A 72,089-nucleotide genomic window follows, 5' to 3' on the forward strand; every position below is an offset into this window, starting at 1 on the left:
ATCTAAACCTTGCCCATCTATGTCAACTGCAGCCACAACATCATTTCTTTTATACAGCTGTACATTTACCTTGTTACCATTAGCTGTGCAATGCACATGATCAGCCTCCCTCTTACTGCAGGCTGCCAGGGTCCTAATCTCCCCCTCTGCATCCCTCAGCCTCTGAGTTAGCCGCTCATTTGCACTACGCAATTCCTCAATTTCTTGCAAAGTCTGCTGGTTGCTTACACATAAAGCTGCAGCATTCTGTGCAAAAAGCTTACACTTCTCAACTTCAATGTTTAAACCTAGAACGTTTGCTTCCAAAAGTTCTTTTTGCTCTTTCATTGATTTGTACTGCTCCGCTGTCCAACGGGCAGCAAAATCCAAAGCAGTTTGCACTCTAAGATCAACAATCTTATTATTTAACGCATTATACATCTCATCATGCTTCTCAGATTTTACTTTAATTGAAACATTCAGTTCTGCCAACTTATCCTCCTTTGCTTTCACAATTTCTTCCAATCTTAAACAACAAGAGAGTAGTCCTTGCACAATGCAACCTTTTCTTTTACTCTCTGACACCTTTTTTTCAAATAATGTCTCTCCCAAAAACTTCTGCAACATCTCCCATGACTGTTTACAGTCCTGTGGGATTTCATAAGGACCACCATGTCTCTTAATATAATTCAGAAGCCATTTCTTAACATTTTCAGAATAAGTAACTTTTGCACCCTCCATGTTGCGTGTCATATCAAACGAACAAAACGCATTATACATCTCATCATGCTTCTCAGATTTTACTTTAATTGAAACATTCAGCTCTGCCAATTTATCCTCCTTTGCTTTCACAATTTCTTCTAATCTTAAACAACAAGAGAGTAGTCCTTGCACAATGCAACCTTTTCTTTTACTCTCTGACACCTTTTTTTCAAATAATGTCTCTCCCAAAAACTTCTGCAAAATATCCCATGACTGTTTACAGTCCTGTGGGATTTCATAAGGACCACCATGTCTCTTAATATAATTCAGAAGCCATTTCTTAACATTTTCAGAATAAGTAACTTTTGCATCCTCCATGTTGCATGTCATATCAAACGAACAAATCACAGCAATATAATATAATAACAATTATACTCACCACACTCCAGGCAGACTCTGTAAAGTTCTTCTGGCCAAGAGTCACGGCACCAATATGTTGTATATACTTCTCCTCTCTCAAACCAATACCACCAATTGATATGCGTGGAGAATAATCCGCTCTGCGTTGTGTATTAATGATAAATGTAATACCCCTTGTTACCTCCTCCAAGAACTAACATATAACCGTATCCCCTTTTCCAGATAATATATATGTCTAGTTCTACTAAGGCTTTCTACCCGATATTACAATAAAACAGCCAACCCAAGATTCTTACCAGAGAGAGAGCTTTAATTAGAATCTGCCCAGATTTATGTTACAGCAAAGACAAAACCAGAGTTACAGTGATATACAGATGTCAATCATTCATACCACTCACAAACATCCCATCTATCTAATATCTGCTGCTAAGTGTGTATGCTGTGTGGGTGATGTGCCAAGGGTGAGACTCTCCAATCCAGTCTCCCTTTCTGTGTGTTTCTACAATGTCTTTTTAAGGGATTTCTCTATTGATGTGTAAATGAGGTCCCTGTCCTGTGTTCCCAAGACCCCACCGTGTGATGTTATTGACTTGCTATGTTTCCCATGCCTATCTCCAGGTGATGCATTTCCTTCCTTCTCTACATAGTATGTAGGTGTGATATCTTCTTACAGCTGTCTTTCCTGTTACTTCCCCCCTAAGTGGCTTGCAGCTATCATACATACATATATACACACATAAACTTAATCAAGCACATATTAATTACAGATATACATACTTTGTATTTACCCCAACACACCCTTCCAAAATGGTCGGAGCACCCGGCAGCTCCATCAAATTTGTAGCATAGTACCAGTTTCACCACATTGTCTCCAGTATGGTGGGGAGGAGGAAGGGAACATCCTAGCAAGACTAGAGGCCACGTAATCCCATCGAAAAATAACCTTACGATTTCAAAATGAGTAACGTTTTTAGCCCCCCCAAAATGAAGAGAGGGCATGATACCAAATCTGAACATCGTACTCCCGTCCAAGTTCCCTCTCCCACTGCACCATGTACGGAGCATACAGAAATAGCCCGCGGGACCCAGGGAGCTTTCAGACAAAGCTTAACAATCGGTGTAATAGGACTTGAAGAGAAGAGGTCACCCAAGTGTTGTCGAATCTGTAAGTACTTAAAAAAGTCTCGTCAAGGTAGAGAAAAAAGATCTTGCAATTCCTGAAAAGACTGCAAATGGCCTTGTGAAAGGAGGTGTGAGATATAAATACCGCTGTGTATCCTGTTATCCAGCGAGACATGTGGAATGAGAAATAATCATACGGTAAATTGTATCTGAAATACAGTAACAACCGTAGGGCGATAAAACGTAATGACATAAAATCCTAGGACATGTGAGAAAACATCCTGATAAAGTACAGAATAACCCAAACTATAGTTGTAGTAGAAGATAAACCATGTGTCATGTGAAGGAGAAGGGGGATACCCCTGAGAAATGTAGCAAAATCAATAAAACATGAGAACCCCTGCGGAGTGACAAGGGAAAAATTATAACATTCAAAGGGGCGGATCGTGTCGTGCATTCCCCTATAATACATGCCAACATCAGAGCTACCATAAAACCCCTATAGCATGATCAAGTAAGGAAAAAAATGATTTGCATATATCTTCCCAATTGAACAAAAAAAACTATGGCACGTGAAACGGGACAGAAAGCAATTAAAACAAAAGCCAACCCAAACAGGTACCGAATGGAGAGTCCAACCACAGACCGCAAGGCTCCCAGCGGCACCGATGATCCAACCAGAAACAGCAGCCAAGGCCTGCAAAAATCAAACAGCAAACAAAACAAAGGCGCTTTTCTGGAAATCAGGTGGATGCAGGGGAAAGTTCAGAGGGCGAGAAAGATAACACCACACCGGCACCCGCCTCTAAGCGGGAGTTACGTTGCCTCGTCGATCTCTTTCTGCCAGGTCTCACCGCCTCTCCATCCATAGCAGCACGTCGGGGAATAAGCAGAGGCTCCATTTGGTCCACCTCTGTGATATCTCTGTGAAACAGGTGCCACTACTGAAGAAGCTGAAGACTCTCCATGAGTGTGCAGGCAACATGTAGAGATCCATTCCTGGTGATCAGAAGCTTAGTAGGGAAACCCCACCGATAAGGTATGTGATTCTTCCGTAGGGCCAATGTGAACAGCATGAAGGTACGGCGTTTAGTTAGAGTTGCAGGGGATAGGTCTGCAAATAGCTGTAGGTGAGTGTATGGTGCAGGAAACAAAGAAAGCTGACGGGCCCGTCTCATAATGGCCTCCTTGGTAGTGAAATAGTGAAGCCGCAGAACCACATCTCTGTGGACCGGCGGCGGCAATGATTTAGGCTTCGGCACCCTATGGGCCCGATCTAGACGGAGCTCCAAATCAGGAGTGTTCAGTATGATCATGAGGAAGAAGGAGTGTATGTAGGTGCGAAGGATATCGTCCACCACTTCCTCCGAAATACCTCTAATTCGCAAATTATTGTGGCGGGAACGATCCTCAATATCAGCTATTAGAGAGCAAAGCAGTATAGTTATCTTCCAAAGCATTGTGACGATCGACTAAGTCATTAAAGGTGGATGTGAAGTAGGAAAACGTGTGCTCGGTGTGCTCTGTACTAGTGCCCAAATGTGCCAAATCTTGTTTTAAATCAGAGAGCATATCTTTGATGGCATCTGTCATAGAGGATTGCATAGTGTCCAGTATACGCCTCAGAATGCCTGGGGTCACCTGAGCCTTAGGGTCAAGTCATCCTCCTCGTTCTTCGAGGATTTTTGTTTTCCCAGTGCTACTGTCAAACTATCAACTGTTTAGTGCTGTTGAGCTGACAGTTTGCTGCACACGTTGCCTCACTGGTGCTGCAGTGCCCTTGCCCTGAGCTGGCAGTACCTTCTGCCTACCTTGTGTTCATTTAAAACTTTGTTCAATCCCGGCGTCGGGTCGCGGCAGGGGCGGAGCCGCGACCCCGACGTGGCCGCACAGCGTCAGCGGCAGGAAGGAGTGAGTGAGCCGTCGCGAGCATCCGAGGTATGTGCCGCGGCGGCTCGCGTGACAGTACCCCCCCACACCAGGAGCGCGCCCCGAGCGCGACGGAGCCGGACGAGAGGGAAACAGCGCGTGGAAACGGGCGACACAACGGGGAGCGTGCACGAAGCGAGCCCGCACCCAAGTCCGCTCCTCAGGACCGTACCCCTTCCAGGCCACAAGGTACTGCAAGCCGTTGCGAACCCTACGGGAATCAAGGATCCTGTCAACGAGGTACTCCTCATGACCCTGGACGTCGAGGGGAGCAGGAGACTGAACGGGGCCGGAGAACTGGTTGGTCACAAACGGCTTCAACAACGAGACGTGGAAGGACCTAGGTATTCTCATGGTAGGTGTTTGTCCATGTCAGACACACGACAGTCAACTGCAGACACCGAGGAGGAACGGGAAGACGGAGGAGGTAACACGACAGGGTGATAGCCCAAGGCAGCAAAAAACGTGGTACAGCCGATGGACTCATGAAGAGAACCGTTGTATGTCATCTCTGCGAGCGGGAGGAGAGAAGACCAGTTGTTTTGGCGTGCGTTGCTGAACATCCTCAGGTATTGTTTGAGTGTTTGGTTTGTTTTTTCAGTCTGTCCATTGGTCTGAGGGTGATATGCCGACGATAAATGGAGCTGTATGCCGAGTCTATGGCAGAGGTGTCTCCAGTAGCAGGATATGAACTGTGTACCTCGATCAGACACCATGTGGAGAGGGAGTCCGCGATTGAGGAAGACGTCGGCCAGTTGCAGAGACGAAGGAAGGCGTGGTAAGGCGATGAAGTGCGCTTGTTTGGAGAAGCGGTCGACAACCACCAGAACGGTGGTGTTACCTTGCGACTTGGGTAGATCCACGATGAAGTCCATTGACACGTGTGTCCAGGGGACCGTGGGAATGGGAAGTGGATGCAGGAGACCTTGAGGACGCCTTCGAGAGGTCTTTTGGCATGCGCAGGTGTGACAGGCAGCAAGGTACGCTCGGATGTCTTTGGCAAGGGATGGCCACCAGAATGCTTTCCGAATGAGGTAGTCTGTCTTCCGAAAACCAGAGTGACCTGCGAGAAAGGACTTATGTCCCCAGTGAAGGACGTCCGGGCGGAGACTGGGAGGGACGTAAAGACGACCCGGAGGAGGACGTCCGGAAGACGGGATGGCCCCTTGGGACATGCGGATTTTGCTCATTGTGCGGAGGGACAAACCGGCGATGAGGCGTGTGGACGGTATGATGGGCTCGTCGGTTTGTTGGTCTCAGTGGCTGTCATGTTGTCTGGAGAGTGCATCGGCCTTGACGTTTTTGGAGCCCGGTCTGTAAGTGATGTAGAAATTAAACCGGTTAAAAAAAAGCGACCACCGTGCTTGTCGAGGACTTAACCTCTTGGCGCTCTCAATGTACAACAGGTTCTTGTGGTCAGTCATGACGACTACAAGTTGTTCCGTGCCTTCTAACAGGTGGCGCCACTCCTCGAACGCCATTTTGACGGCTAGGAGTTCGCGGTTCCCAACGTCGTAGTTCCGTTCAGCCGCGGAGAAACCTTTAGAAAAGAAGGCACAGGGATGATATTTCGTGGTCTGGTCATGTCGTTGCGATAACACAGCCCCTGCTCCGGTTTCGGAGGCATCAACCCCTAGGAGATACTGTTTGGAAGGATCCGGCCCCCGTAATATGGGGGCTGAGATGAAGGCTTGTTTGAGACGGTCGAACGCCTGATGGGCGTGTGTGGTCCACAGAGACGGGTCAACTCCTTTTTTAGTCATAGCAGTGATTGGAGTGGCTATGGTAGCGTAATTTCTGATAAAGCGTCTGTAATAATTGGCAAAGCCCAGGAAACTTTGGATGGCTTTGAGCTTTTGTGGGAGGGGCCATGCGGTTATGGCCTCGAGTTTAGCAGGGTCCATGTGAAGACCTTCGGAGGAGACGATGTACCCAAGGAAGGGCAAACGGGTCTTCTCGAAGACACATTTTTCGGCCTTGGTGTATAAACCGTTCTCCCGTAGCCTCTGCAGAACAGCCTTTAGGTGACGCCGGTCAAGCGTAGGGGAATAGACGAGGATGTCGTCCAGGTATACAATGATGTGGGACAAAAGCATATCTCTGAAGACGTCGTTAATGAAGGCCTGGAAGACCGCAGGAGCGTTGCACAACCCGAAGGGCATGACTCTATATTCATAGTGCCCGAAGCGGGTGTTGAAGGCCGTCTTCCACTCGCCCCCGGACTTAACGCGAATCAGATTGTAGGCACCCCTGAGATCCGGTTTGGTGAAATAGGTGGCCCCTTTCAAGAGGATACCGGTTCTTAATCGTGATACGGTTCAGACCCCTGTAATCGATACATGGCCTTAGGGACCCTTCTTTCTTGGCCACGAAGAAAAATCCAGCCCCGGCAGGTGAAGAAGATGGGCGAATGAAGCCTTTGTCTAGGCTTTCCTCGATGTATGTTTCAAGGGCTTTGTTCTCCGGTTCGGAGAGAGGGTACGTACGACCCCTTGGTGGGTTGGAACCAGGTAACAGTTCGATGGCACAATTGTAGGGCCGATGTGGTGGTAGCTTCTCCGCATCCTTTTTGGAAAACACATCCAAGTAGTCCCAGTAGTGTTTTGGTACCAGGGTTCTGGGGTCTGTGGGTGTGATCTCAAGGACGAGATTGAGTCGGCGACAGGGCACGACACAAGACACATGGCACCGGTTGCTCCATGCCAGTATGTCTCCTTTGTCCCAATCGATGTGAGGGTTGTGCCGACGTAGCCAGGGATGTCCCAGGATGAGAGGGGCATGAGGAGACTTGATTATCTCGAACGTGAGTTGTTCCTGGTGGGTTATCCCCACCAGTAGGGTTAGGGGTATGGTTTCCTGCGTCACGAGTCCTGATCCCAGAAGAGAGCCATCAACGGACGCCACCAGAGAAGGCGTTTCTTTGGTGCGAAGCGGTAAGTGGTTGTCCTTAGCCCACTGGAGATCCATGAACATGCCCGCAGCTCCGGAATCTATGAAGGCGCGGGTGGTCACCGCATGATCCTCCCAGCGGATGGAGTAGCTGGAGGAGAAGTAAGGCGATATGTGCTTAGAGTGCCTTCTCCGGTACAACCTAAGCGTTGTCTTTTACCGGCCTGGTGGGACAGGAGGACAAAAGATGGTCGGCTTGACCACAGTACATACATAGTCCCTGTGTCCGTCTGTGCTTCTTTTCAGCCTCGGAGAGTCGACGAACGGGGATGTAGTGGATGGAGGTCTTGCGAGACCGGAGGCAAATAGTCCTGTTTTTCTTCCACGGTTGTGGTCTTGCAACCTCTCTTGGATACGTTTATCCACTCGTAGACACAGGGCTATGTGATCCTCGAGATCTGTGGGGGTGTCGTGGAAGACGAGGGCGTCTTTGATCTTCTCGTTGAGACCGCGTTTGAAGGCGGCTTTGAGAGCGCCCTCTTCCCAGTTGGTCTCATGGGCTAGGGTGCGGAACTCCACGGTGTACTGAGCCAAGGTTTTGCGGCCTTGGTGAAGATCAAGCAACGAGGACTCTGCAGTCTCTTTACGACCAGGAGCGTCAAAGATGGTTCGAATAGCTTCCATAAAAGCGGGACAGTCCTCAAGGAGGTATGATTCTTGTTCAACAAGGGGAGATGCCCACAGCAATGCGTCACCTTTCAGAAGCGAAATAATAAACGAGACCCTTTTGGAGGATGTCTGGAACGCTTGGAGATGGTTCCGGAAGTGGAGCATACATTGGTTGAGGAAGCCACGGCACTCCTTCGGATCCCCAGAATATTTTTCGGGCAGAGGAAACCTTGTGACGGCCCCCGTGTCCTCATGTGAGGTGTCTCTGCGAGGTCAAAACGTATCCGAGGTCGAGGCAGGCAGATAAGAGGCAAAACGGTATAACAGGTCCGAGGTCGAGGCAGGCAGATCAGAATCGTAGTCAAAAGAACAGGCAAGGGTCGGTACACAAGGCAAGATATAAATCACAAGGAATAGCACACCCCAAAAAGTAAAACACTTTGAACGGGTAAAGAAAAGAAAACAAATGACCTTTAAATAGGGGAATACTACTCACAATTAGGCCGCGGCGTGGCATGCGCGGCGTGCGCCGTGTGACGTCATCGCGGCAGGCATCCGATCCGCGATCCCGGCGGTCAGAGGTGGTGACGCGCCTGCACGTCCCCGGCGTGCAGGCGCAAGCCCGAGATGTGGAGGCAGGGCTACCCTGCTGGCGTCCGGTCGCGGCGGCGGTGGAGCCGCGACACCGCCTTGACCGTACGACGTCGGCGGCATTGACCGCGATCCCCTGGTGTGCGAGCCGCCGCGGCACATACCTCGGATGCTCGCGACGGCTCACTCCTTCCTGCCGCTGACGCTGTGCGGCCACGTCGGGGTCGCGGCTCCGCCCCCACCGCGACCCCGACGTGGCCGCACAGCGTCAGCGGCAGGAAGGAGTGAGCCGTCGCGAGCATCCGAGGTATGTGCCGCGGCAGCTCGCGTGACAACAGGTTTGTGAATTACAACCTAAGACTGTTCTTTGTGGATTTTCTGACATTTGAGAGCTCAGAGGCTTAAACATGGCAGCCATGAATTGTATACCTCCCCCTGAGGGCATGAGAATCAGTGGGGATTGGAGCAGCAATTGGGATAATTTCAGAGCTGAATTTGAAGATTTGAATTTGAAGCAATGCAGGCAGCAACTCTGAGGAGAATCATGGGCAGTGAATGTAGGCATGTGTATAAGCACAATCTGAACCTCACAGTAGGGGCAGCAAGAGAATGTTACAGCAATTTTAGATGCACTGGAAGTTTATTTCAAACCTGCTAAAAATGTCATATATGAAAGATATGTGTTTGGATGCTGCAAACAAGAAGAGGGAGAATCTCTTGATAACTTTGTTACACGCTTGAGAGAAAAGGCAGCAACTTGTGAATATGGTATACTAAGGGATGAATTACTAAGGGACAAAATTGTTCGGTATAGCTGGTGAGAGCACGCATAGGCGTCTCCTAAGAGAACGTGACTTAACTTTAAACACAGCCATTGAAACGTGCCGTACAGCGGAGCTCACTGACAGGCGTATGAAAGTTATGGACCAGGACAGACAGCAGACCGACAGCATAAATGTTGGAATGCAGCGACACCACATAAGCAAACCGCAGCAACAATGCCAGCTGTTTAGAACAAATGCTGCCGACCCTACAGCGTGCAAATATTGTGGGACTCTGCATCAAAGAATTAAAGAGCAGTGTCCAGCTTATGGGAAGTCTTGTAGGTCTTGTGGAAGAACAAATCATTTTGCTAAAGTATGTTTGTCAGGTAAAAGACAGCCATCAATAGGAATGTTATACACCATGGAGAATTCATCTGCATTTGAGGAAGAACCACACACCGCTGAAATGATATACAGCAGTAAATTGATCGGCGCTGTGCAAACCAGAGGAAAGAAATGGTTTGTCACTTTTAATTTAAATAATAAGCCCCAATCCTGCCAGCTTGATTCAGGAGCAACTTGTGATGTGATGTGCTTGAGAGACAAAATGAAGTTAGCACCAGAAGCACGTCTACTGCCAAGTGACACCAGACTAAAGTTATACTCAGGTGACCTTATGAAATCTCTAGGACTCTTCAAGACTGAATGTGTCATACGTGGACTGAGGCACAAGCTAGAGTTTGAAATTGTGGAAGCCTGCCAAAAGCCACCGTTATCCGGCTCAACCTGTGAGCTTCTAGGACTGATACATTTCTCCATCCCTGCAGAGCTCAACATGATGGACAATCAATTCAAAGGGCCCTTGACAAAACAACTGCTATTACAGGAATTTAGTGATGTTTTTACTGGACCTGTAGAATCTGTACCAGGGGAAGTTCATTTTGACCTTGACGTGAGTGTCCCTCCAGTCCAATGTGCACCACGCAATGTGCCAGTGGCCATTAAGCAGGCAGTTAAGGCACAACTCGACCAGTATGAGGCTGATGGACATATTGCAGCAGTGACTGAACCATCTGATTGGATAAGTAGCATGGTGATTGTAAAGAAGCCTGATAAGCTAAGAATATGTATAGATCCCAAATTCTTGAATCTGGCACTGAGGCGATCCCACTACATCATGCCAACTCTCGAGCATGTTTTGTACAAGCTGCCTAAGGCACACCTGTTCACACAATGTAAACTGGATAATGCAAGTAGCTACATGACAACCTTCTGGACTCCCAAGATGGCTCAAATTGCCTTTTGGAGTATCCGTTGCACCAGAGGTGTATCAAAGAAAACAACATGAACTATTGGCTGGACTCAGTGGTATTGAACCAATACCTAATTACATCCTTGTGGTTGGTTGTGGGGATACAGATGAAGAAGCAGAGCAAGATCATGATGGCAAACTGCTTGACCTGATGAATCGTTGTAGACAGGCGTGAAAAAAATGCAGTTCAAGGTCAAAGAGGTCTGCTTCCATGGACACATACTATCCTTGGAGGGTTTGAAGTCCGACCCAGAAAAAGTCAAAGCCATACTGGATATGCCTCAGCCGACGAATGTAAAATCCCTGCAGTGCTTCATAGGGTTTGTTACCTACCTAGCAAAATTCCTGCTGCATCTCTCAGAGGTTTGCGGGCCGTTGAGAAGGCTTCTGGACAAGGATGCAGGAGACCAAATGTTTGGTCACGGATACACCTGTCCTGAAGTACTATGACGTTACAAAACCTGTAACTATTCAAAGTGACGCAAGCAAAAGTGGACTTGGGTGTTGCCTATTGCAAGCTGACCAGCCTATCGCTTTTGCTTCAAGGGCCCTGACCCTTACTGCGCAAAACTACGCACAAATCTAAAAGGAATGTCTGAGTATTGTGTTTGCCTGCCAGCGCTTTCATCACTACCTCTATGGTCGTGACAAGATCACGGCAGAAACTGACTATAAGCCTCTGATATCTATCTTCAAGAAACCACTTTTGTGTGCACCCAAACGCTTACCGAGCATGTTGCTCACATTACAAAACTATTGCCTAAATGTTGTCTATAAACCTGGACCTGAAATGTACATTAGTGACACTCCTAGCAGAGCTACAGCAGCGGGTGGTACACCTGAGTGTGTACAACACACAGTTTGCAATGTTCAGCTGCACCTGGAAGACCTGTCGCAGATTAATCATTCAGACTATTTAAATGTCACAGACCATTGATTGCTTCCGATAAAATAGCACACAGAAATCGACGAGAGCTTGCAAGCACTTAAGTCTGTTGTTCTTTATGGTTGGCCAGATTCAAAAGCAGAGGTGCCATTAATTGTGAGACAATACAGGACTTTCCAAGATTAAATCGGCATTCAGGATGGCGTATTGTACAAAGGGTCAAGGGTCATCATTCCAAAATCATTAAGATCGGAGATGCTGACACGTATCCATGCCAGTCACATTGGTGGAGAAGCATGCTATAGGCAGGCACGAGATACCTTATACTGGCCCAACATGCAGAATGAGATTAGAGACTTTGTTACTCGTTGTTCAGCATGCAATGAATATGCACAGGCACAACAGAAAAAACCCATGATGTCGCATGTACTGCCCACCCGACCTTGGCAAATTGTAAGCATGGATTTATTGAATTATGCAGGGCAAGATCTTCTAGTAATTGTTGATCACTATTCTAACTTTTGGGAGATTGAGCTCCTTCCCGATCTGTCTGCTCAAACTACGATCAAGCGTTGTAAGGCACAGTTTGCACATCATGGACAGCCGGACAGGGTAATCTCGGATAATGGACCTCAATTTTCGTGTGAGCAATTTAGACAGTTCTCTACAGATTGGGGGTTAGAGCATGTTACCTCTTCCCCACGGCACCCGCAAGCTAACAGCAAAGCAGAATCAGCTGTAAAGATAGTAAAGAATCTTTGCAAGAAGGCCAAGTATGATGGAAATGACCCATGGAAAGCATTGGAGGAACACCCCAACTGAAGGCATGGACAGTAGTCCTGCACAGCGCTTGATGTCAAGGAGACTGAAGACTTCATTGCCGGTGGCAAACAAATTACTTGAAACTTGTGTGGTAACAGGTGTACTGGAGAAATTGCGACAGAGGAAACAGATCTCCAAACTGACATACGATGTCTCTGCCAAAGACTTACCTGAATTAAGCGTTGGAGAGCCAATCCGTATGAAGCCACTCCCTGGTGACAGGACTGGTCGCTGGAGACTGGGTAACTGTGTTCAGAGGGTTGCTCCTCGCTCATATCTTGTGGATATGGAAGGCAGTCTCTACCGCCGCAATCGAATTGACCTGCGAGTGGCTGAACAACTCACCGAACAAACCTGTGTACACCCTGCACAGGACCCTACCGAGGCGCTCAATGCCCCTAGTCCTACTGGACCACGTAAGCAAGGCAGAGACAATACTGCTGTCATATCAGAAGGATACAATGAGGATGACATAATGCAGCCGCATGTACCAGTATGTTCTTCTGTGCCAAACACACCAGCCAGGAACAATGGCAGCACCTTTTGCAGCTTCCCCCAGGCAAAATCCCTGTGGCCCTGCGTAACAGTCGAGTTTCAAGACCACCAGATAGACTCAATCTGTAGCGTATCTATCAGTAACACAGTATGTTATGTTTTAGACTGTTCGGGATTTGTTTTCGGTTAATTGATTGCAAATTCTGCATTGAATGCAAAAAAAGGGGAGATGTTATGGAGTTATTATGCAAATACTGTGACTGTTTGTTTATGATAATATTGCATTGCCTTGTACTTCCTGTTTTCCTGTTCCAACCTCTGACCTGGATGTAGTTATACAGTTCAACATGATTCCTCAAACCAACAGCTTACTGTGTCTTTATTTGTTTACATGAAACACAGACTGGGAATGAAAAGCAGCCCTGGAAACATTTGGACACCAGCCCAGGGCCATAGGAAGGGTGAAGCGAGAGAGGCACTCACCTCGGGCGCAGCTTCGAGGGGGCGTATAGACGCCCGATCAACAGCTGCAGTCTCCAGGACAGGTTGGGGAGATCACAGATATTATTCACCACGAAGCCCCTAAAAAAACAGTAGCGATTCTATATGGGATTGGTGAGCAGAAAGGCCGCCTCCCCTGGGCCGGTCGAGGCAGCTGCACGATTGTGCTCTCCCCAACCAGCCCTGCTCATCTGCCACCCCAAGGGGCAGTGTACCATCAGCGCTGGTCTGGGGAAGAGGTGCCCGATGAGCAGGGCTGGTTGGTGAGATCACCATCCCCCTGTAAAAGGCCTAACATTAGGGAGCGCGAGGTCTGTCAATTGAGACCTCGGCTTCCGTTCTCCCTAATCACTACGTGCTGGCAAATGATGCAGAGTGCCAGGATATGACGTCAACCCGGCGCTCTGCATCAATAGTCGGCGCATAGTGATGAGGGAGCACTAAAGCAGAGGCCTGGAGTTTCTTGATTCCTACTCCCTACTTGACCCTCTTCAATCTGGTTTTCGCCTTTCACACTCTACTGAGAACGCCCTTACTAAAGTTACAAATGACCTACTCACTGCTAAATCCAAGGGCCAATTCTCCATGCAAATCCTACTGGACCTTTCTGCTGCCTTTGACACTGTGGACCACCCTCTTCTCCTTCAAACTTTTCATGCTTTTGGTCTCCATGACACTGTTCTCTCCTGGATGGAAGAAATCGCACTAGCGGAGTGCAGGAAAGACCAGACTAAAAAGTTCCACCACTAAATCAACACAGAAGGCCTTAACCAGGAACCCATGACAAAACAATAAGGAAAATAACTGAAAATGAGAGAAAAAAATTAAACAAAAGTACCACAATAAAAAATTTACTAGAATACCACAATCAAATATTACAAGGAAATAACATTAATGTATAGGTAACGCAATTATGGAAGGTGCTCATCTGGAGGTTAGCAGCAAAGCAAGAGGAAGAGAGGGGATGTGCACCGACTTTTATATGTTCTGTTGTTTTTTGATTGGTGGTTATTGTTTCTACTGTTTGTTAACTGTTTCATTGCTGGGTAAAGAAGGATATGTAAATATGAAGCCTCCTGTCTTGCTGTAAAAATCTATTTTGTTGTTTAATTTTCCTAAAACAATATCCCATGATCTCTCGCTGTTATTTAAGTAATCAAAAACCACTCCCAGAATTTTAATAATGTCACCTTGGGTCTGACTGCAATCCCAATGACCAATAGTAAAAAACAGTCAGATTTGTTACGATTCAGCTTAAAACAAGAGGCACATGAAAAAGTTGTTCTTATAGCTGTTTTCAGGGACTCTGGGGTTCTGCAATATACGCTATATGCGATATGTCATCCATGTAGCCCAAAGCCTCAGTAGCAACTCTATGAACAATATATAGGGGGTGTACACAAGATACCACAGTCAAAATGAGGGGGCACTAAAAAGTTCCACCACTAAATCATGCCACTGAAAAAACTTAATAAGTATATATATATAAATAAGATGCCAAAATGGCAGAGTATTGCAGTATGCATGATAATTCTTAAAAGAAAAGCTGTCAAAAGTTTTCCTCTCTTCCTTGGGTATTGCTTCAGACCTAAGAAAAAGAGGAAAACTCTCAAAAGCTTTTCTTTATAGTTTACAAGTAAGTGCAGAGACAGAGCGACAGGCTCTCGTACTAACTGGTTATTGTGAGCAGAGCTCTAGCTAGTTCCTTTAGCACCCGAGGCAAGAATGGAATATTGTTCCCTTCAGCATTTTTTTTTATTGACACTGCCTTTACACACCTATCCATATACACATTTCACATACACATTCACTGCCCTCACACACCCCTGCCTTTACACACACACACGCCAACTTACAAATACCTACACTGCTCTTACACACACTTGCCCATCCACACACCAGCTTACAAACACACACATATACATATATATACACATACACTGCCCTTACACCCCCCTGTCTTTACACACACATATGGTCAGAACCCGGGCGAGCAAGTCGGGTAGGAGTCCATGAGCAGGGGATACGGGGGAGTCTGTCTGTACCCCTTTATGCAAATTGAAGGATAGGTAGGTACAGACAGAGTAGCAGAACTGGAAGATAGAAGGAAGCTGAGGCAGACACACGGGAGCTGAGGCAGAGACAGGGGAGCTGAGGCACAGACAGGGTGCTGAGGCAGAGACAGGGGAGCTGAGGCAGAGACAAGGCGGATGGCAGGTACTGGCTTGGGTTCAGGTACAGACACAGGCCCACTGGCACAAACAGCCGTGGTGTTTTTGATCTCGCGTGTGTACGCCATATCAGCCTCAGACGAAGCATCGTCCATGTCAGACCAGTCAGGGTCATCAGACATGGTCTGGAGGTCTTCTGACATAACTACAGAAGGTGTAGGATCTCCTGGTGCCATGACATGAGTAACCCCTGGTTCACCGGGCTGAGGAAGAGACAGGGTGTGCTCCAGCTGTGACAGGTTGCTGTTATCATATGCAGGTTCCTGGGCACGGGGTTGGTCAGTGTGGTTTGCAGGCGGCTTAGCCGGTTTCCACGGACAATATGTTATCCTATGACCAGTTTCTCCACAATAATAACACAGGTTGTCCTCTCGCCTTTTTTGTCTCTCTACTTTGGTGAGAGGCTCACGCTTAAAGCTCTTCTTTGGTGCTTTCTCGCCTTTGGTCTCAGTCTTTGGCCTTTGTTTATTACTGTCACATCCCAACACAGTCCGTACTGATTTACATAGCTGAAGAAGACACTCTGCCAGCACTCCCAGAACACTCCCTCACCGCGGACTCCTTGGTAAGGCCTTGGCATTCTGTCAGGACCCGGGCGAGCAGGTCGGGTAGGAGTCCATGTGCAGGGGATGCGGGGGAGTCTGTCTGTACCCCTTTATGCATATTGAAGGATAGGTAGGTACAGCCAGCGTAGCAGAACTGGAAGATAGAAGGGAGCTAAGGCAGATACACGGGAGCTGAGGCAGAGACAGGGGAGCTGAGGCAGAGACACGGGAGCTGAGGCAGAGACACGGGAGCTGAGGCAGAGACACGGGAGCTGAGGCAGAGACAGGGCAGATGGCAGGTACTGGCTCGGGTTCAGGTACAGGTACAGGCTCGGGTTCAGGTACAGGCTTGGATTCAGGTACAGGAACAGGCACAGGCCTACTGTCAGGTAAGCCCACCGCCAGGTAAGCCCACTGGCAGGGCGGATGGCAGGTACAGGTTCAGGCTCAGGTAAGCCCACTGGAAGGGCGGACGGGAACGGAGGCCCACTGGAAGGGCGGACGGGAACGGAGGCCCACTGGAAGGGCGGACGGGAACGGAGGACCACTGGAAGGGCGGACGGGAACGGAGGTCCACTGGAAGGGCGGACGGGAACTGAGGCCCACTGGAAGGGCGGACGGGAATGATCGCGGCATTGAAGGGGTTAACGCTGCACTGTCGCTCTCAGGGAGCGATCAGGCAGCAGGGGGTTGTTGGGGCTGGTCTCCACACTCATGTGGAGACCGAAGAACCCTCTCCCCCTGTCCCTGAAGCTGCCTCTGGCAGTTGGGACGCAATTGCTGGTCTATAGACCAGCCATTGCAGGGGGAATCTCTTTGATGACTGCTGTAGGCTGTAGGAGAAATCCGATTGCCTCTTGGAGTCAAGAAGGATTTTTTCCCCCTGATGGCAGAATTCGAAGTAGCTTAATTAGGGTTTTTTTGCCTTCTTTTGGATCAGGAATAGGAAGGTTAGGTAGAAGGGTTGAACTTGATGAACCTTATGAACTATGTAACTATGTAACTATGTAACTATTCCTTCCTTCCTATGGCCCTGGGGGGATTCCCCCCCACACACATGATTCCCCCACCCCCCAGTTCCTATGCCCATGCAAATAAGTTGATTTGCATTTTACTCAGTGAAATAAGTATTTGACCCCTTTGCAAAACATGACTTAGTGGCAAAACCCATGTTTCAGACATTTCAGACATATCTAGTAGTTGGCCACCAGGTTTGCACACATCTCAGGATGGATTTTGTCCCACTCCTCTTTGCAGAGCCTCTCCAAATCATTAAGGTTTCGAGGCTAACGTTTGGCAAATCGAACCTTCCGCTCCCATCCACAGATTTTCTATAGGATTACGGTCTGGCTGGGCCACTCAAGGACCTTAATGTGCTTCTTCTTGAGCCACTCCTTGCTGCCTTGGCCGTGTGTTTTGGGTCATGCTGGAATACTCATCCACGCCCCATTTTCAATGCCCTGGCTGAGGGAAGGAGGTTCTCACCCAAGATTTGACGGAACATGGCCCCATCCATCATCCCTTTGATACGGTGCCCTGTCCCCTTAGCAGAAAAACACCCCCAAAGCATAATGTTTCCACCTCCATGTTTGACCGTGGGGATGGTGTTTTTGGGGTCATAGGCAGCATTTCTCCTCCTCCAAACACAGCGAGTTGAGTTGATGCCAAATAGCTCGATTTTGGTCTCATCTGACCACAACACTTTCACCCAGTTCCGGACATTCATTGGAAAATTTCAGACGGGCTTGTACATGTGCTTTCTTGAGCAGGAGGACCTTGCAGGCGCTGCAGGATTTCAGTCCTTCACGGCGTACTGTGTTACCAATTGTTTTCTTGGTGACTATGGTCCCAGCTGACAAAGGGTACAAAAAATAAAAAAAACTGTCTGGTCCTCAAGGGGTTAATGGTGTAAGCTAATAATCAATTTCTTAAATAATTTCATAAAATAAAAAGAATAAATAGAAAAAAATAATCAGGAATGTCCTGCCCATTGCTTTCTCCTGTGCCAGTATAGCCCTATTTTACTTTTATGCTCCCCAATGCTTATCTTAACTTTTTTAGTGGATTCAACCACGTACAGGAAACCACAGGGGCATTTGAGAACATAGACAACAAAATCAGAGTCACAGGTATAGTAACATTGGATTTTAAATCTTTGACAGTATAGGGGTATGAAAAGGTCTTACTTTTGATCACACTATCGCAATGTTGATACCATAAAAAAAGGAATGTGCCAAATTTATGTGTGCGCAAATCCCTTTTCTAAGGCATTTAGGAATAACGGTTGACAACAGACTTGACAACAGTTCGCAATGCCAGCAAGCAGCTGCGAGGGCCAATAAGGTTTTGGCATGCATAAAAAGAGGTATTGATTCAAGGGAGGAGGATTTCATCTTGCCTCTTTACATAGGTCATTGGTAAGACCTCACCTTGAGGTACAATTCTGGGAACCGGTCCTCAAAAAGGACATTATGGAATTAGAAAAAGTGCAAAGGAGGGCTACGAAATTAATAAGGGGATTGGGAGATACTAGTTATGAAGAGAGACTAAAAAAGTTAAAATTATATAAACTGGAAAGGCGGCATCTCAGAGGGGATATGATAACATTATACAGATATATGCAGGGCCAATATAAAGAGCTCTTCGGTGACCTGTTCATTAACAGAAATATACAAAGAACAAGAGGTCACCCTCTGAGACTGGAAGAGCGCAGGTTTCATAGACGACAAAGGAAGGGATTCTTCACAGTGAGGACAATTAAGGTATGGAATTCACTTCCAAGGGAGGTAGTGTTATCCAATACATTAGACACCTTCAAAAGGGGCCTCGATATTTTCTTAGAAAGGCATGATATACAGAGATATAAATAGAATAACATTAATATTTTAGAGCTTCTTGATCCAAGGAGAAATCCGATTGCCTCTTGGAGTCAAGAAGGAATTTTTTCCCCCTGATGGCAGAATTCTAAGTACCTTAATTAGGGGTTTTTTGCCTTCTTTTGGATCAAGAATAGGAAGGTTAGGTAGAAGGGTTGAACTTGAAGGACTTAGGTCTTTTTTCAACCTTATGAACTATGTAACTATGTAATTTGCGGTGCTCGCGTTTAGCTGTAATTTTCTCCTCTCCTATTTAGTGTACCCACATATATAATATATTTTTTTCAGGACAATAAGGCTTTCTTCGGAAACCATTTTTTGATCATATCATCTAATTTCCTATAAAACATGAAAAATATAACAAAAAAAATCACTTTTATTTGACAAATCTTTTACTTACTCACAAAAGCTAATGAAAAAACCTGCTACATAGATTCTACTATTTGTCCTGAGTTTAGAAATACCCAATGTTTTTATGTTTCTTGCAAGTTATAGGGCAATAAGTATCACTAACGTTTTGCTATTTCAAAATCATTTTTCCCCAAATCTGGACATTCTGCCCCATGTGCTATTTGGGCCCTCTTTGAAGCCTGCCAATGCAATTTACCCCATCGAACCTTATATTTTTGAAACCTAGACGACCCTGATTATAAGACGCCCCCAAAATCTGAATATTAATTCAGGAAAAAAAGAAAAAGCCTGAATATAAGACGATCATATAGGGAAAAAAGTTTTACTAGTAAATATTAATTCATGTAAACTATTTTTTCCTAATAAAAGCTATGATTGAGAAAAAAAAAAAAATTGTTTTTATTTCCTTTTATTTGACAACCTGCCCCCCAGCTATGCACATCTGCCCCCCAGATATGTCTTATACCCCCTTATATTCCACTCTGCCCCCCTATTACGCCTTTTAACCCTCTATATGCCACTGTGCCCCATGATATGCCTTTTAACCCTCTATATGCCACTGTGCCCCATGATATGCCTTTTAACCCCCTATGTGCCACTCTGGCATATAGGGGGTTAAATGTATATCATGGGGCAGTGTGGCATATAGGGAGGTATAAGGCATTTCAGGAGGCAGAGTGGCATATAGAGGGTTAAAAGGCATTCTGGTGGCAGAGTGGCATTAAGGGGGTTAAAAGGCATATCATGGGGCACTCTGCCTACAGAAATGCCTTATGCCCCATTTAACACTGCCCCCGCCGACTTACCAGTGCATAGGCAACTTCCGCTGCAGCTTCTATGACCTGGAAGATCATGTGACGCCGGTCCTCTATCATAGAAGCGTAGCAACGGGGGTTGTCTATACGCACCGTGCAGAGGTGCAGGGAATTCTCCTCTGGCAGCCGGGGAAGGTATGCGCGTTGACAACCTCCGCTGCACACTTCTGAAGGCGCTCGATGATAGACGCCCGAGGAAGTGCCGGGAGCAGCTGAGGTTAGCAGACAGGAGAATCCAGGTCCCCTGCAGCGCTATTTGAGGTCTGATTATAAGACAACCTCGATTATAAGACGAGGGGTATTTTTCAGAGATAAGCTTGTCTTATAATCGAGCAAATATGGTATTTTAACCTATTCCATACACTAATGGGTCGATCACTCCCTGGATCAATTTGCTAATACTACTGTCCTTTTAACAGTTGTAGCCCTTTATGTTATGCTTAACAATAATATATTTAATTATCCAATATTTTCTTCTTTCAACCTAATTATGGATGAAAAATGTTGATTATCCAGCTACTGATCCTGGACTATACCATTGCCTAATCCTTCTGTACCATGTTTTGGCCTGCTTGTGTATGACCTTGGTTGTGCCAACCCTTATTTGTCCTGATACTGACATCTGCCAGTTGATCCCATTCCAGACTTCTGTCATCTGTTATTCCTTGTTCCAGACTCCCATTATTTGCCAGTCCTTATCTACAAACATGATTTGAACCTTTGGTCAAGCCTTCTTCAACAAACTGTAGACTGGAGGAGACTGGAGGACAAATGCCTCTATGAATTTAACATATTTAGCAGTACCTTGGGCATCACTTCTGACATTTAGCAAAATTAATGAACAAAGAGTGGAGAATCCTGTGGAGTTCCAAATCTGCTAGCTGCTGGACAGAGAAATGGGATATGCAGCCATTGAAAAAAAAAGACTGCCTGGCCCTTGAACGATTTCAGCCCTTTTTGTATGGCCCGGAATTTACAATCCCCTTGTCTGGTAGAATTTGGTGGCAATGGCTGGAGCTTAGAAATATTGATTGGATATAGACAATAAGAAAAGAACCCAGATGGGTTATAGGCTCTGAGAGCTTTAATCAGTGCATGATTTTCACAAAACAGTACCAGTTTTCAGTGTCACTGTCTTGGGTAGCTTTAGCAAACAGTGGGGATCAGGGATTAGTTGGGAAAATCTTCTAATCTTTATGATCAGTGGAGGTCTATGCTAATGCTTCTTTAGAACTCTTAAATGGAGTTCAACACCTTGCAACACTAGATAGCTATTCTGGTAAACTGGGTGGTGGCTGTACCCTGGCCATGTCCACTTCCAGGCCCAGCCCTGTCCCTCTCCACCTCTTTTCTTGCACCTCCAACACAGGTGTCCCAATTTAGACACATGAAATGCTGGAGGTATGCTTTGCAGCTGCACATTTGTAAAAGCGATCCAGAAAAGTAAAGCCAGTTGCCTCAGAACTGATTTTTTTTCAGTGACGTTTGCAGAAGGCAGTTGCTGGAGGACCTGAGAAGGGTACATGTTTTGGGCCATCATATTATTCAGTCAACAATCGAACAACAAAGACCAATAAAAAGGTTTAATTCTGGCTCATTGACCTTTACTAAATTCTTAACACAATTGCCTTCCAATAGTTCCATCTACTTTGAACTACACATATCATTGTGTTACAAAATTTGCTAAGCTTTGGAGGACACATTTTTGATACTTGGAAACTTAGCTTGCTAGATTAGCATTTCATTAACAGCACTATTAGCTGTTGATAATAAATGCAACAGGTTTCCAAAATAAACATGTTTAATCAAAACGGTGTTAGAAAGTGATACGGCAAAAGTTGTTATTGTGAATATATAAGCTGATCCTGGGTTTCCCAAAAACTGAGTTGTTGAGTTAATCACAGTCGGTAACCATGAAGTGGGTGGTCTTTGTGCTCGTTTGTCTCCAGCTGTCAGAGGGATTAGTCAGGTCAGTGTAATATATATTTATATCTACAAACTTTTTCGGTGCTTATGTCTCTTTACCAGACACAAAATATTATTTGCTAAGCATTTAGCTCACAACTTGGTAAAATGTGTCAGATATCAACGGAGAGATCTCTAATCTCCTATATAACTGGACTATTGATCACAGAGGTCTTTGCTTAACCAACACGCAACTGTAGTATTGTTTCCTTGCATTGTACAAGCCTTGAGGGTGGCACACTAGCATTTAATGTGTCACCCCAGTGCTCTGCACAAATAGAAGAGCAGTTTAAAGAAGAGGAGGATGGGTGTACTGTGTTATATATCTCACCAAATTAACAAGGGGCTAAAGAGGGGATGCAACTGCCTCTGCACATTTTGATAACCAGATTTGGCCTATAGAACATAATTACCCCTACTGCTGCTCCAGCAGCAGATTGGGTCCTGCAGTATGTGGACACTAGCTGAATATGCATGGCTGCCCTGCTAAATACCAAGTGCAACCTGGCAACTACATGGGAAGCAAGTAAAATTTTAAGTCTCTAGTATGATGAGGCGTAATGTGTGAAAATAAATACTTGGAGTAGACTTCTAATAAAATGGGGAATTACAGTAAATAAATTCTTAAAAATTGTCTGATGTGCATAAATCTACCTTAAAAATCTGTAAAAAAAAATATTTAAAAAAAGTATAAAATGAAAACGGTTTTGGGGAAAAAGCTTAAACTTTTCTATTTGTTATCATGAATAAAACTAATCTGGGCATTGCTGTAATTAGCATATGGGAAAGATTCAAAAATAAGAGTCGGTCATGCTTACTTTTAGTAGCATAGTCAATGCACATTATTGTAATTGTTGATATTACTGGACTGTGTCTGGCTGACACTCCACATTTTTTTTGTTCAGAGTCCCTCTCAGCAAATTCAAATCCATCCGAGAAATGATGAAGGAAAAAGGTGTTCTTGAGGAATTTCTAAAAATGTACAAAAGGGACCCTGCCATGAAATACAGCTTTAACCACAAAGATGAATTTGCAGTGGCCTACGAGCCTATGTACATGGATGTAAGTATAACATAGATGTGATATGTTAATGTGTGTAGAAGTACTGTACATTGATACAAACACATTCACATTTGCAATTTCTATTTATTTCACTTTTCTTTTTTTTTCAATTTTTATTGAAAGGTTTTTCATATAACAGATAAGTATAACTTTTAAGATAGGAATACAGGAAAAGAGAAAAAAAGGGAGGGGTTCAGCTACTTACAATAGTTAATGTACATTTTTCATATATACTGTAGTACATCCACAGAGAGTATAATGAGATGTACAATCACAAGGTACAATCACAGTTGAACTTAGAAAATGACACAATACACTTCTCTTTTTTCTTTTTTTCCTAAATAGAGTTTTTTTCATTGTGAAACATGTTTCTTCTACAGAAAGAGCTTGCAAGTATAGTTGCATAAGGTATTTCACCTCAGCAAAAAAAAAAAAAACTTTATGCAGGTCCAGTACATCCCTTTTCAGGGGAGACACTTTATTACTTTATTACTGGTAGCAACAAGTTGAGGCATTGATAACACTGTTGCCAAATGAAAATGGAAAAAAGTCTTAAACGATTAGTAACAGTGGCGTGCGTCACCACCTTGCATCACAGCTGTGGTGCTACGCATCCACTCATCGATTTCGCACATTGTGTCCATTATGCCATCATACTCACAAAGGTTTGGACTCAGTATTGGACAGGTTAAACACATACACACAAAGATATTTTACATTCTTTGCACTCCAGCACTGAAAAGGTTAACCACACACAAAAACTAGACATACATAAAAGTTGCACTTTGGCATTGAAGAGGTTAGCTAAACACACATGGAGATTTTGCACTGCAGAATTGAAAAAGTTCTCTACAAACATGGAGGTTTTGTATTCCACCTTTGAAACCACTGGACAATGAATTTAGTTTTCTGCCCTTTGGACAAAATTCCAAGACATTTTTCTTCTTTATTTAGCTGTTTCTCCCCGCAATTTGCTCTATTAACTAGGCCTTCAAAAAAGTATGGAGCTTCCGGACACACTCTGTCCCCCGTTTCGCAGAAACGGAAAAGGCTGTCTCTGTGGCTCTGCTTTTTGTGGAAGTACTCTGAGAGGAGCTTCTGCACTTCTCATATTGAAATTATTTTTCCATTATTCTCCTCCAATTGGGAAGAGGGTATTCACACAGGCTTCACCCTTTTGCAGAAATTCTCCAAGAGGCCAGGTTAAGGGAGCAGATAGCGGAGATAATTGGACAAAGAGAGAAGCCAGAAGAGGGAAGAACAAGTAGAGGCAAGAGAAGAAGCGGAGCTGCAGGAAAAAAGACAGGAACACAGATTGGTTGGAGGGAGTAGGGAGACAGAGCGTGAGATAGCATACATACACGCATGCTTACACACATACACACAGCCTAACACACACACTTACAGATTCATGCTAACACACCATGTCCACACACATATACACATTAATGTTCAAACATACTTATGTATTTAGGCTCAGAAACATATACGTGAAGATTCATACACACTTTTACATATACTCTCACTCTAACATACATCCTCATTTACTCCCTTACCCTTTCACCCAATCAATCTATCCCTCACTTTGTCTCACCTGCAGTTAGTGCTCTCTGTCTGCCTTGCTTTTACTATCTGGAGTTTTGGGCCAGAATGGGGATCAATTTCCCTGTTGCACCCTGGGCCAGGCACAGACCATGGTGGGGCATAGAACAGAACTGGATGGAACATCTGGGTAAAAAGATATAAAATGCTTATGTCACAGAGCTGGATAGTACGACCGACTACCTCCGCTGACTTGTGCTCCCTTAGCCTGGCACAACACACTCTTTCCCCGGTTTCCTAACTAAAACGAAGACTGATTTAGTTTTCACACATAGGGCTGGATATAGCCGGCAAAGCACACATTGACATAAAACAAGATATTGGGATACAAACCACCCCTTAATCTGCCTTCCAGAGACAACAGGGTCAGTAAAGGGATTAACAATACAATAGGGGTCCCAACCTCCACTATCTATTACTGGCCAAAATCAGTTCCAAGTTTTGGCCGGGGTAAATGTCTGCAGTGGTGGAACTGGGGGGAAGGGGGGGACAACATAGTAGTGCACCATGAGGTGGGGGGGGCCTTGCTGATATTTAAGTAAAACAATGGCGGTCACTCCCTGGTTGCAGATCCTGGCTGTCTGCGAGGGATAATCCCCTCAGCAAGTGATGAGATGATATCCTGCTGGGGGTAGCAACAGAAGTCTTTACAAAGTCAGGGCCCATAGTCAATAGGGAGGGGGCTGGCTGTCATGAACCCTGTAATGGGAATTTTGGACTCTTAACTTGACAACTTAAACTGAATGTAAATGTGGTTTTCATCTTAGGCCTGCTACTATGGGCAGATCAGTGTTGGAACCCCTCCTCAGAGCTTCATGGTGCTATTTGACACTGGATCATCCAACCTTTGGGTTGCTTCCACATACTGCCAGAGCCCAGCTTGTCGTAAGTATCATCCAATACAACATCTATATTGCATATGATCAACATCAAAAACATGCCCAGTCTGGCCAGAGGGCACACCCGGGAAATACAGTGTAAAAGTTCAGTGTGTGGCTGCCTTAACTTTTTAATGATTATGGACAAACGTCCCAGATTTTGTACGTAGATTGGAATTTCAAATTAGAGGCAGAATACATCTGTAATGCAGGGTCATAACGTCCATGGGGTGAAAAGGTGATCAGATATTAAGATTACTGCACCTCCTTTATGTAGATAAACTAAGGAGATTTGGTTATTTGTCCCATAAATCCTCAATTTACTTTTTAGTATGATTTTGGTATCAGCAGATATCTTCCTTTGATTCTTATCTCTCTACATCCACCTAGAGTTAACCCCTTCATATTTCCACACAAGGTTTTAGATAGATCTCTTACCATTCCACTCTTTGTATCACTGTGTCACAATCAAAAGAATATAGACAAAATAGACCTTCGCCTCCCTCCTACCCCTGAACATCAGAAAAACATCCCTACCTTAACTTATAAATGCTCAATAACTGTAAGACACTCTTAAAGATTCAAGAATTGTCATATACAATTTTGACCAGGTGGTACAGGGTTCAACAAGTGCCCAGATGTACCTGCCTCCTACCTTCTTGGTCTGTGGTTATATCCGAATTATATGAAAGATTGATGACCCCAAGTGTGAACAGACTCCTGAAGCTGTGTTCCTACACTCTACTAATAAACTAGGTAGGCTATTTTAAAGAGTCCCTCATTTATCATAACCTCAATGTAGTTTAGAAGAGCGTGATATCGTAATTCTCTTCTATTGTTCCCTTGGCAGGAGTTTTGGAACTGACCATTTGAAGTTCTTCTTAAGACCAACATCAGAAATGTAGGGAATTGGGGCAGCTTCATGTACTGTACTATAGTAACAATACAGGTGCTAGTAACATTGAACCATACTAAGTCTATCATCTATTAGTTGATGTCTGTTACAAGAACTTTTAGGAACATCTTGAGCACTGCTTAATTTCATTTTTCTAAATAATTTCTTCACACCATTTGTTTTGCTTTCATTCATTTGGCAGTGGTACCTTTTATATCTCCCAGTTTCCACACACAGTTATAGTTGCATCATAATTATTTGGAAATTGTACCTAATTTCTATGCACTATAACTGCAATTTGATGAACCCTTCTTGAAAAAATATCTATGTTGGGGCAGGGCCGGATTAATAGCATCATGGGTCTGGTGCTGAGAATTTTGGTGGGCTTTTTACAGAAATAAAATAGAAAGAATAGACAGAATCTTAACTCCTTGGCATCCATGTGTACTGGATAAAGAGAACATCAGCGCTAGGCAGATAGAATAAGTACACTAAAAAAGTACACTAAAAAAGTAATCATACACGGGATGCCTGAAGCCATAATTTAGTGCCACTAATCTTTTTCAATAAAATATGCAGATTGAAATAGAGTAAATAACATAAATCCTAACTTTTCCTCTTACTTATTTCTGGGCCTAGAAAATGGTGTCCTCTGAAGTGACTACAAAATTCAGGAGGCGTTCTCTGGATAAGTAAAAATTAAATAATTCAATTTATTCCTACAGTAAGTAAAGCGCCAGGAAACAGATGACCAGCCAGACACACCAGGACAGGCTGTGCCGCACCGACCCCCAAACCCACACACCAGGACAGGCTCTGACACACCGACACCCAAAAACACACACCAGGACAAGTCTCTGCAACACCAACACCCAAACACACACACCAGGACGGGTTCTGCAACACCAACACCCAAACACACACAACGGGACGGGCTCTGCCACACCGATACCCAAACACACACACCAGGACAGGCTCTGCCTCACCAACACCCAAACAAACACACCAGGACGGGTTCTGCAACATCAACACCAAAACACACACACCAGGACGGGTTCTGCAACACCAACACCCAAACACACACACCAGGACAGGTTCTGCAACACCCAAAACACACACCAGGACAGGCTCTGCCACACCGACACCCAGACACACACCAGGCCAAGCTCTGCCACACAGACACCCAAACACACACACCAGGACAGGCTCTGCTACACGGACACACAAAGACACACAACAAGACAGGCTCTGCCACACTGACACCCACATCCGGGTTAAGTTAACAATAATTTTTAAAATTGTGTTTTTGCCCCCTTGCGTATTGCCAGCCCCACATTGTGTATTTATGCCACTCATCCAGCTTTAGTATCAAATCAGCTCTGGCACCCAGATTGTGTCCACACACCCTCCCTAGCACCCAGATTGGAAGCAAAGACTTGCCACCTGCCTGTGGCATCTTTGCCCCCAAAACAGCCTGCCTGTGGCATCTTTGCCTCCCAAAACAGCCTGTCCATGGCATCTCTGCCCCCAAAACAGCCTTCCTGTGGTATCTCTGCCCCCAAAACAGCCTCCACGTGGCATCTCTGCCCCCAAAACAGCCTCCCTGTGGCATCTCTGTCCCAAAACAGCCTGCCCATGGCATCTCTGCCCCCAAAACAGCCTCCCCGTGGCATCTCTGTCCCAAAACAGCCTGCCCATGGCATCTCTGCCCCCAAAACAGCATGCCTGTGGCATCTCTGCCCCCAAAACAGCCTCCTTGTGCCATGCCCCCCACTTACACATCCATGCTATTCACTTATTCACAAATATTAATTTACAGATACTCATTCACTCATTCAGATATTGATTCATTCACAGATACTCATTCACTCATTCAGACACTCATTCAGATACTCATTTACATATACTCATTCACAAATATTCATTCACTCCTTCACAGATACTCATTCATTCCCTCATTCATATACTTCATATACATTAATTCACTCATTTATTCACTCAATATCACATACTCATTCATACAGCCTCCCCCAACCCCTTACCTGAACAGCAGATGTGTCTGTACCGCTCGGGGGGCCCACTGCATTCACTCATTTATTCACTCAATATCACATACTCATTCATACAGCCTCCCCCAACCCCTTACCTGAACAGAAGATGTGTCTGTACCGCTCGTTGGGCCCACTGCATCCTTCTGTGTTGCTTCTGTTTACTGCACAAGGGAAGCAGAAGCACAGCAGGGTCATGTGATGTACGTGATGTACATGACCTTACTCAGCTGGGTTCCTGCATCCCCTTGGCGGTACAAGAGACGTTGCTCACAAAGTGTGCGAGCAACGCACAGGTAAGTAGCGGGTCCCTGTGGAAATGATCATCCGGCGGGCCCGGTTGCAACCACGTGCTCAAGGGGAAGCTGCCTCTTTTGCCTGGCGGCCGCATCACACGTACGCCCAGTCAGTCTGGCCCTGACTGGGCCTATTTTCAGGTAGGGGCCTGGAGCTGCAGCTCCATCAGCCCCCATGTTAATCTGGTCCTGTGTTGGGGGGTGGTAGTGATTTAAATGCAAAGTTAAATCTATTTGTGAAAGCTTCCTAAGCACCCATTTCCTTGAAGAATTTCAGCCTTAAATCAATGTGTAGTTGACCTAGTGTGCTGAACTGTAGTGATGCAAGTGAATTGCCTGTGCACCTATTAGACAGCTTGTTTTTTCACTCAAATAGAAATCAACGCTCATTTTGCTTCCCTGATCACATAAATACATAAATGAACAACAGAAAGAAAGAATGGCCCTTTACAGTTGTTTTTGACATTTCTTTCAAATATATTTTATGAAAGTTTGCAATATACAACAATGGGTTGCAAATGAGTAATAAAATAAGGGGATAAACAAGACTAAACAGGGGAGGGGAAGGGAAAGGGTACTGTCTCCATCCATAAAATCCATAAGCATTAATACATTTAATTATAATACAATACAGTCATTAAATGCAATAACACAATACGTTATAGGCATATATGTAAACATACGTATTAAAAGGTTGTATATCATGAGTACAGGAGAATAAGTAAAGAGTTAAAAGTATCTATAATATCATCCGTGGGGGGGGATTATAAAATGAGGTTTATATATATAAACAAATATATATATATAGTATCTCACAAAAGTGAGTACACACCTCACATTTTCGTAAATATTTTATTATATCTTTTCATGTGACAACACTGAAGAAATGACACTCTGCTACAATGTATAACAGTGTAAATTTGGTTTTCGCATCAAAATAACTCAACACACAGCCATTAATGTCTAAACCTTGGCAACAAAAGTGAGTACACCCCTAAGTTGAAATGTCCAGGTTGGCTCCAAAGTGTCAATATTTTGTGTGGCAACCATTATTTTCCAGCACTGCCTTAACTCTCTTGGCCATGGAGTTCACCAGAGCTTCACAGGTTGCCATGGAATCCTCTTCCACTCCTCAATGATGACATCTCGGAGCTGATGGATGTTAGAGACCTTGTTCTCCCCCACCTTCCATTTGAGGGTGCCCCACAGATGCTCAATAGGGTTTAGGTCTGGAGACATGGTCAGTCCATCACCTTTACCCTCAGCTTCATTAGCAAGGCAGTGGTTATCTTGGAGGTGTGTTTGGGGTCGTTATCATGTTGGAATACTGGCCTGCGACCCAGTCTCCGAAGGGAGGGATCATGCTCTGCTTCAGTATGTCAGGTACATGTTGGCATTCATGGTTTCCTCAATGAACTGTAGCTCCCCAGTGCCAGCAGCACTCATGCAGGCCCAGACCATGAAACTCCCACCACCATGCTTGGTCTTGGCAATTTTCTTTTAGGCTAGGCCATCTTTATGTAGAGCAACAATTCTTTTTTTCAGATCCTCAGAGAGTTCTTTGCCATGAGGTGCCATGTTGAACTTCCAGTGACCAGTATGAGAGAGTGCGATAACACCAAATTTAACACACCTGCTCCTCATTCACACCTGAGATCTTGTAACACTAACACTGGGGAGGGGAAATGGCTAATTGTACTCACTTTTGTTGCCAAGCTTTAGATATTAATGGCTGTGTGTTTTGATGGGAAAAACAAATTTACACTATTATACAGGCTGTACGCTACTTTACGTTGTACCAGAGTGTCATTTCTTAAGTGCTGTCACATGAAAAGATATAATAAAATAGTTACAAAAATGTGAAGGGTGTACTCACTTTTGTGAGATACTGTATATATCTAGTTATGGAGGGTTTTTTTACAAAATGTTAGATTCTCACAAGTGGTGAGGGGCTTCGCAATGCCAGTTCAGACCCTTTATTCTCCACTATTTTTTTCTCCACAGTTTTTGTCATGTCTCACTCGCTGGAAAGAGTTTTCTAATAGTCACACAGGACCAGTCCTAGGCAAGAATATTCTCGTGTGCCCTCCCCCAGTCTTTGACAGAGAGAGATTTATTTTATTCTTAGCATTATAGAGCAGTGAAGAAGCTGTATGCACAGGGTACATAGGGTGCATTACACACAGACACAGGAAATATTTGCTTGGCCCCTACTCTGCACAGCTTCTTCACTGATCAGTGCTCTGCTCCCTTCATGTCACTCTGCACACCACCTTCTTTGCTCACACAACCTAACACCATATTCTAACACACATTCAGTCTAACACCATATGTTAACATATAATACACTGTACACTAACAAACATACTCTAACTTCATACACTGACATATCACACAATAAACACTGTATACTACAAAATACTCAGTCTAACAACCCACACACATTCACTCTAACATGCACACCCTCACACAAATTCATTCTAACACTGTACACTGACACCTTCACACACATTTTAACACTGTACACTGACATCCACACACGTACTCATTCTAGCCCAGTAACTGTCCCCTCCACACAGACTTATTGTAATCTTGTACACTCCCCCACACACATTCTTACACTGTACACTGACACCCTGACACAGACATTCATTGTCACACTAAACATAGTCTATATAGATTATATATATTGTTTCCATTGTGCATTCTACTCTGTATCACACACATACATACTACGCCCAGCTACCTACCATGTGACTCTGGGGTGACTTGCCTGGGTGCTGCGGCTCTCCCGATACTCAAATGCCCTAGGCAGGTGTCTGGGCCTCCTGGTACTAAGACCAGCTCTACAGTCACATTTCCCAAAATAACTTTCCCAAAAGAACTTTATTTTTGTTGTTGTTTAATCTCAGTGTGTATTATGAAATCATAATCATTATTATCATAATAATTATTATTATGAAATCATAATCATTAATTCTGTACAGCATTACAGCATTTTTAACCTGAAAACTGCTCTTCTTTCTTAGAGAACCACCCTCTGTTTAACCCAAGCCAATCTTCTACCTATACCTCAAGTAATCAACGATTCTCTATGCAGTATGGCAGTGGAAGTCTCACTGGTGTCTTTGGTTATGACACTGTGACAGTAAGTTTGTTTTTTTAATATATTTTAATTGTGCTTCAAAATATGCAATGTGAATAACTAGTATAATGTTTAGTGCCAACAAAGTACCAGATAGCAAAACCATATGTGAGAGATCTCTACAGCCATTTCTCAACTTTTTTTTAGTTCAGTAATAATTCCAAATTTGACAAAACCATTTTTTCAAGTATATGCCTAGACCTTCAGTCCTGTAACAGCTTAGAGCAAAATATGTCTTACCATTAAACCTGTGAACTAGTTATGTCCGGATCTTGAACGAATCGTTCTTTTGATCAAATTCTTTTCAGTGATCCAGATGAAACGGTTCAGTAGACTGAACGATTCATTTGTAACAGCTCAGTCTCTGAATCATGCAGTTGTAACCTGATCCTAGAGTGAGTCATCTGCAGAGCACTTATACAGACTCTGGATCAGGTTACAGCTCATTCATTCACAGACGAACGATGACTCATAGAGTCAGAGAGTCGTTCAACGATTCAAATGAGTCAAAGACTCGAAAGATTCAAAGATGCGAATCTTACAGGGATTCGAATCTTACAGAGATTCAAATCATTCAGAGAATATCACTGACACAATACTTTTATAAATAAATACATTAATAATATTTAGGGCTGCAACAACTAATCGATAAAATCGATAATAATCGATAATGAAAATCGTTGCCAACGAATTTCATTATCGATTAGTTGAATTGATTTTTATTGATTATAAAATGAGGGTTTTTTCAGAGCAAACGCTCTGAAAAATACCCCTCATTATATAATCAGTTTCAGTTACTCACAGCAGCAGTTCCTACTTACCAGTCCCTCCCTGTAATCACTGTGACAACTGGCCCCGCCCCTTCCTTCTCCAGAACCACATGGCTGTGACACTCATCTCACTGTAAGTATAAAATTAATATTTGGGCTGCTGAAAGGGGAAGTGGAGTTTAATTTAGGGGACGTTATAGTTAATGGGGTGTTTAGGGTTAATTTAGGGAGTCACCAGAATCAGGAATCTGCACACACTCCCCACAGGAACTCAGGTGCTTAGCTGTGCCAGGAAGGGCCAGCTCCCCAGTAAATCAAAATAGAAAAAGGCTCCAGGCACTCAAGGGTTCCATCAGGCAGATTTATTGAAGGAGAAAGACAACAACGTTTCGACCTCACAATGAGGTCTTTATCAAGTTGCTGTTGTTGATGGGGTCTTTAGGGTTAATTTAGGGGATGCTGTGGTTGATGGGGTATTTAGAGTTAATTTAGGGGTAGTTATGGTTAATGGGATGTTTAGGGTTAATTTAATGATGAGGACTGAGGGTTAATTGAATTAATTTAATAAAGTTAACTTAAGGTGCAGTTAGAGATAAAGGGGGGAAAACTAAGGGGAATCTAAATCCTGGGGGCAGTGAAGATTAACCCTGTACTTATTTATAAAATAAGAGATATCTAGGGGGTATAAGGCATATCTGTGGAGGACGGAGAGACATATCTGGGGGTATAAGGCATATAGGGTATGTAAGGCATATGTGGGGAGGGCAGTGTGGCATGTCTGGGGAGGATGGAGTGGTGTATCAGGGGGTATAAGGCGTATCAGGCCCAGTGGCATATGTGGGAGGCAGCTTGGAGTGGCATATGTGGGGAGGGCAGTGTGGCATGTCTGGGGAGGATGGAGTGGTGTATCAGGGTGTATAAAGCGTATCAGGCACAGTGGCATATGTGGGAGGCAGCGTGGCATGTCTGGGAGGCAGCGTGGCATGTCTGGGAGGCAGCGTGGCATGTCTGGGAGGCAGCGTGGCATGTCTGGGCTCAAATGTGCATAAATTGGGGCTGGTTGGGAAATAAAGAGAAGAAATACATTTTATCAAAGTTTTTTTTATTCTGCAGTTTGTATTTAACATCATTTGTTTATTAAATTATTTTAAATAATTGAAAAATTTACATTCATTTTTTTTTCCGATTAATCGAAAAAATAATCAGCCAACTAATCGATTATGAAAATAATCATTAGTTGCAGCCCTAATAATATTCACTGCCCCCAGGATTTAGATTCCCCTTAGTTTGCCCCCTTTACCTCTAACTGCACCTTAAATTAACTTTATTAAATTAATCCTCAGTCATCAGCATTAAATTAACCCTAAACACCCCATTAACCATAACTGCCCCTAAATTAACCCTAAACATCCCATCAACCATAACTGCCCCTAAATTAACCCTAAACACCCCATCAACCATTACTGCCCCTAAATTAACAGTAAACACCCCATCAACCATAACTGAATTGAACGATTCTCTGCCTTCAGTGACATCACTACAGTAGGCAGGCAGGAGGGTTCATTGACTGTAATGAAAGGGGCGGGGCCAATCGTTAGTGTAACTGCAGGGAGGTACTGGGAAACAGTAACTCCTGTGTGTCACACTGAATGATCTGAAGATTCGGATCATGAATTGGATCATTTCAATGAACGAATCGAAATGATCCGATTCACTTTCCTGATCCGAACTTCCTATCACTACTGTGAACTTCCCAGTGCTGGCTGCCAGCACCTCCCCTCTACTGAGGCAGGGCTAGCCAGTGGTAGCAGGTATAGTCCCAGTGAGACTTTAAAAGATATAAGAAGTCAATGGCGAAAATGCAGGCGTAAGCAGGAAGTGAGTATTACCAAATGCCACTGCCAGGAGATAGAAAATAGTAACCCAAAACTCTGAGCAAGCAGCACTGCAAAAATAAGACTCTTGGTATAAACCGACAAGTTCCCAGACATTATTACCACATAACCTTTGCACACCCTATAAAAAATGTGCATTGCCCCTCTGCAGATGTATGCAGCAAAAGGCTTTCTGATCTCCATTCCAGTCTCCTTCCACTTTTCTCAGGGAGGTGTGTTTAAACATGCCCACTTCCTGCCCACTTTCACTGCTACTAAAGATTGTTTGGGGATAGCCCCACCTACACAGCAAGTTAATCCTGCCCTGTTGTTAAGCCACTTCTAAGAACAGGGAGAGCTCCAGCAAGTCTCCTTATAACAGGAGAGTCACTAATTTAGGGAGTTTGTCTCATGTCCCACTTAATTGAACATATCCCCATTAGCCACACATCATGTGACACAAAGCTGTGGTATGATTCAAAAGTTTATTACATATTACACAGTTACTGCACATATAAAAAGAGATTGCAGAAAAGTAACATAAACACATGGTGCTCCGCAACAGGATTTTAGGAAGTGTCCCTAATTTTTTCCTAAAGGTGCCCCCCACACCCCTGGGTCAGCCCACTCATTACAGTGGTGTTGGAAAGGTAGTTTTTCCTGCTCCCAGTAATTTCTGCTTTCTTTATGTCCACTTCTGGATAAACCAATTATGTCTCAACTCCCATATTGAAAGTCCTTTGTCAAAACGCATAGAAGACCTCTATGTGTGAAAAGGGTCAACTACTAAACAAGCACTCTGCAAAAAAATGTTAGTTAAAATACATTGTAAACATATTTTAACTTGCTGCACCATCTCAAACTGTTAACATAAAAACCATTTGTTATATCCTCTTCATAAGTATATATTATTTTCATTTGATAGATCCTTTTTAAAGCATGAAACACCAATGCATACGTGTTTTCATGATTTCCAGCATATATTCCTAAAACACTGTAAAATTCAATCACTTGTTGTTTAATTCCCATAAATCAGCACATTCACCGAATATACTGTAAGAGAATGTCACCAGCCAATAACAGCAAGATGGCCATATTTGAGTACCACTGCTACCCAGCATTGTTAGATATACTGTATTTGCTCAATTATTATAAGAGGACCCCCCCAAAATTTTAATATTAATTTAGGAAAAAAAGAAAAAGCCTGAATATAAGACTACCTTATAGGAAAAATGTTTTACTAGTAAATATTAATTCACATGTAAACTTTTTTTTCATATTTCATAAAAACTATAATTGATAAAAAATATTTTTTTTTGTTTTTATTTCCTTTTATTTGCCAACCTGCCCCCCAGTTATGTACATCTGCCCCATGGCTTGGTACTCTGCCCCCCAGATATTCCTTATACACCCCTATATGCCACTGTGCCCCAGATATGCCTTATACCTGCCTATATGCCACTCTGCCTTCATGATATGCCTTTTAACCCCCATTATGCTACTCTGCACCCCCAGAAATGCCCTTTATCCCTCTATATGCCACTCTGCCCCCCAAATATGCCTTATACCTGCCTATATGCCACTCTGCCTCAATTATATCCCTTTTAACCTCCATTATACCACTCTGCCTACGGGAATGCCTTATATCCCCCCATATGCCACTCTTGCCCCTCCAACTTACCAGAGAGGAGGATCCAGGTCCCCTAAAGCGCTGCGGGGGATCTGGATCTTAGTCTTATAGTCAGACCTCTATTTGAGGTTTGATTAGAAGATGGCCTCAAATATAAGATGAGGGTTATTTTTTCAGAGCATTTGCTCTGAAAAAAAACACGTCTTATAATCGAGCAACTATGGTATTCAATTTCAGTTCTGTGGCAGTCAACCCTAAACAGTTGTATTTCTTTTACAGGTACAAGGCCTGACCATCACTAACCAAGAGATTGGTCTGAGTATCAATGAGCCTGGCACCAACTTTGTCTATGCTGCCTTTGAGGGTATCTTTGGTATGGCTTACCCAGCTCTCTCTGCTGGTGGTGCTACCACTGCCATGCAAGGAATGCTGCAACAAAACCTGCTGACCTCCCCCATCTTTAGTGTCTGGCTGGGCAGGTAAGTCTGGTGTAATATGTAATTTAGAAGAAAATCAGAATTTGTCACCAAAATATCTTACTCCTCATATTAGTCAAACATATTCTTTATTATTAAAATGTATGTAAAAACAGGACTTCTGGGGAAGAAGTCGCCATCAGTCCCCACATTTTACCCAACTTTTAGCAAGTTAGACTGAGAAGAAAAAGAAGATTTTCTTAAAAAATAAATCACATGTTCTTCGGACAAATTTAATGAATAATAAGGCAAGTCACTTCACTGTGATCTAATATAATAGCAGGCTTTTAATGCCCAGTTATCAGAAAAATACATATAGCCTCAAAAGGAGATAGGGATATTATTTGGGCATGTATAGATCAGTAGGTAGCCGCTATTGAGACAACATGACTTATAATAAACCTCCATACACCCCTCAAATCTTACACATTAAACATTTCAGAGATCCACACTTTGCTAAACTTAATTGTTATTAAGCCACCCCACACCAGTTACTACCCCCTCGATGCCATATACTGTAAGCCCCAGACTTGTATCCCTCCTCCACCAAACTTTAAAGTGGACAATATGCATTCTGGGGGGACTAGCCATGAGGAGGTGGAGCTTCAGAATCTAACCCCATACAGCCCCTTTTCTCACCTCAGTTAGTCAGGGCTGGATTAATAGCATCATGGGCCTGGTGCTGTGGATTTTGGTGGGCCTTTTTACAGAAATAAAATAGAAAGAATAGACTGAATCTTAACTCCTCGGCATCCATGTGTACTGGATAAAGAGAACATCAGTGCTAGGCAGATAGTATAAGATAGAATTTTATGTGATGGGATTGGGAGTACATCAGTAAACTAAAAAGCCATCACTAATGGGATGCCTGAAGCCACAATTTAGTGCCACTAATCCTTTTTAATAAAATATGCAGATTAAAATAGAGTAAATAACACAAATCCTTTACTTTTCCTCTCACTGATTTCTGGGCCTAGAACGTTTTGTCCTCTGAAGTGACTACAAATTCAGGAGGCGTTCTGTCTCTGGATAAGTAAAAATGTAATAATTCAATTTATTCCTACAATAAGTAAAGTGCCAGGAAACAGATGACCAACCAGACACACCAGGACAGGCTCTGCCACGTCGACACCCAAAAACACACACCAGGACGGGTTGTGTAACACCTACACCCAAACACACACACACCAGGACGGGTTGCGTAACACCAACACCCAAACACACACACCAGGACGGGTTCTGCAACACCAACACCCACACCAGGATGGGCTGTGCCACACCGACACCCAAACATACACACCAGGACAGGATCTTCCTCACCAACACCCAAGCACACACACCAAGACGGGTTCTGCAACACCCAAACACACACACCAGGACGGGTTCTGCAACACCAACACCCAAAAACACACACCAGGCCAGGCTCTGCCAAACCGACACCCAAACACATACACCAGGACAGGCTCTGCCACACCAACACACCCACAAGGACAGGCTCCGCCACACTGACACCCACATCCAGACGGGTTAAGTTTTTTTTTTTTTAATTCCCCACTGCTTATGTCTTTTTGTGTTTTTGCCCCCTTGTGTATCGCCCTCAGCCAGCCCTATGTGTATTTATGCCCCCAGCCTGCCCCTCTCTTTGGTTTTGATTTATGTGATGACCCCAGCTGCCCCCTTGTGTATCGATGCCACCAGCCCCCACATGTATTTGTGCACTTCAGCGAGCCACCCATTGTGTCACTTCAGCGAGCCACCCATTGTGTATTTATGCCCCCCAGCCAGTCCCACATTGTATATTTATCCCACCAGACAGCCCCGCCTTTAGTATTGATTAATGTGATGCCCCAGCCAGCACACCCATGTGAATTGATGCCCCCACACCCTTGCATATTGCCAGCCCCACATTGTGTATTTATGCCACTTTAGTATCAAATCAGCCCTGGCACCCAGATTGTGTCCACAGGACCGTCCTAGCACCCAGATTGGAAGCATAGGACCAAAACAGCCTGCCTGTGGCATCTTTGCCCCCCAAACAGCCTCCCTGTGCCATCTCTGCCCCAAAAACAGCTTCCCTGTGCCATCTCTGCCCCAAAAACAGCTTCCCTGTGTCACACCCCCACTTACACATCCATGCTATTCACTTATTCACAAATATTAATTCACAGATACTCATTAATTCCCTCATTCAGATACTCATTTGCATATACTCATTCACAAATATTCATTCACTCCTTCTCTCATTCATATACACATTAATTCACTAATGTATTCACACAATATCAAATACTCATTCATACAGCCTCCCCCACCCCCTTACCTGAACAGCAGATGTGTCTGTGCCGCTTGGGGGGCCGGCTGCATCCATCTGTGTTGCTTGCACTCTTTGCGAACAACCTCCATTTACTGCACAAGGGAAGCAGACGCACAGCAGGGTCATGTGACGAATGTGATGTACGTGACGTGACTCCACTGGGTTCCTGCATCCCCTTGGTATGTAGCGGCTCCCTGTGGAAATGATCGTCTGGGGGTCGCCCGGGCCCCCTCAAGTGGCGGGCCCGGTCGCAAGCACAGGCTCAAGAGAAAGCTGCCTCTTTTGCCTGCGTTAAAGACGGCCCTGGTGGCCGGATCAGCCACGCATAGGCCCAGTCAGTCACTGAGTAAAATGCAAATCAATTTATAACTTAATTGAAATGTGTTATTCTGCATTTTTGTTATTATTCTGTCTCTCACTGTTCAAATAAACCTACCATTAAAATTATAGACTGAAATATTTTTTCCCTCACTGTATGTTTATCGAACTAGTAGAAACACTATACTACAATACATTTTAAATCTATAACACAAAATACTAACACGTTTGGAAGAAGTAGTTTTCTTTAACCCCTTAACGACCTGTGACATATATAGGATATATAACCAAAAAAATTTGAGGAACAAGAACATATTGCCTAAGTTATGGGGTTTTGGCACTGGCAAGGTTAAAAACCTGCCGATGATAGGGAGATTAGGCTGTTAAATGACAGCCTGGTCTCCCCTCTTACAGCTGGGGCCAAAATTTGTGGCCCTGAGCATCAGTGTGACATCACTCTAATTGAATGATTTGACATTCTGAAGTGAGTTGAATGGCATCATCACTGACTTCGATCCTCTTAATGCGGCAGTGACTCGTGGGATCTGTAGAGATCACGATCAGGTCTCCAGCCAATGTATTTAGAGGATCGAAGTCAGTGATGATGCCAATCAGGCATTTAACTCACTTCAGAATGTCAAATCATTCAATTAGAGTGATGTCACACTCTGATGCTCAGGGCCACACATTTTGGCCCCAGCTGTAAGAGGGGAGACCAGGCTGTCATTTAACAGCCTAATCTCCCTATAATCGGCAGGTTTTAACAGTCAATGTGTGTGTATACTGCAGCCCTATTGACAGAGATTTCAAAGGCCTGCACACAGTCACCAGAGGGCTTCCCATAGGATTCCCCTGTTTGCTGTACAGGGGAAAACCACTACTGCACAGATGAACCTTGTAGATAAGCCCCTGATTAATATGCTGGGAAACTGTAGCAAGTGATGTCACCAGTGACATCACAGGAATTCCTTTGTGTTAATAGAGATCCCTGGGATCATAAAAGACCTCAAAGTGGATCTCTATACATTGTGCACTACTCTCTAATGGAGGTCAGTGTAATAAAAAGGTAAAAAAATGAAATGAAAAGCCACATGCAAAAAAACATTTTTTTAAGATATTAGAGATAAAATGGCTGCAATTCTTTTCAGCAACATAGTTTTATGGGTTGTTTTTGAAATCTGTAAACATTATTGAACGTAGAGGTCCACCAAGTTTGAAAAAAAAAATAGAGTTTGAAAACGAATTGTAATATTTACCCAACAATGGACAAAATAGATTAGAATCCTGAGCATAAAAAGTATTTTTAAAATCAAGGTAATTAATGTTTAGGGTATTTTTTCCCCAACAGATCTACCTGTGTACATTTTTTTTGTAATTTTTTTTTTATCTTATTCTTGCAAAATAACATTTTACATTTATGGTCAAAAGGAAACCCTACTTGTGCTGAAAAAGCAATATGAAATTTGCGTGGATACAGAGACAAGAGAGACATTGTAAAAACAAAAACATTTTGTCTTGTGGTGTAAAAGGTCCTTAAGGGATTAAATTAGAAATCCTTAAAGAATGTTTACTTGCTGTCTTTGATGCTTGTATCTTCTTCCAGCCAATCTGGAGAGGTTGTCTTTGGTGGAGTTGATAACAACCTGTACTCTGGTCAGATATACTGGGCCCCAGTGACCCAGGAGCTTTACTGGCAGATCGCCATTGACGAGTGAGTATTTTTATAGCTTCAGAAGACAAAATTAAGTAGGTTTATTGTAAACTGAATATCACTGATGAATCAGGTTTGCCTGACTCTAATGGTATTAATTAGCAAAGATACTGAGAAGATCTTGTTTTCAGGTTTTCCATAAATGGACAGGCAACTGGATGGTGCAATCAAGGATGCCAGGCTATGGTTGATACGGGGACTTCTCTCCTTACAGTACCTCAGCAATTTATGGGCACTCTGCTTCAGTACCTGGGAGCTCAGCAGAGCCAATATGGAGAGGTAAGAGCTCATGGAATACCACAGGAAGACTAGATGTCTTCAGGTGGTTATATAGTGTTTCTTCTTGAATACACATTGTATGGTAAATGCATAATATTTTAGTCTGCATTACTTTGAAAATAACGACTCTAGTTTTATGAAATCCAGCCTAGAGATCCCATTTGGTCCGTCAATACTTGTTGTAATGTTAAATCATTTAAAATAAATAAATTTAAAATTGTCAAAAGCAACTCTGGTCTTTGTAAATGGCAACATGTGTGAATAATATTTTCCCCCTCTATTTGTAGTTTGTAGTGGATTGTAGCAATGTACAGAGCCTGCCTCCAATCAGCTTTACCATTAATGGAGTCCAGTTCCCAATCCCTCCTTCTGGATATATAAACCAGGTACCAGATCTCAATGAATCTTCTTGTCTTAATTCTTATACATTAAAATGATCATGTGATTAATGTTAACTAAAGCAAATCAATTATTTTCATCATAAATCACAAAATAAGCTATGACACTGATATTTCATACTGTCAGTGTTCCAAAAAGTTGCCTTCTCATTGAAATAACTACCTCCATAATTAAGAAGTATGATACAGATTGTGATTTCACCTGTATTCTGAATCTTTAGTCAAAAGTGATTAAATATACCATTTGACTATATATACTCACTTTTATTTAACCATTACAGTTTTTCCCTGCATCCTGAAAATCAGTGATTTGGCTTATACACATAATAGAACAACTAAATCTGTTCTATCGCTGTCTAAATTTCTAATTTCACTTATTGGTTCACTCTGTTTACAGAAGAATGGATATTGCACTGTAGGTGTAGAGGTGACTTACCTGCCATCCCAAAATGGACAACCTTTTTGGATCTTGGGAGATGTTTTCCTCAGGCAGTACTACACCATATATGATATGGGCAACAACAGGATGGGCTTTGCTCAGTCAGCATAAACTACTACTACTGTGAGCCTTGGAATAGTGAAACCTATGGAAGAACAGCTATAAATATGTTAACTCTCAAAATAAATTTGATGATTCACGTTTAGCTGCTTCTACCAACACCAGATTAAACCATTCACTTTGTAAAAATATTCATTGTCTACACTTTTTTACCGCTATAGGAAGTAGATTTACAGTAAACCCAGCTTTACTCTTTTGCAATCAGTGATTTTTAATAAACAAAATCAGTTACTTGAATGCAAGCATTATAACAAATATCATGATAAATTAAAAACATTGGTATTTCAACATTAGATATTAAACCTTCACACATTGCACACCTCTAGCTTGTTCCCCAGGACACACTTCTTAATTTCCATTATATAAAGGTAGCCAAAAATGCCTTAATATAATCTGTGGATTCCCTCTCATAGCACATTCAGTGCTACCCTAATACAAAGTGATGATATTAATCTAATGTTGTTCTATATTTAAAGATTCTGTTCCATCTACTCAGCTCAGTTCAATACTTTTACTACTAGCATAATGTAGCATAAGAAATACCATTCACTAACATTGAACACTTCCAGTGGCGACTCTAGAAACAATATATAGGGGGGGCACACAAGATTAGGGCTGCAACTAACGATTATTTTCATAATCGATTAGTTGGCCGATTATTTTTTCGATTAATCGGATAAAAAAAATGAATGTAAATTTTTCAATTATTTAAAATAATTTAATAAACAAATGATGTTAAATACAAACTGCAGAATAAAAAAAACGGGACATACTAAAACGAATGACAAAATGGAATTCCCATAGACTTTAATGGGGAGGAATGCCCATAGACTATAATGGGGAGAAATGCCCATAGACTATAATGGGGAGAAATGTCCATAGACTATAATGGGGAGAAATGCCCATAGACTATAATGGAAGGGAAAAGAATAATTGATTTTTAAATAAAATCTTAAGAAATAGCATTTAGATCTTTGACACACATACTCCCCTAGTACACACATGTGATCTAAAACTCAGATTAAGTGGGATTATAGCTGTTTTCTATGGAATGACAGGTGAATGACAGTTATACCCATAGGATATAATGGGAGAAAAAAAACATAGATCTTTGTCATATATACTCCCCTAGTACAGCTACAGGTTCTAAACCTCATATTAAGTGGAATTATAGCTGTTTTCTATGGAATGACAGGTGAATTACAGTTTTGAGGGAATGCCCATAGGATATAATGGGAGAAAAATCAAACCTGTTTTTCAGACAAAACCCTCTGAAAAATCATATAGATCTTTGACACATATACTCCCCTAGTACAGAGACAGGATCTAAAACTCATATTATGTGGGATTATAGCTGTTTTCTATGGAATGACAGGTGAATGACAGTTTTGAGTGAATGTCCATAGGATATAATGGGAGAAAAATGTAACTTGTTTTTTTAGAGAAAACCCTCTGACATATAATTTTTTTAAAATTATTCTTTATTAAATTTTCCTTCTTTTATAAAACATAAAACAGAAAAAATTAGACTTAAACACATAAACAATCATATTCTCTCTATGACATACATAGACATGAGGGTAATTAATACATTGTCTTTATACACCTTACAACTGTAGTATACTTAATAAGGATATTTAAAGATACATATCTTCAGATAATAATTTAACAGATTTGCATCATTTACCTTCTACATACAAAATTTACACAATGCCCTATATAGCTATCCATATGAGATCCGGGAGTATCTAACTTTGAAAGCTTAATATTATAGTAGGGTTAAACATTAGGAGTATTCCCCTCTAAGAAATAGAGTAATTCATTTGGTTCCATCCAGCCCAAATTTTAATATAGAAATCTAAGTTATTCCGGAAGAAATATTTTTCGGATATTGATTGAACTTTTATTTGATTGGAAATTTCTTTCCATGGAGGGATTTCTTGTTGTTTCCAAAAGCGAGCGATACAGATTTTACATGCCAATAATATATTAACTAATAATATTTTATTATATTTCGAAATTTGAGGTATATCTAAATGAAACAAGAAAATCTGTGGAGTAAGAATTATATTAATCCCAGTAGCTGAACAAAATAAAGAAATTACTTTTTCCTTAATTGGTTGCAGATAATCGCATTCCCACCATATATGAAAGTGATTTCCAGTTGTTCTGTAACATCGCCAACATAGATCAGTCGTATTATTAGATATTTTATTGAGTCTGGATGGAACCATATACCAACGATGCAGCAACTTATAATACTGCTCGTGAAGATTTAAGCAATGAACTGCTTTTCTAGTATGTTGCCAAGCTTTGTGCCAGTTTTGTATTGGAAACTCTTTCTGTAAATCTCTTTCCCACAATAAGATTGTTTTAACTTTATCGCAGGATGAAGACGAATTTACTAATAATTTTAATATTTTGGATATCATATTTGTTTGAGGTGGTTTCAGAAAAAAAGTCATCCCATTTATCTCGTTTTCTTAATAGATTTTTTAACAAAAATTTTTTTATACGCAGATATGAAAATAGTTCTCTATTTGAGATATTATATCTAAATTGTATATCCAAGAATGGTATCACTTTTTGGTCCTCCATAATGTCGCCAATATTGGAGATTCCACAGCGAATCCATTCATGGATATTCAGATCTTCTAGGTATATACAAAGAATTTCAATTGGGGAAGATTCAGATAGGATCGAAGATAATCCATATGTTTTCCGAATTCTGCGTAAAGCTTTAAGTAGATCTTTCACTATAAAGCTAGTGTGAATGTTCAGTAACTTTGAGACACAGATTCTTCCCAAAAGAGTTGAATAAGCAGATTTTATTGCTCGTCATCAGCCAGACTACTCTCTCTCCATGAAAACAACACATGTCTTATATACCTTTACAAACAAGACCGCTACGTGCTAAGATCTGTCTACGTAGCAAGTGTCCTGAAATATACATACAGAAAGATACAGAAAACCATTCATCCTATTATGGTCAGTTTATGGCAAAGACCATGTTTGCAGCTGAGATGATCAATCACTTCTGACCCCCCTCATTGTGGTCCTTGAATAGACTTGGTCAGTTTCTTTTAACTTACTTGGAGCAAGAAATAGCCAACCACCTGTCCACTCTTAACCTTTCATTGCACATAGAGTCACACAGAAAAGGACACTCAGGGTTAACATAAAAATATCTGCTGAGAAACTGAAGGCACATATTCAATATTCACAGTCCTCCCTTTTTATTCTTAACAGATCCTGTTAAGTAATCAATAATTTGTTTTTGGACGAGATGGAGCTTGTTGCATAGCGAACCATGCGTCCATTTATTCCTTTTCATGTGGATCATCATACAATGTGTCATCCAGAGTTTCCAGGTCTTTAAAATCGGGGGAATTCTTCACCTTCCAACAAAGGCATTACGTGGCTAGTGCCAGTACACTTTACACTCAGCGACTTAATTAGTAGAAAGAAAACATACACACACATACAATAACAAACAAAGCCACAATCATACCAGTCACCAGCTTTGCTCCAAGTGAACCGAACCATCTTTCAAGGCCAAATGGATCCCATTCCTCATCACTTTATAAAACTAAACCCATTACCTAGTTCCCGTGAAACCCACGACCCGGCACAAGGACACCCAACACAGGGAGCGTCCGCAGCATGTGGAACAAACCCACACACCCAACATGACTGATCACACCCGAAGCTCCACAAAACATTCTGCCTATGTCAAAATACAAACCATCCCTCTCCCATGGTACTCTAACATCCTCCCTTTTGTATCTGACAATAGAGTTGACCACTTCTTATTAGACTGATAAAAGGAATTCTACCAACATGCACAATCCCATAAACAATCTAACAAGACATGCAAAAAAAACATTTAGATCTTTCTTTCAGCTTTTCCAATATTTTGCTGCATGGTTTCACGAGTGGCCTCTTGGCCTTTCTCGGCTTTCCCACGTAGGTTAGTCAGCTAGGATTATTGTGCCTGTTGGAGGACTAACTTGTTGATTTCCTTGGAATTGGGAAAAGCTTTATATGGCTGCAATGAATACAAGAAGCAGCTCTGTTAGTTACAAGCAGACATGATATGGGCATTTCCAGCAAAGTTGAAGAACTTTCTTTCTTTTAAAAACTCTTGACCAATACGTATTCTCCTGGTTGGATTTGGTGAATTGGTTTGTCGTCCTGTGTCCGTGCGCACTGCTTGCACCTGTGATTTGAGAGACTTAAAGGACTTCATTAGAGTCTTACAATACACGCTAATTGTGCCATCTATCATTTGAGAGAATTAGCAGCTAGCATAGGACGTCCCATTATGAGCTCGTGAGGTGTAACCTTTATGGCTGCATGAACTGAGTTTCACATCGACATTAATGCTAAGGGTAAAGCTTCTGGCCAGAGCATATGGGTTTCTGCGCATATTTTGTTAATCTTATTTTTTAAGACTCCATTAGCTCTTTCTACTTTTAAGTTGGCATGGGTAGGCTTCTATCCAGCGGGAATATGTACACACTATAACAAGGGCATATTTGTAATGCAAAGATCTTGGCATTTCAATAAAGTCAATTTGCAAACTTCTAAAGGGTCCCATAGGACACGGAGTCTTCCCATGCCCTTATATTTGTACTCATTTACCCAAATAACTTGTTGACAAATAACACATTGTTCACAATATTCTTTAACAAGAGGCCGTATACCTGGGGCCCACCAATCAGCTTGTATAGCTTTAATCATTGCTTCACTAGACACATGACTCAGGCCATGCGCTAGTCTGATAATATAGGGAGCCAAATCAGGAGGTAAAACTGGTAAAAGTTAAAAAAATTTGAAGGCCATGCCAAAAACCAAAAAAAACATTTTCTTCCACTCCTCCCTTTTGTTCCCAATATTGCTGAGTTTTCTCATCAATTTGGGAATAAAATTTAATTTTATTTTAACCGGGGGTTCTTCCCAAATCAACCCTGCCGAATCACCTGGGACTGCCCATACCCATTCAGGTAGCCCTTTCCACATATCATTTGTAACCTGCTCTGTCAATGGATATGCAATATAAAAATCAATCGTAGACATCGATTTTCTATCTTTGATCACTTCTTCTAACCTACCCAAATACAATTCCTCATACTCAGGAAGTTCTAAAACAATATGGCCATTAGGAGTGCAAGAAATGGTACAACCCATATCACACAGCAAGTCCTTTCCCAGCAAATGTATGAGACAAGTGGGGCTTACGAGAAATTTTACTTGTAAATTTATTCCTGCCAATTGAAAGTTTAGAGGCTGAGAAACAGGGTGAGGAATTGCTTTGTCACCAACACCTTTTACAAGAACTGGCAGATCTAAGCTTAAGGGACATTTTCCTATCCAGTCTTTGGACAGACAGGAGCGGTGAGCTCCGGTGTCTACCAAAAATTTCAGTATTTTACCTTGTACCTTTGCTTTAATAAATGGGCCTTCATCTTCAGCCGTTATAGTGGGGAATGAGTCAGAAACAGCATGGGTGTCAGTGTTAGCTAGTCAATCTCGTACATTACTGTCCTGTCTGTATAGTGGGGGTACCCACTTTGCTTTCTGTTGACCGGTTGCACTAGAGAACTGCCGTCTGTCAAAGCTATAACCTTCACCATTATTCACATTCTTTTTTGGGAATTTGCAATTCCTAGCCATATGACCAAGTTTGCCACAATTGTAACATGTCACGTTTCCTCCAGGTTGCTGCACCAACTGATCAGTACTTCCCCCTCCAGCCACAGGCTGTGAAGCAGAGACCACTGCTCTCATTGCAGCTCTATACTCCTTAACTTCAGCAACTCTCTGCCTTTCTCTAGAATCCTCTTTATATTTCTCAAAATGCTTTGCAGCAGAGACCACATCTTTTAAACTCTTCTCTTCCCAACCAATCACCACTCTTTTTACTCCCTTCTTTACCTCTGGTAACAATCCTTTCACAAATGCAGCAACTATCATAGGTTCTGCGTTTCTCTCTGGGTCATTCACACCACTATATGCTTTCACCAACTTTTTAATTCTATCCGCAAACTCTTCAACACTTTCATTTTTACCCTGTAAAGCAGTGTTAATCTTAGTCCAGTCAGTGTTCTGAGGAAATCCTTCAACAAAAGCTTTAATAATATTATCATTCAATGTCTTGCGTGCGGCAGCATTGCGCTCTACCAATTCAACATCTGTATCCCAATTCAAGACATGTACTACTTTAGGAAACGCTGCTTTAAAACTAGTAAACTCTGCACTGGTTAAAATAATCTGCCACAATTGATCATAATCTCGTTTAACAGGGTCATAAGCAGTCATCAGTCCTTTCAAAACATCACAAAATTTAGTAATATCATCTCCAGGATGGGGAAATTGTTGTTTTAGAACTAACAGTTCTCCCGGTGCCAAAGGGTGATGCATGGTAAAGGGAACAACAGCATTATCCCTTTGTCCTATTTCTCTCATAGGATACATGCTTTCTGTGCTCGAAGCAATCTGTTTTACTTTAACAGTTTTATCTGTATTTCTTAAATCATATGGGTGTTTAACATCAATAGAAGGAGGAGGGGAAATTGGGTGCAGAGGAGGAGGGGAAGCAGTAGATTGGGATAAGGGTGATAGAGATGAAAAGGGTGTTGAGACAGAATGGGGAGGGGTGAGAACAGGTTCAGGAATGAGAACAGGAGCATCAGCTCCAGGGGCAACATGATTATAAGGGGGAGGATTAAATATCAAATCATCAATATCATCAATATCATCAATATCATTGTTAGTAAGCAATGGAGGATATAACTTATCAACAAGTACAACATTCTGAGATTCTTTCTGCAGTTTTTTTATCAGTTTCCTCCTTCCTAACAGGATAAAGGGAACCGGCGGCCGCCTGAGGGTGTTGGGAGTTTTCAAATGGAGCAGACTCATTATGCTTTCTCCAGATTTTGAAACCTTCCCTAAACCACATACAAAACACTCTCCATTCATTTTTGGAGACATGTGACATGTCTTTCTTTAAATTCATACAGAGTCCTTTTAAGGATTCCATATTTAAAGATCCCTGTGAGGGTCAACAACAAAAATTATCCTCATCTGATTCTGAGGCTAATTTCCATTTATACATATATTTCCCATCTCTTTGCCATGCTTCTTAATCATGGTTTCTAGAGGGGACCCCGGGGTAACTCTGGAGAAAAGATTTCCCATCTTATTCTCCTCTACACAAAACACAAATCTACAATAGCGGGTTAGGCTATGTACTCTACAATAGCGGGTTAGGCTATGTACTCTACAACAGCGGGTTAGGCTATGTACTCTACAACAGCGGGTTAGGCTATGCACTTCTACAATAGCGGGTTAGGCTATGTACTTCTACAATAGCGGGTTAGGCTATGTACTCTACAATAGCGGGTTAGGCTATGTACTTCTACAATAGCGGGTTAGGCTATGTACTCTACTTAGTTGCAACTTCTGACAATACCATACAATACAATAACTTACTTCTTATAAACATACAAAATAGAATAACATGCATGCATCTTACTTACTCAACTCTTATGGATCCCGTCATTCAGATAGGTACCCAGTGGCCGACCCCCGTATCCTCTACCCAATACTTTACACTAAAGGCTTTCTTTTAAAAGAGGTGCCTCTTACCTTTTTTCAGATGAGCTCAATGTTGGGTAAAGGATCGTGAGTCTGCACCATCTGGATCCTGAGTCCGAAATGTGGGATCCCGGACGAGCCCCCAACTGTGAATGCTCAGTAACTTTGAGACACAGATTCTTCCCAAAAGAGTTGAATAAGCAGATTTTATTGCTCGTGCACACGAGGGAGTGTCATCAGCCAGACTACTCTCTCTCCATGAAAACAACACATGTCTTATATACCTTTACAAACAAGACCGCTACGTGCTAAGATCTGTCTACGTAGCAAGTGTCCTGAAATATACATACAGAAAGATACAGAAAACCATTCATCCTATTATGGTCAGTTTATGGCAAAGACCATGTTTGCAGCTGAGATGATCAATCACTTCTGACCCCCCTCATTGTGGTCCTTGAATAGACTTGGTCAGTTTCTTTTAACTTACTTGGAGCAAGAAATAGCCAACCACCTGTCCACTCTTAACCTTTCATTGCACATAGAGTCACACAGAAAAGGACACTCAGGGTTAACATAAAAATATCTGCTGAGAAACTGAAGGCACATATTCAATATTCACACTAGTTAAACCCAATTTTTTAATTATGTTCTTATCGAGCCAGATTAAGTTAAATGGGTTTATTCCATTACATAAAAATTTCTCTATTTTATACCAACCTACATTATATTTATTTTTTAAGCCCCATGCTAAAATGTTTGAAATTTGTGTAGCATCCTGTAATCTATATAAGTCTGGGTAGCCTAGTCCTTCTTGGGAGGTACTCTTCCTCAAGATATTTTTAGGGATTCTGGGTTTCTTTGCTGCCCAGACAAATGAGGAAAATAGCTTATCAAAGGCTCTCAATATACATTTAGGAATCGTATATGGTATAGATCTAAATAAATATAAGATTTTTGGTAATAAATATGATTTAATGATATTAATTCGACCCATCCATGATAGTTCTAATTTCTTCCATTTGTTAGTTTGATATTTTAATTCCTCCAGTAGCACATCAAAATTAAGTGAAATTATATCGAATATATTCTTAGTTATTTTAATACCCAGGTAGTCCACCGTTTTCTGAATTTTTATCGGATTAATTTTTTTAATGAAAAATTGTTGTTGAGTTTCATTCAGGTTTAACGTAGTCACTTGGGTTTTAGTTAAATTTATCTTATAATTAGAGAAAAACGAGTAGTTCTTTATTTGTTCTAAAAGAAAATGATATGACTTTGTAGGAGAAGACAATGTTAGTAATACATCGTCTGCATAAAGTATTATTGTATGTTCCTGTGCACCAATTTTTATACCATGGATCTCATGTGAATTCCTTATAGATGCCGCAAACGGGTCGATGGATAAGGCATAGATAAGGGGTGCTAGAGGACAGCCCTGACGGGTAACGTTTCTGATAGAAAAAGAGTTTGATTCAAAGGCTACTCCTTTTATCATGGCCGTGGGAGTAGAGTATAATGCCATGACTAGTTTTACAAATCTAGGGCCTAAACCAAACACATGTAGAGTCTTTCTCATAAATTTCCAACTAAGCCTATCAAATGCTTTTTCTGCACCTAATGCAAACACAGCAGACGGGATTTTTTTCCGATCAATCTCTTCAAGTATGTTAAAGACTCTGCGGGTATTATCTCCTCCTGACCTGCCTGATATGAATCCTGATTGATCCGAGTGTATAATATTTGGAATAATTTTTTGAAGTCTAAGGGCCAAAATCCTAGAGTACATTTTAACATCTAAATTTATTAAGGAGATTGGTCTGTAGCTAGTGACTATTGTTGGATCTTTCCCTGGTTTTAAAATTGGAGATATCGTGGCCATCAGCATTTCAGATGGAAATTCACCGCATTCCCCTATTTCCTCAAAAAGTCTTTTAAAGGTTGGTAATATAATTGGTTCTAAAGTTCTAAAAAATAATGCTGAGAATCCATCGGGGCCTGGTGCTTTCCCCGATGGTAAGCTACGTATGGCCTCTTCAATTTCGGTAAGGGAGAATGGTTGAGCTAATAAATCTGATTGATCCGGCATAATTTGTGGAAGATCTAAGTCTGCTAGATAGGAGGATAATGAGGATTCTGAAGTGTTTAAATCCTCTAAATTATAGAGTGATTCATAGTAAAGCTTAAAGGCATCTCCTATCTGAGCTGGGGATAGGCAGGTTTTACCATTAAAATTTATTTGTTTTATTCTACAATTTTGATTTTGAGCCTTAAGCTTGTTAGTTAAGTCTCGCGATATTCGGTTATTGCTACAATACCACCTTTGCTTTAATCGAGTCAGAGCGGCATCCGCTTTAATTTGAAGTTTTTCAACTATTTCTGTTCTAATAGAGTTTATTTTATTTATTTTAACTTCGTTAGGATTAATCTTGTTATCTCTTTCTGCTTTTGCTAAAGCAATATATAAATCAGTCAGATTTTTTCCCCTTGTTTTTTTAATCCAAGAAGCTTTTTTAATTAAATGTCCTCTTAAGTAACATTTCATTGCGCACCATAATGTGCTCACTGATGTCTCTCCCGTATCGTTTATTTCTAAAAATTGCTTGGCAAAATTGCGAAGCTCCTGCTTATTTGTTTCTGAGCTTAATATTTGTTCATCTAGGCGCCATCTAAATCGCTTCTTATAATGGGGATTATCTAATATTTGTATAAGCACTGGTGCATGATCTGACCAAGTAATATTGCCGATCTTTGATGAAGAGCATCTATCTAAAGTTAGTCCTAACATAAAAAAAGTGTCTATTCGTGAAGATGTTTTGTGAGGAGCCGAATAAAAAGTGTAATCTGACTCTTCTGGGTGCATTGTCCGCCATACATCGTAAAGATTATGTTTAAATAGAGATGCTGTAAAAGCTTCAGCTCTTTTTTTTAACTTATCCTCATATAATTTCGTTTTCTTTGATGATTTCCTATCAATCTTTAGATCTTGAATACAATTTAGATCTCCAGCTATGATAATTAAGCCCTTTGCTATCTTTTCCAAATCTTCCATTGAGTCGTTTATAAATTTAAAGGTACGCTCTGATGGGGCATAAAGCGCCATCAATGTGTAAGTAATATCATTTATCTTACAGATTAGAATTACCCGTCTGCCTTGTTTATCCGATTTATGAAAAATATATTCGAATTTAAGTTTTTGAGATATAATAATTGCTACCCCTCTTTTCTTTTTGTTAACCATAGAAGAAATATATATATATATGGATATCTACGAAATTTCCATAAGGGAGATTGATGTTGTTTCCAGTGAGTCTCCTGGATAAGTGCTACATCTATATTTTCTTTAAGTAAAAGATCGTACAAAAAAGATCTTTTATAAGGTGAGTTTAACCCTTGCGTGTTCAATGTCATTAGATTAAGAGTCATAGTTTTATTTCAAGAAGTCTTATCCGATCGACCTCAGGAAGGTCTATATTTATCATATCGAAGTAGTACTCCCAATAGGAGTTTTCTCCAGGTCTCAATGATAGGTCTATAGGGCTCAACATAAACATAAACCATAAATCAAACATTACAATATACACAAAAAACATTAAAACATTCATACTATCTCCAACCTTCAGAAAAAGGTCGTTAATCGACCTGACTATGTGGAGAAAAAGTCCCTGTACCATCAGGGCGCTTAGGGGCGTGTACCGACTTTTTTAAAAGTAAAGGAGAGAGAGAAAAAAAAACAAACAAAAAAAAAAAACAACGTATATATATATATATATCGATACATATACATACATACACATACATATATATACCTATACACATACACATATATATATATATTTACTTATATGTGGATTATACTTTACTTAATAAAATGAAATAGTGGTCTATAAAGTGCACTTCAGATTTCGTATTGTCTCGACCAATCTTTCTTTCAGTGTTATACAAATCAGTAATTATAAAAGTCTCCTCAATATTAGTCCCTTTTAGTGTCAATAGTAGAGTATCTCTTTACATGATATATCGTAACTTACATATAGAGTGATATTGTGTGTGTATAGTGAAAACTCCAATTAACGTATAAGAAAAGAGGAAAATAAAAAAAAAAATATGTTTTACTTATATTTACAATATACTTAATTGAATAATAATTAATAAAGTGATATATCTGATTTCCATATTATCTGAATCATTCCTTTCTTTCTTCCAGTGTAATACAGTGCAGTATCAATTAGTGATTGTTAAATTATAAAAATTATCCTTAATATTAATAATAATTTGATTAATTGACATTCCCATTAGTATCAATAATATAGTGTCTATTTACATAAGATAACATTGTGTATATATAATATATAACATGCCTGTAAGATAATATTGTGTATAGAGTGATATTGTGTAAAAAAAAAAAAAAAAAAGGAGAAGAAAAAACTAATAGTATATAATATATAACATTAACTCTCCAAATCGTGACGGAGGGTTTTAGTTTAATAAGCCCCAGTTGTTTAACTTCATTTTCAGCTGTTCTGGGTCTAAGCAAGTTTAAATTTTTTCTTTGTATGTAAATCGGATTTTTATAGGAAAACCCCATACATATGGTATATTATTTTCTCTTAAACATGCTGTATATTCAGCAAATTTCTTCCTATTCAGTCTTGTAGTTTGTGAAAGATCTGGAAAAGTGGTTAAGGAAGCAAACTTTTTATTTTTTTGTGGATTCTTCCTCCATTCTTTAAGGAATTGATCTTTTATCGATAGATTAGAAAAAGTGACAATAATATCTCTTCCGATATCCTTTCGTATTAGATTAGACGGAATAGGAAGTCTATAGGCATTTTCAATTGGTAGCGGGCCAGAGTTTTTAAGATCTATATATGTTGCTAGAAACTCTTTCATGTACTGTTCAAGGTAAGTTATTTCCTCTGGAACTCCTCTAATTCTCAAGTTTTTCCTTTTAGAGCTATCTTCTAAATCAGCCAGTTTATATTCCATTTTCTTAATCTCCGTATTTAAATTTCCATTTTGAATTTTTAAGTCTTTAACTGTTGATTGTAATATGGAAATCTCTTCATTGTGGTGCAGGAGTGTTGATTTTAAAGTAGATATCTCTTCTTTATAGTCTCTAAGGTTGTTATCTAAGTCGGACTTTATTTTCAGATATAATGACTTGTTGAGGAAAATCTGTTTCTTCCAAACCATGATCTAACAAAGATTTATCTGGTGAGTCAGAAAGGCTTCTTTGACTGCGAGGAGAATAAAAAGTACTAATAGATTGCGGTTTTTTGGATTTATTAATATTCTTTGATTTATCGCCTTTATCCATTTTATCTAGTCTCTCAGTCTTATCATTCCCCCCTCTGACATATCATATAGATCTTTGTCATGTATACTCCCCTAGTACATTTATAGGTTCTTATAAGTGGAATTATAGCTGTGTTCTATGGATTGACAGGTGATTGACAGTATTGATGGAATGCCCATAGGATATAATGGGAGAAAAATCAAACCTGTTTTTCAGACAAAACCCTCTGACATATCATATAGATCTTTGGCACACATACTCCCCTAGTACAGACACAGGATCTAAAACTCACATTATGTGGGATTATAGCTGTTTTCTATGGAATAACAGGTGAATTACTGTTTTGAGGGAATGCCCATAGGATATAATGGGAGAAAAATCAAACTTGTTTTTTTAGAGAAATCCATCTGACATATCATATAGATCTTTGTCATATATACTCCCCTTATACATCTACAGGTTCTAAAACTCATATTAAGTGGAATTATAGTTGTGTTCTATTGAATGACAGGTGAATTACATTTTTAGTGAATGCCCATAGGATATAATGGGAGAAAAATTAAATTGTTTTTTAGAGAAAACCCTCTGACATTTCATATAGATCTTTATATAGATAGATATCAAGTTGATAAAACTGTTATTTTGTTTTATTGAGTCCTCACACAAGTATGCCATCCACTCTTCTCTGATAAAACATAAGTTTGCCAGTTGGTAACAAGCAGCTGCAATAGACAATAATATGTCACAATTTTCTTTTGCTCTTTCTTTTTCCTTCATGGAATCTATGACTATCACCTCCCTGGTATTAAAAAGGACTACACCAAGGCACCAGTGCTGTCCGGAGCCCCAGGAATCCGTGTTAAAAGGAACCAACAAAATGTCTTTGTTTATGGCAACATTTTCCCCCAAGAAGCTGTAGAAAATGTCTGCTCTTCCTCGCACCAAACTTTGGTAAATGTAGGTGGGGCACATCAAAATCTTTTCTGTAAGATTTCTCTGGCAGATGAAGTTGCTTATGGCTTCTTCAATAGCTTCATCTCAAAGCCATTGTCCAGGATCCAGTGTTTTCAAAATCTGTTCTTTTACTGTTTCTAGAAATATGAAACCTTTAACACCCTGTCACGTGTCAAAAATAAAAGTGGTACTGCTGCGGCCCAATAAAACACTCCTCTCAATGTTTCAGAAACGTACAAAAACAGCAATCGGGGCGCATGTGTATATAGGAAAAAAGAGAAATATATATGATGGTGTGATACAGTCTGTAAAAAACAATATGTGTAAATGTGTATATGCACTCACAAGCAGTGCTACTGTTTCTAGCAATTTGTTATCTGAATCTGTTGGTGGCAGGTTCCAGGGGGTTAAGTCATCCCATGCAACAAGTTCATTCATTTCATGGTCATCCTTCTTTGGCGTTGAGTGTTTAGGCAGTTGGCCCAAGGATTTGATGGAAATATCAATCATGGCTATATGACTATGTGGCCAGTATAACTGAGCTGCAAAAGCAAATTCTGCATTTCTCACCACTAACTAAAGTAAACCATCTCATACTTACAGGCAATAGCGAGCAACTTCAAATAAAGTAAACATTGCCCTAGTAAATTAGATAAATGGTTTAAATGTTATAATGAGGCTTAAAGTGATATTTATTAACTAAAATAAACAGAGATAGTGGGTTCTATCCAATTATGTGAGATAAATCAGTTATAGTTTTTTTGACTAAATAGGTTGTATTTCCGTTGGTATTCAATGAGCTAAAATAGATTAATTTAAGCCTCTGAATAGAGCTGGATATTTCAATATTCTGATTTAGACGTGTTAAAATGGACCAACCTAGGCTTATTCGGCTGTTAAAACATTCACAAATTAGCCCTGAATAATACATAACTAAATTGGTAAGATTTCTTTAAACCGTGTGATTATCCCCAGCGTTTATTTTACAATGCTTTCCAAAAAACTACCAGATAAATTTCCATCTTTATTCATCTATAATTTCCTACCAACTCATTCAGTGCATCCCCACAAATTATATATTGAGTTTTTAGAGGACAAGTAGGATCTTATATACACAAACCATTTAATATTAAAAACAAATTCAAAAAAATGCGAAAAAAATACTATTCTTTTCACAGTTCCTTCTATTAAAAAATATACATAGCCAGTGTAAAGTAAGTAGAATAAAAAATCTAACTTTATTTAGGTATTTACCTTGATTTTGGAAACACCTCCTAGTTGGGCCCCAAAAGTATAGAAAAAACTATACTGCTGTATAAAGGTGCCCTTCACTAATACCGTATTTGCTCGATTATAAGACGAGGTTTTTTCCAGAGCAAATGCTCTGAAAAATACCCCTCGTCTTATAATCGGGGTCGTCTTCTCAGACCCCCCAAAAAATGTCTGCTGGGGCCATGCTGCTTACCGGTCGCGAGCAGCGTCTCTTCTGTTAGAAGCAGGAGGACAGGAAGCTTGCAGCGTCCTCACAGAGCTCTATCTCCCCCTCCCTCCTCTGGGGGCGGGGCCAGAGAAGTTGCTCTACAGCCGGTCCCCTGCAGAAGTCTTCGAGTGAGAGATCTGCAGTTCAGGTAAGGGGGTGGGGGAGGGTTTTTGGGTAAGTATGTGTGATTAATGTGTGTTTAATGTGTGAAGTATGTGTGATTAATGGAATGAATGAGTATTTAAATGTGTTTGTGTGTGATAGCATGGATGTGTAAGTGGGGTGGGGGTTGTAGCATGGCATAGGGAGGCTGTAATCCCACTACTATCATCCCCAGGTTCCAGCATGTACTGGCTGCCTTGGCTTGATAGGAGTGTGATTGCTGTTAGCAGTTTGATATACCGTATTGGCTCGAATATAGGCCGCACTTTTTTCCCCCACTTTAAGTTTTTAAAGTGGGGGTGCGGCCTATATTCGGGCTCTAGCGCCCGACGCCCGGGACATGCAGTCCCGGGCGCCGGGCAGGCAGCGGGGTTAAGATACAGATCCCCCGCAGCGGTGCAGGGGACCTGCATCCTTCTCCCCGATACGCTCAGACAGCCTCCCCTGCCAGCACTTCCCACGGGGGGGGGGTGCCGGCACGGGAGGTTATCTAAGCGTTTTACCTCTGCCCACCCCCGACTTACCGGAGCAGACTCCCGGGTGTCTTGCGGGGCCGGCGGGAGACATTTACGCAATACGCAAATGCAACTTCCGGTAACGGTACCGGAAGTTGCATACGCGTATTGCGTAGATGTCCCTCGCCGGCCCTGAAGACACCCGGGAGTCTGCTCCGGTAAGTCGAGGAGGGGGGGCAGAGGAGGACAGCGGCAGCGTATCGCGGGGAGGGAGGACAGCGGCAGCGTATCGCGGGGAGGGAGGACAGCGGCATCGGATCTCGGGGAGGGAGGGCAGCGGATCTCGGGGAGGGAGGGCAGCGGATCTCGGGGAGGGAGGGCAGCGGATCTCGGGGAGGGAGCGCAGCGGATCGCGGGGAGGGAGGACAGCGGCAGCGTATCGCGGGGAGGGAGGACAGCGGCAGCATATCTCGGGGAGGGAGGACAGTGGCAGCGTATCTCGGGGGGGAGGACAGTGGTAGCATATCTCGGGGAGGGAGGACAGTGGCAGCATATCTCGGGGGGGAGGACAGTGGCAGCATGTTTTTTTTGGTGCTTTTTTAAAGAAAAAAAACTTTTTCTTTAAAAAAGCACCAAACTTTTAGGGTGCGGCCTATATACGGGGGCGGCCTATATCCGAGCCAATACGGTATATATATCAAACTGCTAACAGCAATCACACTCCTATCAAGCCAAGGCAGCCAGTACATGCTGGGTTAAAAGGCATATCATGGGGCTGAGTGGCATATAGGGGGTTAAAATGCATTTCTGGACCTCCAGAAATGCATTTTAACCCCCTATATGCCACTCAGCCCCATGATATGCCTATATACCTCCAGAAATGCATTTTAACCCCCTATATGCCACTCAGCCCCATGATATGCCTTTTAACCCCCTATATGCCAGAGTGGCATATAGGGGTATAAGGCATATCATGGGGCAGAGTGGCAAATAGGGGGGTATAAAGCATTTCTGGGGGCAGAGTGGCATAACTGGGGGGGGGGCAGGTTGGCAAATAAAAGGAAATTTAAAAAATATATTTTTCTCAATCATAGCTTTTATTAAACATGAAAAAATAATTTACATGAATTAATATTTACTGGTAAAACTTTTTTCCTATAGGGTCGTCTTATATTCAGGCTTTTTGTTTTTTTCCTAAATTAATATTTTGATTTTGGGGGGTTGTCTTATAATCGGGGTCGTCTTATAATCGAGCAAATACGGTATTAACACCCTTTGTAAATATGAGCAAAAAATGCTGTGAAAATTTGTGTTGACGTATGTTTCCATTGATAGTTTACATTTTTTAGTACATCTGGGTGACTTTTTTATTAGTGATATTGTTGATGGAAAGGTTTGTCTTTTTGCAGATGACACAAAAGTTTGCAACAGGGTTGATGTTCCTGGAGGGATAAGCCAAATGGAAAATGATTTAGATAAACTGGAAAAATGGTCAGAGCTGTGGCATTGATAAATGCAAAGAAATGCACCCGTGCATAACAACCCAAGGGTGGAGTATAGAATATTTGATACGGTCCTAACCTCAACGTGTGAGCAAAGGGATTTAGGGGTAATTATTTCAGAGGATATGATTTAAGTTTTTAAATACTTAAAGGGAGTTTATTTAAAAGGAGAAACATCAGAAAATATTTCTTAACTGAAAGGGTAGTGACTTCATGGAAGAGCCTTCCATCAGAAGTGGTAAATGTTAATACAGAGAAGGTGTTTAAGAAAGCATAGGATATGCATAAGGTTAAGCTAGATATAAGATAAGGCCAGGTACTAAGGAAAGTTTTAAGATGTTGGGCAGACTGGATGAGGCGAATCGTTTTTATCTGCCGTCACTTTCTATAAGTGGCTTTAAGAAAATGGCAAAAGCACTGAAAATGCCTACTTCCACCACCAGTGAAATAATTAAGGAGTTCCAGTCAACTGGAAATGTTATGAATTAACCTGGAAGGAAAAGTATGTGTGTCTATATTGTCTCAAAGGACTGTGAAGAGGATGGCTCTAGTCGCAAAAAAAATCTCCAAGGATCACTGCTGATGAATTGCAGAAATAAGTTGCGTCTAGGGGTCAGAAAATCTTCAAAACTACAATCCAACGTCACCTACATCACCACAAGTTGTTTGGAAGGTTTGAAGAAAAAAGTTTCTACTCTCATCCAAAAACAAACTCAACTCGCTTCAGTTCACCGGACACTACTGCAACTTCAGATAGGATCGGGTTCTATGGTCATGTGAATCCAAAGAAGAGTTCTCTTGCCAATAAACACCAGCAGTGGGTTTGGCGCACACAGAGAGGTAGCCATATGGAAAAGGACCACATGCCCACGGTTAAATATGGTGGTAGCTTTTTTAATGTTTTGGGGCTGATAAAATCCAGGTCCTACTATGGCCATCGCTGTCCCCTGATTTGAACTCCATAGAAAACATGTGGACAGTCCACCAGCGTCGACCTTGAAATTTAAAGGATGGGGAGAGATTTTGTATGGAGGAATCTGAAATCCCTCGCCATGTATTCTCCAACCTCATCGGGCATTATAAAAGACTCAGAGCTGTTATCTTGGCAAAGGGAGGTAAGCACAAAGTATTAACTAAAAGGGTGCCGATAATTCTGCCACACGTATATTTCATTTTTATTTGATTTTTTAAAAAACCTGTGTTGTGTTTGCAATTGTTTGATATCCATGATAGCAGAGCATTTCTGTGTATTATTTGAAGAAAAGATGAAAGGGTTAAACAATAAAGACAAATTTTCACAACATTTTTAGCTCATTTTAAACCAAGGGTGCCTATATTCGTGGAGGGCACTGTATACCTTTATACAGCAGTATAGCTTTTTCTGCCCACTTTTGTGGGTTAAACTCCAAGCATTTAATATATATCCCAGTAACCCAGTTTAGCCCAGTAACTACCAAAATAAATACCAGCCATATGAGGTGTTTCCAAAATCAAGGCAAATACCTAAATACATTTTTTTTCTTACTTTGCACTGGCTATGTATATTTTGTAATAGAATAAACTGTGAAAAATTGAATTTTTCCTATTTTTAATTTTTTTTTTTCATATTAAATAATGGTTTATGTATAAAATATTTTTTTCAAATGAAGATCCTACTTGTCTTCTAAAAACAGAATATATAATTTGTAGGGATGGACTGAATGAGTTGGTAGGAAATCATAGTTGAATAAAGATGGAAATGTATCTGATATTTTTTTGGAAAGCATTGTGTAAAAAAAAAAAACCCTGGTCATTAACGGGTTAATCACAGTCTTAAATAAATGTTACCAATTTAATTATGTATTATGCTGGGCTAATTTGGAAATGTTTTAACAGCAGAATAAGCCTAGTTTGGTCTTCTCTTCTCTTTTTCAGTTCTCCACGCTTTCCCAGCCAGACCCGACCAGGAGTGAAAATGGCAACCCAGACCTCTGAAGCCCAAAGACCCAGCCAGGCCACCGGAAGCCGAGCCCAGCCTGCAGCGACCCCAGGGAGCCCACCTCCCCTGGAGACCTGGATGAGGCAGACGGTGGTCCTAAAGCTAAAGGAAGTGGAGGGCCGCACCCCTGACATGGATGTGGACACCTTCAGCAAGAAGGTAGTGCACGAGGGAGCAGGCTTCAGCCCAGCAGAGACCCTGAGCGTCCAGTCGTTTTTGAAGGGAATGTTCTACGTAACGTTAATTTCAGCAGCGGTCTGCAAAAGGTTCTGGGAAGCCTTCAGGTCGGCGAAACCGGATCAGGTCCTCTCCCGTTTCTACGGAAACAGCCCCATCCACAGGGAGGAGAGACCTGTGACGGTCTCGATGCGGAACCCCCACACCCCAGGAAAAGACGTGGCAACTTTTCTGGGAAGATACTGCCACATCGTAAAAGAACTGACCAAGATCCTCAACCAGTACGGCTTCTGGACAGGAAGATGGTCCCTCGTGATACGTCTGAGGGCAGACTCTACCTCACCAGACGGGCTCCAACACCTCCCGCAGAGCTTTGCCCTGGGAAATTCTACAGGCATGCTTTTCTACCCTGGTCAGCCCACAACCTGCAGACGATGCAGCCAACTGGGTCACAAGGCGGAGGAATGCCAACAGAAATCCTGCAGGCACTGCAGAGTGGTGGGGCACGAGACCAAAGACTGTCCACGTAAGAAGACCTGTAACTTGTGCGGCCATCCTGACCACATCTACAAGGATTGCCCCAAAAGATCAAGGTCATACGCAGCGGTAGCAGCAGCCAAGGCCCCGGCCAAGGTCCCCTCATCGGCCCCGACCAAGGCTCCAGCCGAGGCGCCGGCACCGCAGACACCCTCTCCGGCAACCCCGAAAGTGGCACCCAGGAAAGGTAAGAAAGCAGCCCTCCTCCCTGCCAAGACTGTTGTGGCCCTGCCCGCTGTCAAGGCTCCCCCTCCCCCCCAGAGGCAGCGCCATCCCTCCCCTGTGCTGCCTCCGACCCTCCCTGCTTCACCCCCTTCTCCCTCCCCCCACTCCTCCCCCTCTCTGCAGCAGCTCTAACCCCGTCCCTAGCTGCTGCAGACCCCGACCCTTTCCCCCCTCTTGTTTCCGCTGCAGACAACCCCCTGGAGATGCCGCCAAAAGGAGCCGGAGCCAGAAAACGCAAACATAGCGGCAAGAAGGAGGAGGAGGACGAGGACAGCGAGACTGAGATGAGCCCCACCAGGATCTCTGTCCAGAAGAGGGTGCCACCACCAGCCCCCACCGTTCCCTCTCCCTCTCCTCTCGAGCCCGCTAATGACAACGACGACACGCTCGAAAAGATGGTCCAGGACCTGACCCCGTCGGATGAGCCAGCCACCGAGACCGAGGCTCTGATCCTCAACCAGCTGGACATCGACAACCAGGTCTCCCTCCTGGAACAGCTGCTAGACAAGGCCGTCTGGACCCCCGTGAACCCCATCGACCACGGCGGGGAAGATCCTCCCCCACCAGGGGGAGGAGGCGGTAACTAGTGCCTCTGTTTGAGCTAACCTTCTTTTTACTCCCAACTAATGGCGTCAATTTCTATTTTCTCCATTAATGTGAGGAGCATGAAGGACCAGTTACGGAGGCGCGGTTTACTAACCTTCCTTTCTTCCCAGCAGTGTGATGTATATATGTTGCAGGAATGTGCTTTACCCTTCTCTCGTTCTTATCGCCATCTATGCAGGGAATGGTCAAACGGCCCGTCCTTTTGGTCCGGCGGGAACGGCTGCAAGTCGGCGGGGGTTGCTATCCTGATCCGAGGAGCCAACTTCACGGTGGACGCCGTCCAGGAGATGGTCTGCGGCAGACTTCTAGTCGTGGACGGATCCTGGGCGGGGGAGCCTGTCAGGCTCATCACCGTGTACGCCTCCCCGGAAAAGAAGCAACGCCTGGAGCTACTCCAGAACCTGCGGACCCAGCTGACCACCACCAGGGCCATAGTGATGGGCGGGGACTTCAACTGCCCGATCGAGGAAGGAGGGCGCACTTCCACCCACGCAACAAACCTGGACGTGACTTTGAAACTGCTCAGAGAGATTGTCACAGAGGCATCCTTAAAGGACGCTATGGGCTCCATCGGGACCGGCTCCGTGAACTATTCTTGGAGCCGGCCGGATGGCTCTGTGCGTTCCCGGATAAACTTTGTGTTCACCTCTCGAGCGGTAGAGCATCAGCAGTGCTCCATGGTGCCCTGCTACTTCTCAGACCACAGGGCTGTTCGGCTCCAGTGTGCCCTGGGCAAAGGGTTTCCTCCCGGTCCAGGCTCCTGGAAGCTGAACTGTGCCCTGTTAGAGAGGCAGGAAATCGTGGATGAGCTGCGTAATGTATATTCTGATTGTGTCGGTACCAAGTATCTGTTCCCTACTGTAGCCCAGTGGTGGGGGTTTACTAAAGTAAAGCTGCGCTCTTTCTTTCAGGCTAAAGGAAGACTCCAGGCGTGTGAGAGGAAGAGGAAATTCAGACGGCTGCAACGCAACCTCCAACAGTGCGGATGGGACGTGGACGAGGAGCTGGAGGAGACCAAGGAGGGCCTGAAAAGGCACTTTGAGGAGGAATCCAAGCAAATCGTCTTCCGTTCCAAGGTGGAGAACCTAGAGAAGGGTGAGAAATGTAACTCTTTCTTTTTCAGGAAGCTCCACTCCGCCCACACGCCCCTCACGGAAATGAGAGACAGCGAAGGTGTGGTACGACAGGGGAAGGAGGAGGTCCAGAAATTGGTCGTCGACTACTACCGAGATCTCTACTCCCCCAAAGACACAGACCCGGAGGCTGCTGAACGGTTCCTGTCAGGTATCACTAACACCATTGATCCCGCAGGTCGTGCAGCCATGGACGCCCCCATGACGCTGGAGGAGCTGCACTCTGCCACCAAATCCTTCAGGAAGGGCAGGACACCGAGCAGTGACGGTCTCCCAGCCGAGTTGTACACAACGCTGTGGGACCTCATCGGCCTGGACCTCCTCGACCTGTACGAGGAGATGGTGGTGGAGGGCAGGATGCCTCCCACGCTGAGAGAGGGAATGATCACGATCCTGTATAAGCGGAAGGGGGAGAGATGCGACCTGAAAAATACAAGATCCTCGCCAAGGTACTAGCCACCAGGTTGAAGAAAGTCATCGGGCAGATCGTCCACCCCGACCAGACCTGCGGCATCCCAGGACGCCGGATCGCGGACAGCCTGGCCCTCATCAGGGACACGATCTACTACATCAAGAACCGCAACCTCCGTGCCGCTCTTGTCACCCTAGACCAAGAGAAGGCATTTGATCGACTGTCTCATGGTTTTATGGGTCAGGTACTGCGGAGGTTTGGGCTGGGGGAGATGTTCTGTTCTTATGCTAACCTGATGTACCTTGATATCCGCAGCTCGGTGCTGGTGAACGGCTGGAAGACTGACCCCTTCCCAGGGTTTTTCTCCCATTATATCCTATGGGCATTCCCTCAAAACTGCGATTCACCTGTCATTCCATAGAAAACAGCTATAATCCCACATAATATGAGTTTTAGATCCTGTGTCTGTAATAGGGGAGTATGTGTGCCAAAGATCTATATGATATTTCAGAGGGTTTTGTCTGAAAAACAGGTTTGATTTTTCTCCCATTATATCCTATGGGCATTCCATCAATACTGTCATTCACCTGTCATTCCATAGAACACAGCTATAATTCCACTTAATATGAGTTTTAGATCCTGTGTCTGTAATAGGGGAGTATGTGTGCCAAAGATCTATATGATATTTCAGAGCGTTTTGTCTGAAAAATAGTTTTCGTTTTTCTCCCATTATATCCTATGGGCATTCTCTCAAAACTGTCATTCACCTGTCATTCCATAGAACACAGCTATAATTCCACTAAATATGAGTTTTAGAACCTGTAGCTGTACTAGGGGAGTATATATGACAAAGATCTTTATGATATGTCAGAGGGTTTTCTCTAAAAAAACAAGTTTAATTTTTCTCCCATTATATCCTATGGGCATTCCATCAATACTGTCATTCGCCTGTCATTCCATAGAAAACAGCTATAATCCCACATAATATGAGTTTTAGATCCTGTCTCTGTACTAGGGGAGTATATGTGCCAAAGATCTATATGATATTTCAGAGGGTTTTGTCTGAAAAACAGGTTTGAGTTTTCTCCCATTATATCCTATGGGCATTCCATCAATACTGTCATTCAACTGTCATTCCATAGAACACAGCTATAATTCCACTTAATATGAGGTTTAGAACCTATAACTGTACAAGGGGAGTATACATGACAAAGATCTATATGATATGTCAGATGATTTTCTCTAAAAAACAAGTTTAATTTTTCTCCCATTATATCCTATGGGCATTCCCTCAAAACTGTGATTCACCTGTCATTCCATAGAAAACAGCTATAATCCCACATTATATGAGTTTTAGATCCTGTCTCTGTACTAGGGGAGTATGTGTGCCAAAGATCTAAATGATATGTCTTAAACTTTTATTTCAAAATCAATTATTCTTTTCCCTTTCATTATAGTCTATGGGCATTCCTCCCCATTATTGTCTATGGGCATTCCTCCCCATTAAAGTCTATGGGTATTCCATTTTGTCATTCGTTTTAGTATGTCCCAAAAAAAACTTTGACAAAATGCATTTCTTCTCTTTATTTCCCAACCAGCCCCAATTTATGCACATTTGAGCCCAGACATGCCACGCTGCCTCCCAGACATGCCACACTGCCTCCCAGACATGCCACTCCACGCTGCCTCCCAAATATGCCACTCCACGCTGCCTCCCACATATGCAACTGTGCCTGATACGCCTTATACCCCCTGATACACCACTCCATCCTCCCTAGAGATGCCACACTGCCCTCCCCACATATGCCTTACATACCCTATATGCCTTATACCCCCAGATATGTCTCTCCGTCCTCCCCAGATATGCCTTATACCCCCTAGATATCTCATAGTGCCCTAATAGAGTCACAGACCCGTTCGCATCACACAGACACCATACTTTTATAAATAAGTACTGGGTTAATCTTCACCAACCCCAGGATTTAGATTCCCCTTAGTTTTCCCCCCTTTATCTCTAACTGCACCTTAAGTTAACTTTATTAAATTAATTAAATTAACCCTCAGTCCTCATCATTAAATTAACCCTAAACACCCCATTAACCATAACTACCCCTAAATTAACTCTAAATACCCCATCAACCACAGCATCCCCTAAATTAACCCTAAAGACCCCATCAACAAATGTTTTCAAATGTTTGTCTAAGTACTCACTTAAAGACGGTTGTGATGGGGGTCGGGGTCCCGAGGCTGGAGGCAAGTTGTACAAGGAGGAGTAATAGTCACGAAAGCATGACGCAATCTCAAGGGTAGTGGAATAAGCTTTGCCCTTGCTATCACGTATTGTGGAGATAAAAGTGTGAGCACGTTTCGCCCACAGGGCCCTAGCCAATAGCTTACCAGCCTTATCACCAAACTCATAGAAACAACTACGAGTCCGGAGAAAGTTCCGTTTAATCTGTTGATTCATAAGGGAAGCCAATCTGTCCCTCAAAACCTCTAGCTGAGTCAGTGTCTGGGGGGATAGAGTCAGTTTATGGGACCTTTCAAGATCTGCTATTTGTGCCGTCAGGGCCAAAATCTCCCCTAGGGCCAGTCTCTTGAGGTTGGCCCCCATTTTGATGAGGTGGCCACGAATGACCGACTTATGGGCCTCCCAAACAGTGGAAAACGGGACTGTGGGTGAAATGTTTTCCGCGAAATAGTTGGTAAGTTCTTTACGCAAAATATGGACATGGGCTGGTGTAGACAACAAGGATTCATTAAGTCGCCAATTCCAGGATTTAGGAGGAAGATTGGCGAAGGACAATGACACATGGACTGGGGAATGGTCACCAAGGATCGAAGTACCAATACTGGAAGAGTGGAGCATGGGCAGGTGGTGGTGGGAAAGAAAAATCGCGTCTATCCTGGTGTAGCGGGCATGGGGCGGGAAAAAGAAATTGTAATCCCTAGTAGATGGGTGCTGGACCCGCCAAGCATCCGACAGCTGGATAGAATGTAAGGCTCGCTTGACCCTAGCAATGCGCGAGTAGGGAATGTGGGACTGGCCAGAGGAACTGTCAAGCCTGGGGTCCAGAACCATATTAATATCCCCTCCCAGGACTGTGATGCCTTCCTGAAAATCAGCTAATCTGCGCAAAGTGGACACAAGAAAGCTTGTTTGGTTACGATTTGGCGCATATATACAGGCCAAAGTGACCTTGGAAGAGGCGAGGAGTCCCTTTACAAAAATACAACGTCCCTCCTCATCGCTCCAGGTGTCAAGGAGTTGAAAAGGTAGAGACTTATGCAAAAAGACCGCTACACCCTTCGTTTTGGACTCAGAAGAACTCGAGAGAAAGATATGGGGATAATATTTGGAAGAGCATCGGGGAGTACAGCCTAATTTGAAATGCGTTTCCTGTAGAAACGCAATTTTAGTTCTAGTGGAACGCAAGAAGCGAAACTTGGAGCGTTGCTCAGGTTTATTAAGCCCCCTAACATTTAAGGAGGTCAGTTTAACAGTGGTGGAGTGCATGATCAGACACCTGGAGAGACCAGTAGAGCATAGACGGGGCGACACCAAACAAAACAATATATAACAGAAAACAAAACAGAAAACAGAAGTCGAAAACAATCCCACGTAACCTGCGTAAGCCTGGTTCAAGGGAGAGCTGGAGAAACAGGAGAGCCATCAGTCCCGACATACGGGATATGCCTAGCACCTAGGACACAGAGGTCCCGGACGGCCGGCTCGGGGGGCGGAAATATACAAACTCACAAAGAAAAAAAAAACCAAGAAGAGAAATGGGCCAGAGACCCACCGCTAATGGAAGTAAATAAGACCTTATAGGCAATGCAAACGATTGAAAAAAGCAACAAAATAAAATAAGGGCATACATATGTTGTGTAGAAGAGTGGAGTAGAATGCAAATACCATCATTGTAAGGCACACCCAGGGTAATCGACCGAGGAGTGGACAGCCCGACCACGTAAATAGGTCGGAGGAAAAATAATTAAAAAAAAAAAAAAAAGGGTACGTAGGTAACCAGTGGACAAGGAAGACATTGCATAAATACAAGTTAGACACCCCTATAACGACGAAGCAGGATAGCAAGAAATATACTGCCCATAGCGTAAATGCAAAAGGAAAGTAGGCACGAGTTGCGGAGACTGCGCCAAAGCATTGGCGAGTGTGTATGTGGGCGCGTACGTGTAGTGTAGTGTAAGTGAGGTAGGTGTATACAAAAAACATAGTAAGAAAAGAAAAAAAAAGTCTCACAATACCCCTGCAATCAGTGTCGTATGAACCAAGGAGAAAGGAAGACCAGTCCCCATGCGGTCAGGTAAGTAGATGTCGAGCTCCGGGAAGAGCAGGTGCTTGATGGACTGTAGGCCGTGGCCATGGAGCTATAGACAAAGCAAGTCCCGTCTCTATATGTATATATATATATATGTGGGTGCATCGAGTCCGTCCGCGAAGTGCTACAAAGGAGATATGGAATAGTCACCGGAGAAGCGAAGGAGGCAGTCCATCCGGAGTGAAGAGAAAGGTGCGTAGAATCAAATCAGCTTCCGCAGGGAGTTTCACAGCTTGCACAGCAGCGGGCGACAAAAGTTACACCACCCATCACGATAGTCCAAGAGCCGCATAGGAAAAAGGACGAAACACACTGGGTGTCGATGGTGTGAAAGATAAAAAAAAAAAAAAAAAAGTGGCAAGTGAACCAAAGGTGGCAAGTGCACCAAAGGCTCAGCCCGAGACATAAAGCAGGCGACAGTCAGTATGCATTAAATCACAACCTCGGTCGAAAGTACAAAATATTGCAGGGGAACATTCAAGTGGTGGTCTTAGTTTTCCTGGGTCTTTGAGGCCTAGGGGCCCAGTCCGTCCCTGGACGTGCCAGTTTAGAGGGCAGGGAACACGAGTATTCCCAGTCCGGTATCGAGATGGCTGGGAAGCCTAGCTTGGCTAACACCGCAGGGACATCAGCAGCATGGCGGATTATAAGGCGATCAGAACCCTTCTGCACCATAAGGGAAAATGGAAAGCCCCATTGGTACGGAATCATGGCGTCCCTCAGGGCAGTGGTAACGGGTCGGAGCAATCGCCGATACTGTAAAGTGACTGGGGACAGGTCAGGAAAAATCTGAACGGAGTGTCCTTCCCAGTCGAGCGCACTAACCTTGCGGTACGCTGATAGTATGGCCTCTTTCACCTGGTAATCATGGACACAACAAATAATGTCACGTGGCGGCTGGTCATCCGAGAGCCTGGGCCGCAAGGCACGATGTGCACGATCCAGTTTAAGGTCTGTAGTATCCGGCCTACCCAACAGCCTATTGAGTAAGGAACATACAGTGGAGGCCACGTCAGTTGGTAAAATTGATTCAGGAAGACCCCGAATTCTAAGGTTAGATCTTCTGCTGCGGTTGTCCAGATCTTCCACCTTTTGTAGTAGAGTGGAAATGGTGTTGGCTTGTAGTTTAAGCTGGTCAGAAAGCGCATCAACCGTTAATCGAGTATCCGTGCTATCTTGTTCCAAGGCCGCCACTCGCTCACCCATCTGGTGCAGGTCACGTTTAATTTCCGAAAGATCCGCTCGTATGGGAGCATGCGTTTCGTTAATGATGGAAACCAGATCATCTTTCATTGGTAGGTTTTGGAGAGAAGCTCGCCAATGTGCATCATCTTGAGGCTGAACCCGCAAGCGTATAGATGCCGGAGTCTCCTCCGACAGATCTTCCGATAGCATACTCCGTGGGCTACCAGGCGGTGAGGCCCTCGACATGGAGTCCCGAGAGTCGGTGTCGTGCACAGCCTGGAAAAAAGACTTCACCGAGGTAGGAATCGATTTTTCCCTAACCTGGGAGGACTTGGGAGTCGCATGGGGTCTAGATGTCTTGCCCATGGTTGCAATGAAGGTCGTTTTTAGTGAAAATAGCGCGGTGGGTCTACAGAGCACGTTGCTCAAGCGACCATCTTGGTGAGCTGCAAACCACGCCCTCGAATGTACGGATAGTATGGTGTGTGCTTCTGTGAGTAAATGGAGATATGAAAGGCGTGTGAATGATCAGTAATTAGGGTTGAAGCCTTGACGTGGCATTACTGCTCATGTAGGAAGTTAAATAATGGCACAAAAAGTACACATTTGCAAAAACTACACCCCTTGGCGCATCAAATGAGGGGCTGCATGTGTTTCTAGTACAAGCCTGGAGTGCGCAAGACACAAATGAACATGTCGCTATGGTTAGAAAAAACATATTTTCTAGCCAAAGTGAGATATTCCATCATTATTTGTGCACTCAACTTTTGTCCTAGAAATACATGTAACCCCTCATTTGAAGCTCCAAGGGATGTAGTTTCTTGAAATGTGTACTTTATGTACCCTAATTTAACTTCCCAGATGTCTAGACCACTTTAACTTCAGATATGGCAGATTGGAGAATCTTGTTAAAAAATTGTCTTAAAACATTTAGGGGTGATGCCTGCATTTAGACAGCTGGAAAGTTAAATTATGGTACATAAAGTATATATTTTCAGAAACTAGACCCCTTGGCGCATCAAATGAGGGGCTGCATGTATTAGTAGCACAAGACTGGAGTGCGCAAGACATAAATGAACTTGTCGCTTTTAATTTAATTTTTTTTTATTTTTAGAAGTGTGACATTCACTTATTTGTTCTGCACGTCAGATTTGTGATACAAATACAACTAAGACCTCATTTGCTGCAGCTGGGGGTGTAGTTTCTAAAAATATATAGTTTTGTTGGCATATTTTAACATCCCGGGCAGCTAGAGCTGTTTAATTGACGGCAGCCATGCATTAAATTTAAAGATGTCTTTTGTGATAGTCTAATAAATTTAACTTTTAGCTATAAAATATTAGAAAAACACAGTCTACTGTTCTCAATTTCTGTTTATTTTAGACCGGTTACCTACTACAAATATTTAGCAACACAGCTTTTGATATTAGAGTTTAGAAAAATAACATTACGAACTAGTTTTTATTGAGTCGGAAGTGAAAAATTACACTTTTTTCCCAGTTTTGGCTTTTTTTTGCAAACCTAATGAGACATACACATATAAAAATTGTATATTTGGAATCTGCTGGGTGTGCTGAACAAAACAATATATGGTTTGTATAGTTTATTCCCAAGAAATTTACTTCTAAACGAGAGATGCACCAAAATGCCGAAAACCAGCTTAGCACCAGGGTGGGAAATGGCTTAGCAGCCAAGGGGTTAATCATAAATAAAAAATAAAAACAACTCGATTACGTAAAATGTCTTAAAATTAGGTGACTTTGTGGCTGTTGCAGTTACAACTTCACCCTAAGAGCATCCCTACAGACGGCCTCTATGTTGTGTGCGTCTATGCAGCTTCCTCCCGTCTCCTCTGACGTCAATGCG

The 72,089-nt window shown here is 42.7% G+C and overlaps 1 protein-coding gene and 1 long non-coding RNA gene across 2 annotated transcripts; one reads left to right on the forward strand and one right to left on the reverse strand.

Moving 5' to 3' along the window:
• The first annotated feature begins 21,872 nt into the window (after positions 1 to 21,872).
• On the forward strand, positions 21,873 to 42,291 carry LOC128472428 (gastricsin-like). Its single transcript, XM_053454270.1, has 9 exons — positions 21,873 to 21,928; positions 22,830 to 22,986; positions 25,356 to 25,473; positions 31,735 to 31,853; positions 36,404 to 36,603; positions 40,836 to 40,943; positions 41,075 to 41,222; positions 41,510 to 41,608; positions 42,018 to 42,291. Exons 1-9 carry the CDS (start codon positions 21,873 to 21,875, stop codon positions 42,168 to 42,170), a joined length of 1,158 nt encoding a protein of 385 aa, XP_053310245.1. The 3' UTR covers positions 42,171 to 42,291.
• A 3,800-nt stretch (positions 42,292 to 46,091) lies between these two features.
• On the reverse strand, positions 46,092 to 46,456 carry LOC128472436 (uncharacterized). The gene is made up of 2 exons (XR_008346171.1): positions 46,304 to 46,456; positions 46,092 to 46,227 (listed from the first exon to the last, which is right to left on the reverse strand). It is a non-coding gene; the product is annotated as an uncharacterized LOC128472436 (long non-coding RNA).
• Between the last annotated feature and the right edge of the window lie 25,633 nt (positions 46,457 to 72,089).

The sequence above is a fragment of the Spea bombifrons genome, chromosome 2 (genome assembly GCF_027358695.1).
Source record: "Spea bombifrons isolate aSpeBom1 chromosome 2, aSpeBom1.2.pri, whole genome shotgun sequence".
Lineage (NCBI taxonomy): Eukaryota > Metazoa > Chordata > Amphibia > Anura > Pelobatidae > Spea > Spea bombifrons.

Coding starts and splice junctions, on each gene's coding strand:
- LOC128472428 (XM_053454270.1), top strand. CDS start 21,873: ATGAAGTGGGTGGTCTTTGTGCTCGTTTGTCTCCAGCTGTCAGAGGGA. Junction 22,987..25,355: donor ACGAGCCTATGTACATGGAT/GTAAGTATAACA, acceptor TTTTCATCTTAG/GCCTGCTACTATGGGCAGAT. Junction 31,854..36,403: donor TTGGTTATGACACTGTGACA/GTAAGTTTGTTT, acceptor TTTCTTTTACAG/GTACAAGGCCTGACCATCAC.